The sequence below is a fragment of the Drosophila novamexicana genome, unplaced genomic scaffold, assembly GCF_003285875.2.
Source record: "Drosophila novamexicana strain 15010-1031.04,08,12 unplaced genomic scaffold, DnovRS2.1 tig00000485-arrow-pilon, whole genome shotgun sequence".
NCBI classification, from domain to species: Eukaryota; Metazoa; Arthropoda; class Insecta; order Diptera; family Drosophilidae; genus Drosophila; species Drosophila novamexicana.
The window spans coordinates 3930791-4002879 of NW_020824808.1; the positions used below are offsets into that span (position 1 = coordinate 3930791).

General features: G+C 42.1%; 2 protein-coding genes across 2 annotated transcripts; both read right to left on the bottom strand.

Annotated features, from left to right (window-relative positions):
• Positions 1-508: 508 nt before the first annotated feature.
• On the bottom strand, positions 509-33954 carry LOC115761496. The gene is given in 6 exon segments (XM_030703263.1): positions 509-646; positions 33213-33402; positions 33434-33585; positions 33621-33732; positions 33789-33852; positions 33855-33954. Coding segments are annotated over 6 exon segments (756 nt in total).
• A 19928-nt stretch (positions 33955-53882) lies between these two features.
• LOC115761497 lies at positions 53883-54463 on the bottom strand. Its single transcript, XM_030703265.1, has 3 exons — positions 54370-54463; positions 54125-54282; positions 53883-53945 (listed from the first exon to the last, which is right to left on the bottom strand). The coding sequence occupies exons 1-3, from the start codon at positions 54461-54463 to the stop codon at positions 53883-53885; spliced, it is 315 nt and encodes a 104-aa protein (XP_030559125.1).
• Positions 54464-72089: the final 17626 nt, after the last annotated feature.

Consider the following 72089-nt stretch of genomic DNA (forward strand, 5'->3'; position numbering starts at 1 on the left):
CTCTCGCATCACCATAAAATGCCGCAACCGCTGTTGCCGGCAACGTTTTTGGGCTGTAGCGGTGTGGCGCCATGACCATCAATATGAGACGAATGCCAATGGCCAGGCATGTGCCCGTAGAGCAGCTGGCAATGGTCAGACAGGCACTTGGCTTCCCTCACACAAGGCACAAACAACTGAAGCGGGGCATTTAATGTCGCTCTGGCTGTCATCACCAAAATCGAAAAACAAAGCAAAAAAAAAAAAAAAAAAATGTTGCCAGACAAACCAGTGGATTGGGTGCAGGGTAACCGAAAAAATAGAATATGCACAGCATCCTTGACGTTTGTTCGCTCGTTGACGCCCGAGCAAGTCCCATAGAATCGCTGTCCTGCTCTCGGACTCCTCCCTGGGTGTCGCCAAGGCTGACGGGCCGGCGCCGACCCATGGCCGAGATGTGTTCATGTCTAATGTCGAAATGGTTAGTTTCACTTTTTGCGTCAGAAATCGTAAAATTGGATATAAAATTTTACGAGCGTGTGCCGGGACCCTCGTCCCGGCCTCCTCTCGAGCGCTCTGCTTTCTGTATGCTCTCGAGCGTTGACGATGGCGTTGACATTGGTGGTGGTAGCTGCTGCTGCTGCTGCCACACGAATTTGTGCTGGGCCTGTATTTGGTCACGGCGCAAATTTTGATGCTTAACTAGAAATGGCAGCTGAAGTGGCAGCAATGGCAATGGCAATGCCGACAGTAAAAACAACAACAAATAGAAAAGGAAAAGCCACAGCGGCCCCATCTTTGCGGCAATAAATCATTTATGCAAGTTGCTGTTGCTATTTGCGTTGAAATAAAAATCCAACAAAAATTTGCTTAGCAATTTTGCTTGTTACAAATTTAAGCGCTCTCGACTCATTGTCTTGAACATTTGCCTGTTTGTCTGCCTTGCATATATGCATGTGTTTGTGATAGGGCTTGTGTGTCAGCTGTAAAGCTGTAAAGCTTATAATATGCAATAATCTAAAATACACAAACACACACACATAAGCATAGATGCAGAGCGGGGGCTTGCAACGGCCGCATATTCATATATGTATATTCATGAGCAATATATTTTATAAGCATCATCATGCATATTGGATAAAAAATAAGCTCAAAATACAAAAATATTTCGATATTCTCTGGCAGGCAGTAAAAGCAATCAGACGCCATTTGCCAGACAAGAGTGTGTCTCTAGTGCACACACAGACACACACACAGAGACATTCACACACACGCATCCATAGAAGTTGCTCAGCCATTGTGCCAAATGCTCAGCATAGTTCCAAACATCCTTTTTAAATTGTACGAGCATGCATGTATTTGTGAGTCTATTGTTAGTGCTATGTGCATGTGTGCGTGTAGAAAAGGCAACAGTAGCCAAGGCTCAGAGAAAGCGCCATCAGCAGTGGCAGCGGCAGCAGCACCAGCAAAATATTTACAAAATTGTAATGGAATATCAACAGATCATAAAATCATGCACATTTTATTTGTCATAGTCGTAAAAGAAACATATATATTTATATATATATAAACATAATAACAGCAACAACAAAAAGTGAAAAGAAAGAAAATGGAAAGTATATATGTATTGAAAATAAAATGAAAATACTCGATGAGCATGACAATGTCAATGGTGAGGCAATATACGAGTACATGATGGAATATTGTGGTATTTATTGAATGGCTCTGCCAGCCCCCTGGCACTTCAAATTCAGATCCTTGGCTAGCCGCTTGAACATATTAAAGGCTTCGCTCCTTAGGCTAAGCCGCATTACGAAACGAATAGGGAAGTGGTCAATTTGCTGATGCCCAACAGCACTCGGGAGTGGACAGTGGACAGTGGACAGTGGACAGTGGACCATGGACAGTGTGCGGTGGGCGGCAACTTAAAGTTTAATTTGAAAATTAGGCTGACCACAGCACACAGCAAACAAGAAAGAACAAAGGCAACAATAACAACACCAGCCACAACAGCAATGACAGCAACTTAAGCAAATGCCGCTTCTGAGTTGTTTGCTGAAAGTTTTCAGCTAATTTTTTGATTTTAACGAGAATTTTGAAGCAGCTACACCCAGGACCGTGGAGGTGACTGGCTGCCAATGAGTGGGACATGGACAATGTCCAAATAACTTGGGAGCTCGCAACTAACGAGAAAATGTCTGGCAAACACTTAAAACTTTTACGATGAGATGCACTCCAAGTCGCTGCACTATGGAGCCGAAACTCAAATTATGCCCAAACAATTCAAGAATAAACCTTAGCTTAAGATGTTTGTCGAATAATTGCTACTATAAAGTTGATTTATACACAAAATAAGATACTGTTATCGTTTTTAATCCAAATTATACTGATTGTCTTAAATTGATCGAAACTTCTTTCGGAAAATTTCGCAATATTTCGCTGTAAGTTTTCCACCGTGAGTATTATTCAACTCGAGTTGACCGCCGCTGCTGTGCCAGGCGCTGTCATTGACTTTTGGAGCTGCACACGCTCCCTACGGTTTACTTACCCTCTGTCCAATACTGTCCAATATCTTGACAGACATCGGTTAATAAGAGGGGAGGCAGCAGCAGTGGCATTGGCAGTTGGCAGTAGCTGTAATATAATCTGCATTAGATTTGCACTTAAAAACTGTCAGGGCCTTGCCGAAAGCTAAACTATAACTATATAATTATAGGCAGCACTCGGGCTTGCACTCACTGTATCTGGCCATCTGTCCCTTGGCGTGTTTGGGGCGACTGCAAGCGGTCCTGGCTATTTTTGGCCAATTGTCAAAGCTGACAATTTTACTTTAGTGCCTATTTTATGTGACCAAGCCAACTGACTGGCCTGACGTGGCACTGGCCTAAAAGGCAGAACAAAACGAAGAAAAAAACACAGACAAGCACGGGAACAAGCCCCATGAAATTGAGGATGACTGACAGTAGTAATAACCAGGCAGAGGCAGAGGCAGATCCAGAGGCAGTGGCAGTGGGACAGTGCGGGGCAGTCAGCCAAGCGGCTCATTGCCGTCGCGAGCTGGGCCAGGACTAAAGAAGCGATAAAAACGAGATAAAACGCTTTAATAGAGGAGACACATCAAATGCTCCAAAAATGTTACCATGACCGCAACGCAACTGAAGTGAATAGTCTTGTTTTATGGTTTATTTAAAACTCCGCTCCAGGGTGCGGTGCTGTTGGGTGGCTTGTCAGTGGAGCGATAAAGGCGCCAGCCCAGGCACCAACGTTTGTCAATTGAACCCTATACTACCTGCAATTGGTGTGAGGCTGCCGCTAGTAAGCCTGTCAAAACGATTACGAGCACGGCATGGCACAGCAAGGCGCTCGGCGCACGGCGCACGGCACTACATGACAGCACAGGACACGGCAACCCCCAAAAGCCAAAAATTCATTTGCCTGAAATTACAAATTACGACACTTGCAGTTACCACTACCAGCAGCAGCAGCAGCAGCAGCAGCAGAAGCAGCAACAACAATAACAGCCATTGGGTGAGCAGGGGGCCCAAGTACGCACTAACAGAGAGGTGGCAGCCAACTATTAACTCAACAAGCATAAAATGAAGCCGGCCAAGAAGTTAGTAAACGAAGGCCAGCTGAACTGAACTGAACTGAACTGAGTTAGCTGAGCAGAGCTGAACTGAGGATGCCTGTGCCCGAGTACCAGACCGAGTACCCAGTGAAATTGCTTGTGCCCTGGTGCGGATTGGTATGTGGGCGGCACTGGCACTTGAGCACACATTCACGTGGCAGCTGAGCTGGCAAATAAGCCGACAGCAGATATTGTCAACGTGTGCCGCAATGACGCACTTCTGGGAGTGGGCCTGGCTGCTGATTATGTTGTTGGCATCGCCAGGGTTGTTACCTTTTGCGTGTGCCTCATATTTCAAAGCCGTCAACACTTTTCAGGCTGAGCACAAAAATACTACAACTCCAACAGGGCCACAATTATGACAAAAGTATGGCTGGCATAAATTTTGCACTTGTTTGTGCTGATGGCTGCTTTTGGGACTACTCGCCATCTTGTTGGGGGCCGACTGCTTGCAGGCTTATTGTATAGTGTATGCTGCGAGAGGGGCTGGGCCTGTTGTTATGACATTTGTTTGCTGTGAAATAAAGCGCCGCATTAAAGTTAATGACGCCCAGGAAGGTGGCTTAAAGTGCCAGTCACTCAAAGGCCACCAAAGGCCTGAGGCAACCGCAACCATAGCCGCACCAGCCAGCCCCCACACCCCAGCCCCGCACACGCCACGACCAACTCCCCGCCACCCGCCCACTCATACCCAATTTAACTTTACCGTTCTCAGGTCACAAGCTGAGGCGGAAATTAGAAATTAAGTCGCTCGCTGTTTGAATATAAATTTAATTAATGTTACACAAATGCTTAAAAGCCTGCATAGTTTGTTTGCCATAGACCATCGCCCAAACAAAAACAACAACAGCAACAACAACAACAACAACAACAACAACAGCAACAACAATTGGCCGGGACCAGCCCAACTCTGACAGGCAACAGCACGCGCCTTCCGCCCATGTTTTCCGCCGGAGTTATGTGAACTTTTGGTCGCTGTTTAATAGTTTTCAGACGCTTGTCTAACTGACGCCTTCCGTCACATCTAGTATACGCACATCAACAACCGGTCGAGGGTTGATCGATAAATATGTCGAAATAAAACTACTTTAAGATAAATATTTACCCAGAATTCTCAACTAAGAGATGCCACAATACTTACAAACTTTAAAGCGAACTACTGTACATAAAAATCTGATATAGCACTGGCTAAAGGTTAGATGGCAAACACAAGTCATCTGCCTTCCTGTCACTAGCCAAATATTTATTTATCGACATTCGGATGAAAAGTTAGCAGCAAAGCAAACAGAAGCAGCAAAGTATTTCCACAGCTAAGTGTGTATCTATAAATTAAATAAAGTAACCCTCTTTCGGCAATTAAGACTGGGCAAAAATGGTCATGCGGCTTCCACGCTTGCTGCTCGAGGTCAGTATTGTTGACTAATAAAGGTGGATCTGTATCCGCAGTACTTGGTTGCGTCATGTGAGTCCTGCTGCAGTTCATTAATTATGTTGGGCCAGCGGGTGGTCGCTTAAAGAGCGACTGAAACGAAGATGGGGTCGCCGACTAGTGACAGTTTTTTGTGCTGTTTGACAAAAGCAAGTCGCTAAATTAGTTTAACTTCTGCGAGTGGGGTAGTCGGAGTTGATTATTAGTGCAAACTTTGACATCGATAACAAGACAAAGTCATTAGCATTTGCACTGCCCTCCCGCGCAATGGCAATGGAGAATGCAGCTACATGACAATGCTTTCAATTCTTTGCGCTGGCGTAAAATCCAAATAACATTTTAGCCATGCTGCGCATTGTGATTTGCATCTTACAATGCAAAGCGAGCTTTGCATTGGATTCGGACACACAGCGGCCCCCGCAGCGGTGTCATTAAATCATGCTAAATGTCACTGACTGTTGCTGTCACTCAGAGTTGCGCCACCACCGCCAATGGCTGCGGGCTGTAAACTACCACTCGGAATGGCTCCACCTCTGTCTCTGCCTCTATATCTACCTCTGTCTCTGCATCTGCCGCTGCCCTTGCCGTTGCCACTTCTGCTGTGGCTTGCAAATGCAAATAGCAGCAGCAGCAGCAACAGCAGCAACAACATTTCCATGGAATTAGTTAACGCTTACCAACCAAATGGGGCAATTGCAACTACCCAACCAGCTGAGCGACTGCCTGTCGCCGTTGTAAGCTAGACAACAAATTGACAGTGTTAAATTAATTTGAAAATACATGCAGCTATGCCATCTCCAGTTGCAACTCCTATCTACATTTCCATTTCCATTTCCATTGCCATTACCCTGGCCTGGCCTAGGTAAATTCAAATGCACAGCCAAGCAATTGCCCAGGGCGGATCTGGCCAGTCAGCAGTCACGTGGCACCAGGCAGCGTTGTCACCTAGATGCGTTTCACTGATTTTAATTAATTCATCTGTCAAATAAGATTAGTTTTATGGTTTACATTGTACACATTGCCCTTGTTGCTGTTCTGTTCAGTTTGGGCTTATTGTTGTTGCTGCTGCTGTTGTTGTTGTTTCTGTTGTTGCTGTTGTTGTTTGTACTGGCCATTGGTATTGGCACTTGCGGTTGTCTGTTGGCGGTTTAGCCAGCCAATAGCCAATGCACATGTGGCACATGAAAAATAACTAATTTATTGCATCTAAACAGCAATTTGACTAACATGCTGCAAATGTCAACAGGAAAATCCGAAAACAATGTACGCACAATGGCCGAGGCCAAATTCGCGCACTCTAATGGGCCAGTTTTTAGTTACCGGTTCAGATGCATGCTTTGGACCTAAATCGGATTTTGGCAGCGCCATTAATGAGCCATAATAATTCAATAAAACTGAAGGCAATATAAATTAACCTGTTGCCGCCTATGGTTCACCAGCCTGTCTGCCTGTAAACCGTATAAATTTCATTTTGACATGCAGTGCAATACACACACACACACACTAATACGGGCACACATTTACTTAGGCGTATATCCGGTATAGCTGCCCATTCCAGGCAGTCACATGGCCCATTAGGCACAGATTTTGTAAATTATGTCAATAATTCAATACAGAAATGCTGACGCTGCTGACATTTGGCACACACCGCACCACACCAAGGACAAGCCACCCACCATTAGCCACCTTAATGACAACAGCAACAGCAGCAGCGTCGACTTCGTGTCAAATTTGTGCGCAGCTTCATTGTTAATCGGCCGGCCATAAGACCAAAAACAATTAACTTAATCAAATGCAATTGAGCAATGTCATTTGTGATTGCTATGCCACTTGCTTGGAACTGATTCGTGGACTCTGGTCGGGGCTACGAAGCCAGCATAGCCTTTCTTCATGCATATTGTTTATGTGTGCCCGCAATTTAGGCCCTGCTGTTTCGGCTGCCGTGGCTGCTGCTGTTCGTAATGCTGCTCCTGATGATGTTGTGGTTGTTATTAATAGGATTGTCAATCGCAAATTGTGCCAGGGCTTTGTGAGTATTCCAGTCACCCAACTCGCAACCAATCGCTGTTGCCTCGACTCCATGTCTGCGCGTCGTCATCATCATCAACAACATTGTCGTCGTTGTTGCTGTCAGCGTTGCTGCCATTGCGGGCATCGCTCGCCTTTTGGGCCTGGATCTGCTATCCTTGGTGTTGTGGCTGAAAATTATTATAGCGGTTATTATTCACAGTCAATTACATTGCCCCAGCGACACAATACAAAGTGAGAAAGAGATAGTGAGAGAGAGAGAGAGAGACGCGCACACACACTCAACCACACAAGACACCGCACAACAAGTATCGCATGGTCTTCGCGGCAGTAAGACAGCGAGCGACATTTTGACAGGGACAACTATCTATCTATGTATCGCACATAATGACAATTATAATGGCAACCACAATTATGAATGCCTGGCGATTAATAACACCGCCTGACGGGCACTAAGCAACGTCAACGGCAACAACAATGCGCCAGCAATTTGCAGCTGTTGTTGCTGCTGTGTGCCCGAATTGGTTTTGGAGTGTATTAAAATTGTCGGACCGGGTTTAATCCGCTGTCAATTTAACATCGCTTTATTTCCCATTTTGCCAGCATCAATTCAAGTCATAATTGGAGGTTGCAGACTTAAGGCGGGTCCTGGCTTGCAGGATTTATGCGTTGCCTGGTTGCCATACGCTCAATAAAACTTTCAGCAATCGTTGTGTATATATTGAAATAAATGCTGATGCACGAATCGTTTGCAATCACGTTGCTTAGTAATAGGGCGAAGGAATTTTCGGAAAGCAATAGCTACCTTTAAGCATCTTTAAGATCGCTTATCGACATCATTGCATTTGCAATTACTTAAGATATTTGTTTGAAAGGATTGCATTTAGCTCGCTACAATTGAGCCCTCATTTCACTGTATTTTCAGTCTGTTTAATGCTCCGTCTCTTTATTTATTTGGCAGCTATTTTCTTGAGCGACATCCAAGCTTAAATTGTAGCTCGAGACTCGCATTTCCGTTGCCGTTGCTGTTGCTGATACTGCTAATGTTGTTCTTGTTGTTGTTGTTGTTGCTGGTGCTGTTGTTTTATTAGCTGTTTTGCGCGCCAAATCGTTAGCGCATTTTAATTAAACTCTAAATTAGTCATTTTCATTGGCCTTTGGCTCAAAGTACAAGGGCCCTTCTGCCGCTACTTTGGCTTCATCCTGTACAGCTTTTGGCTGCCTCTTGCACTTCTTCTTTGAGCAAATGAAAATTGCGACACTGCCGCATTGCGTACCATACACTATACGTGTGTGTGCGCCAGTGTGTGTGCGAATGTTTATGGATGCGCTTTTTGCTGATGCTGCTGATGCTTTTGTTGCTGCTGTGCATTTTCATTTCATTGGGACGACAGTTGCTTTCTCAGTAGCGCTTTGGCTAACTGTCAAGCCACTAGAGTCTCACAAACTAAATTAGGGTTAAGATTGCAAATAAAATGTATTACCCTGATCTCCCTTTGCATCGCAATTTGCCTCTCTCCTTGTGCCTCATTTGAATTGCATAAACAACTTACAAAGCAAAAAGTTCAACGACTGTCGCTGTCGCCATTTATCTCTTTTAGCTCGGCGCTGTCTAATGACACGCCCACCAGCACACGCACGCCACAGCTAGAAGAGAACCAGTGAGATAGATGGAGGGTAAAATTCATGGATATACGCCAAAGCGACCGCAATTTAAGCCTAAATGCTGTGCGTTTAAACAACGTCGGGCCAACGGCTGTGAACGTTTGTCGACATGCAATGGACCGTCAGGCTCAGCCCCATTCCCAGCCCCATTCCCAGCGCCAACTTCAGCAGCAGATTTTCAAATTTAGGAGTAACCAAGTATGAATATGCTGGCTGGCCGTAGCTTGAGCGGACTTTGTCTTGGTCTCATTCTGTATGTCCGGCCTGTCTGCAAATGCTGCCTGTGAGCACGCCTCGGGCTGTGGGCTGTGCCCGTCCAACACGCCGTATGCGCAATGTGTGCTCAGACTACTGCAGCGTCTAACTGCACTAAATTTAACTACAGTTAAATAAATTTCATGAAATTAGTAATATTTATGTTACATTATTACACTGACGGCAACTACAAATAAGAGGAAGACCACTAGCCCCAGTTCATGTAGAAGCAGCAGCAGCAGCATCAGCATCAACATCCACAACAATAAAACTGGCGTGCGCCTAAGTAACCGCTCTTTATCTCTTTCAATAACGAGTCTAACGACATCAGAACAGCAACAATAATACAGACAACCACTACAACTACAACTAAAACTACAACTACAACTATTGCTGGTAGCTGTAGCAGAAGTAGAACTCTGCGATTCGGTCATCAACTTGGTTATTGTTGCAGCGCTTTTGTTGTCTACGTTGTTGTCGCTCGACTTGAATGAATGACATAATGGTGGAAGACCACAATTTCAAAAGCATACTTAACAAATATTACGAAATACTGCGAAAAGTGCATGCAACAAAAGAATAACAAGCCAAGGAGCGGCCAGGCCAGTGGCCACAAGAGCAGCCGCCTAGGTGAACCAAACAAAGAACACAAAACAATGTGAACGACGCGCCATGGACAGCATGCCACAATCGAGGCTGAGAGACTAAACCACCATCAAAGAGCAGATGGCAACGTGACCATATCGTGAGAGTTTAATAAATGCTAATATCTACACAATTCTGCCTAGTCGTATACTCATCCACAATGGATTAAATCGCATTAAAAATATAAAAATTTGATTAAGAGTTGAGCCTATGGTCTAGAGCAGGAGCTCACACATTATAAAGATATTAGGCATCGTGATCGGACTGTCACGTGCTCAACACTGGCTGTACTTATGCTAAAAACTGTTGCTGCACTGACTATAGTGTTGTCTGTGTCTATGCTGTTGTTGCATTAAATAATAATAATCATAATAAGTAATGTAGGTAGGCAACGCTTTCAAGTGAGCAGCACGTGCTGAAGGGTGACAGCGGCGGCGGTGTGCACCACTTGGGCCAGCTAAACGTCAAGCAAAGTGCGCCAAAAGGACACTACAGGATACTGTCGCTGATGCTACACTTCCTGGCTGTGTAGCGGCAAGCAGGCAACCTGCGTTGGCTGTTCATTTGCCAGCCATGCCAGCCATGCCAGCCAACCAGCCAACCAGCCCGTCGGCTTTGTTGGTCTAAATTCCTTAGCTGCTGTAGCGTTTAGTTGTTGCACTCCTGCTGGCTCCATCGCCACTCATCAGAGCTGTTGTTCTCGACCTCGTCAGCACGTCTCGTTAAATCCTTTTGCGGAGGGCGGTATATTGTTATCAGTCTGCAGCTTGCCAGGTCGCCAGCTCGGCAACTCGCCATTGTTTATACTACGTACACGTATGTACATATAGAATGAGACTAGTTGGTTTGGCCTGGCCGGCTCTACTGTAACTATGGCTTAGCCTACTGCTGACAAATACTTTGAGTTTCACATGCTCTCAGGTAGCTTATACAATGGGCAAAAGCGCCATCTTCATTGTCGGCATATAGCGACTAAAACATAACAATAGCTCGTCGAGTCTAGTTAGTGTACGCAGATTTTGCATTTTAACGTTGCCTTTGCCTGAGCTGTAGCTGTTGCTGCTGCTCATGCAGTTGGCTTTGCCAAGGTATTAAGCTCAAATGATTTAATGAGCATGTTTTATCTAAAATGTAGTAATTGTCACGTATTACGTGCTCAGCCTGAAGATTTTGTACGCATGGCAGACAAATAGCTAAATCTCTGCCTAGTTGCCAGGCTGCCTAACATCCTGATTACCCGACTGTAGCTTCAGTTTAGTAAATGTATATTTGCATATGTAATTTTAGGGTAATACTCGTTAAAAAATATATGAATAGCGGCACATAAACAAGCAGGGTAAAGTATATATATGTATATATAATATGTGTGCATGTACTTGGGTAGTTAGTTGGCTTATAAAGCTCGTATCTGTATGTAAATGTCTATGTATGTTCCCAGAAACCAAATTAGAACGTTGGAAGAATCTTTGCAGCTTTTCAGTTCAGCAACCGACGCACGTGGCAAAAGAAATTTGTGGCTGTTGTTTGTTGTTGTTGTTGTGGTAAAACTCTTGGCGAACAAATTTTCGTGCTGAGTGCATAAAAGACTCTAAAAAATTCATATAAAACCAAAGAACGCACTTTACACGCTCCGCCAAACACAAACATACACAGACACATACACACACACTAGAGTCGTTCACGTATGAGTGACATGTAATAAAAACGAAACAATATTGTATGATAAAGTATACGCCCAGTGGGCAAAAGGTTTCGCCAGCATACTTCTATATGCACATACAAGCATGTGTATACATATATGAAAACTGAATTAAACGAACTACGAATGGGACCATAATAATAACAACAACAACCACAACAACAACAACAGAGACAAGAGCAGGCGGTCGCAACAATAGCCGGGCAATGAGAACCACAAAAGCAATAGCCAGCGTAAGGCAAAAGATAATAACAACAACAACAAACAACAAACACAACAATATCAAGCAATCCGCACAAGACAAAAAGCAGCAACATCAACAACAACAACAATGGGAACGCGCAGCATAAACAGGAAGCACAATAGAGTCAACTTTCGACGAGGTCACCAACAACCAGTGACAATAACAACAACAAAAGCAACAACAACAACAATTCCAGGTCTTACGGTCGGTCACTTAATGGCGTAGCTGTTGCTGCTGCTGCTGCTGCTACTGCTTCACTTTTGAGCTGGGTTTTTTGTTGTTGGTGGCAAGCAGAAAGCAGCAAACGGCAAACAGCAAGCAGCATACTTTATTTGATGGTCATAACTTTTTCATTAGAACAAAAATATATATTCGAGCACAATATGTCCCGCAGCGCCGTAAACTATAAGTATATAAATAAGTACGGTACTGTGAGAAGCAGTAGAAGCAGCAGCAGTTCATATTATGCCACATGTGTATATGTGCCCCTCTTTGTGTGTGTGCGTTTGTATGACTCTTGTGTGCGTTGGCTTGGTCTGCTCTGCGTGGCATCAGAACAACAAGAGCAATAGCCTGAGTTGTCATACTTTTTGGATGACCATAAAAGTTGCTGTGAAGTAGCACGCTTTACATTGCCATTGCAGCTACTTAAACAACTGAGAGTCTGCTGCCATTGCCCACTGAAAGTTAACGTGCAGCCCCAAGTCGCTCGCTGGGGAGCGAGCTTGAACGTTAACAGTCTGTGGAGCCAGCCGAGTCAAGTTTAAAGATAAACAATCATGCAAAAGCAGAAAACAGAACGCAAAAACCAGACCAGTTGCCTGTTCCCACATTGCCAGATTGCCAGATTGCCAATAGCGACACAGCACAGCGCAGCGCTTAACAACATTCAATAGGGCACTGACTGAGAATTCCCCTAATAAAAGAACTATAACCATGGTTTAAGTACTTAGTTCAACACCTAAGTGTTGAATCACTAACAAGTTGTTGGCTTTTGCATGCATGCCTAAACCAGTTTAATTGCAAGCGAAAAACTGCACTCAGCATGCAATTTATGGAGCATAGCAAGATTTTAACAAGGTATTGCATTACCAATTCAAGTATTATCAAATTAATCGTAACAAGCTTAAACTGAAAATTTATTTGTGTACGAAAACAATTGCCTAAGTTTGTTCAATCCTCTTTAATTTTGCAATTGCATAATGCTTTCATATTTCCATACATCTGCATCCCGATTTCAAATTGCTGATTGTAATATTCTGGGCATCCTTCAGCGGGGCAAGCGATTTTAAGCTAAGCTCAAAGCTAGGTGGAATCAGTGAATGCAGCACAACGACATCGTAGCACTTAGCGTTGTCCTAACGACGCTCCAGCATGCAAAGCCCTGCCGCTGGCTGTTTCAGTGCTCTTTAAGACAGCCGGCTTCAACATTGTTTCAGAAGTTTTGAATTCGAGTACCAAAATCAACAACCTGCCGCTGTTGTTAACGTTGTCGGCGCATACTTTTGTTGTTTTCGGCTCTGTAAGCGACGCATAGGACTCAGCAGGCGGCCTGTATGGTTGTGTTTGTTTGTTGCCGCTGCAAAGCCAACGAAACTTTTGTCCTCACTTGCACAAACACCATCGTACAGAGTAAGATAGAGAGAGAGAGAGAATGAAAGAGAGAGAGCGAGGGAGAGATGCAAACACAAGTGTACAAACACTCGTCGCAAAAGATTGCCTTGGGAAATAAAGACGTCATCTCATGCAGTTGAATACCCTAGAGAGAGCTTACTAAACTATTATGGTCTCGCGCTGCAACAGCAGCGCCTAGCCGAGACAACAACTTTTATAACAACAACAACTTGAAATAACATCACTAATAACACCAAAAACAACAATACAACCAGCACGGTCGCTTTGTAAACCAACAGCAGCAGCAGCAGCAGCAACTCGCATATCATATCAGACGAATTCTGGTATTAGCTGCAAATTCAAAAGCCACAAAGCAGGCGCACACAGCTGCAAGCCCTGCCATGCACACGCGGGTACAGAAGAGCTTACTGTCCACTTAAGCGCAACTTGTCGTTGGCCAAACAGAGACAAAAGGCAGCGCACTACAAAAATCAGGCACTAAGTATACCCCTAAGATATTTGCAACATGTCGTTTTTTTCATACCCTGCACCCATGATTTGGGTTAGCTGGGGTATGATCAGCCCGAAAACTAGCATTATCATCGGCAATTCTACTTAGAAAACGTTTGCTTGAGCAGCGTCAGCTCAATCGCGATAGGCTAGCCAGACTAAGATAGATTGAGAGTGCCTCTTGACTATTTCCTTTTCCTTAACGAAATTGCATTAGACCTGGATATAAGGTATCTTCTAGTTGAGTACATTTGGCTAAAGCATTTCTAACTCGTTTTGCTTTTAATTTGGTTGGTTGTTTGTCATGCTCGTTACTGCTGCTGCTGCTTCTGGTGCTGCTGCTTCTGTCGTTCTAATATTGCTGCTCTGTTGTTTCGGTTGCTTTGTCGTTGACAAATACATTCAAATGAATGTGACTCGCATAGATTTGCTGAAATGGACATGAAAATGAGAAATGCGTTCAACGAACCAGCAAAGCAGCTAAAGATGCCCTCAGCTAACACAAAGACGCTGGTCGAACGTATATGGAACTGCATGTCTCTCTTTGTGTGTGTGGGCGTGTCAGTTGTGTTAGGTGTCTGTGCTAAGAAGAAACAAGTATTGCTCATATGACAGAAGCTTCAACTGCAGCTTCAGTTACGCATTCAAAACTCATTATCGTCATCAACAACATACGCAACAGCAACACCAGCAGCAGCAGGAGCAGATTGCGATCTGGCAACAGCCGTCAGCTCGCAACTGCAGCTCTGGCAGTGACAGTCGGTGGCACATTTTATTGTTTTACTGGAACAGTTGGATCAAGAGTGGCGGCGACGCTAGCTCAGACACAATCATACGGCTGACTAATGCACGACTAATGCGCAATGTGCCGTATACGTAATAATATGCTTCATGTAGCACTCACCAGGCACAAATACGTCGCTGAGATAGTCAGTTCTGAGAAATTGTTATAGAACAGTTGCTTGAATGTGCCTTCCCGCTTACCCTTTTAGACAAATTGCTTGGATTATTGACTGGCCATGAGCCATTAACTAATCAAAAACTGCAATAATATAGATTGCCGTCTACTATTGTATAAACTGCATTTTCGGCAGTCGCACGTATTGCCAGAACAGAATTTTTTTAATTCAATTTATGGCTTAATCTAAAACATATGAGTTAATCAAATTACATATTAAATTTGCATAGCTTAGATGCCAGTTGTGTGCGAACCGAATGCCCATTCTTAAAGCTCTATAGTGCATCTCAGGAGGTTTATTATGTATACGTATTAGACATTGCTTGCTAACTTTGGAGTTTCGTCGAGTTATGCAACAAGCTAAGTACACTCTATTACGCAATCATACGCTTGTTTCGTTATAATGTTTGTTATTTTCCAGTCGTTGTTGCTCACTTCCAAACCAAATGAAAGAATTGCAAATACTCGACTCGGAGACACCGTTTAGCCAGGCTCAAGGCTCAACTCAATAACATTACATTTGCATTCACATATGTATTTAAAATATTTATATTATAAAATAAATAATGCTGCATATGGTAGCAGTTTAAGTTAAACGCAAAAATAAAAAGTCGATGCATTAAAGGATCTCAGATGCTTCCCCTTTAAACACCTTTCAAGCCACTTTATGAGCACAGGGTATAAAAACCTGAAAAAGAATGTCTGAATAAAGACCATTGCATTGTTATAACGCAACAAACGTGTGCGTGGGCGTGTGCGGGTACGAAAGTATGAATGTGAATTTGAGTCAAAATGTATGACATTCAAGTTAAAGCCAAATGCACGCATCAACATTAGAGTATGGCAAGAGGGCAGCCAGAACCAGCAGAAACAACTGAAATCTCATATCTAATGGGAATATGTGTGCTTTTGTACAGGCATCACGTAATCATTGCACAACTACGTAAAAGGCAGCCATTATTATTTGAATGAGAATGTGAATGCGAATGTGAATGTGAATGTGATGTGAGAATGTTGCGAACGTAACAGAAAATTACAAGCAAAAGATGTTGGCATTTACGATAAAAGCCTTGGTAATGTTCTACTTAAGACGCAACAAGGCTGCCAGCACAGAAACGGGTCAGGGGCGCGCGCAGAGGCAGGGGATACAGGCTAAGATACTGTCAGCTTGTTGCTTTACTTTTTGGCTGCAGGTTACTATTTGTCGAATTTTCAATAATGCGAATTGCCACGCATGCGAATTGCTCTTTGTTGGAACATTGTTTGCAATTAATTTCTTTAATGAATGCATAATTGCATTTTTGTGCGCGCCTTGAAGCCATTTTGCAAAAGAATTCAAATGAAAATAAATTAACGTAAAGCAAAAACTCATTAAAATGCGGCAGACGCAAGGAAATACGTGTTACGCAAAGAGCACACACATGTGCGCACAAATACCAGTTTATTTGTGTGTGCATTATTTTCTTTCATTTGTTTGTTGGTTTTATTTATATATTTTTTGTTCGCTTGTTTTTTTGCAGTCGTCCCAATAATGAATTTAATGAACCATTAAGATGCTCGCCCAGTGATAAATTTAAATGCGGCGCATAAATTAAATGGCACCCGGACTGTAGCCCATAGCTTTAGTAACTGTGATTGCATCGCCTGAACAAATATTTTTTATAAAAAAACACACACACATGGCATACTTTTTATTTATTTAACACGCATTTCATGTTTGTTTTTATTTTTTTTTTTCGATTTCTTGAAAAATTTGTTTAATTTATATAATTGCAACACAAATAAGCGCAATTACTTTGCTCCCTCAGCGCATGACTTTTACCAACTTTCAAATGCGACTTAAGTCGGTTGCTGCAGCAACAGAAACAGCTAAAAGAAGAAGAAGAATATGAAAAAAATACTAGAAGAAATACTGAACAAACTGTCTGACAAATTGCTGCAACAAAATTTTTTCATCTCCCTTCTGGTTTTGTGCAGGCTTTGGGCGTAGCAAAAGTGTTTTACATGCCAACAGATTCATGGTATTTGCACGCACGAAGCTTAATGTCGCACCCAGCAGCCGAGCCTTCCCCACAGCCCGGTTAACAGCACAGAGCCTCCCTGAACATGGCCCCTACCACACACATCAGCATTTGTTAGTCGCACGTTGTCTGTTTGTCTGGCTCTGCGGTAAAACTTTTCTTATATGTATGCAAGTACAAGAAAGCAGCGCTGGCAACGCAGGCATCGCAAGGATCGCAGGCGGAGAAGCCTTGTTTCCATTGCATACTTTTCAGGTTGCGTGTGCGAGAAAAAAGTTCTTAAGCTGCTTTAATGGGTTGTGCGTAAGCCTGTGCCAAGTTCAAGCCGTTGAAAGTGCTTTTAAAGTCGCCTGGCTGTACATTGCACACCCACTCACAAATGCAAACATACACAGACCCACGCACGCACACGCACACACACACACACACACACACACACACAGAACCAAGCTCAGAAGAGTCAAAAAATAAATAAATAAGTAAAGTTAATAAAAATAAAAGCAAAAGTTTGCAACTCAACTTTAATTACATTCTGTTTCAGGTGTGTTTGCGTGTAGCTGTGTATGTGTGTGTGTGTCAATGCTTATTTAGAGGCGCTTGCTTCGGCTCTGGTAATAAGGAGCACAAAAAGCAGCGCATTCCTAAGAGCTAGTATGAAAAAAAAAATTGGAATTTAGTTGTTGCCAGTGAATGTGACTGCAGGCAGGTTGCCTGCTACCGCTTTCATAATGACTTCATTCAAATGCCAACAAACTTGAAATACCAAATGAAATAACTTGCGCCTGGGCACGGCCATGGGAACTGGCAGCAACAACAAGTTGAGTTATGAGTTAGCATATGACTTTCATTTTGAAAACCAACGCGCACACTAATGTGCACACACACACACACACACACAGCAAGAAAAGAGAAATTTTGTTGCCATTTGCAAGCAACATTCACATATTCGAGTGTGAGATGGCTGCTGCCTCTGCTGCTGCCTCAACTGTTGCCCCAGCCATGCCCATCCAATACCCGCAAATGTTTGCATTTTTGCACATTTCTCCTGTCTCATTATGCTAAATACATTTGCATTGTTTGCTGTTGTTTTTCTAGCTCTTTTGATGCATATGTGCTGCCATCCATTGCTGTGTTGCGACTCACTCTCATTTTACTCTGTGTGGCTCTGACTGTGGCCCTGAGTCTCGTCTCTGGACTCTGCGAGTGAGTGCGTGGCGGCTGCCTTGGCTTTATGGTTGTTTGCTTCCGCTTTTGGTTATTACGCATTCATGTCTTGCCAAGTGCGCTTCAAACTTTGCGGCGCTGCCAGCGTAGCTAAAAAGCCAAAAACAACAAATAATAGATTCTCAGCAACACAGTTGTTGCAGCAGCATCAGCAACAGCAGGAGCAGCACATCAGCCAGACCGTGTGCAGTTTTGCATATGAAGTGCCGACTCAACAATCGAAAATTTGCGCAACAGACGTGTTAAGTGGGCGCATGCATTGAGCTCAAAACTGTAGCATACTTTGCAGCAAAATTTATGCAACTCCTTAATGAGGCGACTGTTGGATTTAAGCTGAATTTGTCAAGACACAAAGACAGAGCAGATCAAATGGTTACACACGTAACCTGCCCACGGACAAAACATCTCATCGCTTTCCGAGAAATTCACTTACACTAATCTCCTTGACTTCGCCATTGCTAATTTATGCATAACAGTTATAAATATAACTGGCCAAAAGCGTGCATACGCAGGTGACCAAATACCCCCCCCCCCCCCCCCACGCACACACGTGCGCGCGCGCACACACACAGGGGAGAGCTATTATGCGCTATGTCAATGGCAGCTAACAATAGCTGCAGTTGGGTCGCCATCGTGGCAACGGTATTAGCAGAACAATCTACATAACAATAAGCGACGATTAAAAGCTTTACGAGTCCAGCATAGCCCAATTCACATGCCTGGCGCATATTATCTATTAAAAATTTATGGCCAGACAACAGACACGCCACCCAAAAGGCGCGCCTGCAGCCAAACAAAGCCAACAAGTATGCACCAATTTAAAATACTGGCCAAAAACAACCAAAAAAAAAAATAGATAGAAAAACAAAATAGCGGCAACGACAGCGACAACCGCCCAAAAAACCCAAAAGCAAGAAAATTTTCGAATAAAATTCACAAGCATGAAAGCGCCATTATATACTGACAGAACAGACAGACAGACAGACACAGTTTCGAGAGCTCTTTCTCGCTCGCTCGCTGTCCCTGTGTTACTTCCCTTGTCGCCCTTATGGAAGTGGCCCACATAAAAGAAGCACAGCCCACAAAACCCACGAAAAAACAAAACAGCTTCTAATCATTTTTAATGAAATTCCAAATAAACACGTAAAAGCCAATGAATGTCATTTCAAAAAGGTAAAAGCTTGTGGCATGCGTTGTGTATGGAGGAGGTTGAAGGGAGCCGGGCACAGACGTGCTGCTGGAGCAACAAGGTGAGCCAGCGCACAGGATGTGCGATGCTTGCCGTATGAATAGCAGCAACAAAAGCAATAATAATAACAACAACAGCAACAACAATAAGCAATTGCCGCTGGGCAGCAGCAGCGTAAATTGAGTGGATGCCGGCGACGGCGAGTGGGCAAAAAGCGAGCGAAACAAGTGCCACAACAACAGCCAACAAAATTTATTAGTCCGCACAATTTGACTACTTTTAGGCGCAACAACCGCAGGACAGAACAGAACGGAACAGAACGGAACGGCACAGGATGCCGGTCGAGAGGCGATTGCCGCAGCCTCGCAGCGCTCCAGCTTACGGCTTTAGGTTTCGGTATGTGACACTCGCCTGGCTGCAGGGAAATATGTTTAGCCAGAGGAAAACCAAAAAAAAAAAAAAAGAAGCACCGAATACAAAAAGGGCGCACCAACAACAACAGCCTCATACAAATAAACAAATTTATTGCACAAACTGGAGAAATATTGTGAAGGCAGACGGCAAGCGGCGAGCAAAGTGCGAAGGGCTCGCTGGCCAAGACAAACAAGCCAACTTGAATACGCGTTAAGGTTACTTGAAATTTATGAATTTCGTGATAAGATAAACAAGCTACTGCTGACCCGACCCCACAAGAGCCCCTCTTGTCCGATCCCGAGTTGAGACATGCGCCTGACATTAAAATTCGCAAAATAAAATGTCTAATTTAAGTTACGCTACAGTTGCACAAATTTTCATTATATGCCACTCAAGGTGGCAGCTACGTGCGCCCGATGCTACACCGATGCCTGAAAGACCCTGCAGGCGAGAATGATATAAAAGAATTCTCAGTGATGCTTAATTTCGAGAAGATCCAACTATAGGTGCTTAATTTCCTGATTCAAAATCATGATGCCAAGTTTATAAGTTTATCTAAATTAAAGTCTAGATATCGAAATCGATTCCTTCTTCCCTTAAAGTTTTTTCGCGTTGCAGGCATTGCGATACAGTTATTATACCCTTAACCATTATATAACAATTTGTGGCTTGGTCCTTGCGGCGTGTGCTGGAGGCAGGCTTAAAGCCAAAGTTATCATCTGCCTGCATTTTGCTGTAATTTAAATATGCTTGGCGGTTTTCGTTTTTTGCCCCGTTGGGTGGGCAAAGCGGCAAAAGTTTTTCATAAGTATTTTATTTGCGGTCCACCCACTGTGTATACATACACATTTTGAAAAGGTGTTTGACCGGCAATAAGTCAATTTTGTTTGCGTTTTATTCACGCCGAGCTCTACGCTGCGAGCGGCAAACCCCACGCCCCAGATCTCTCTGGGGAGTTGGCCACCAAAAATTCAATGATTAATGTGCGCTGGCAGAGTTGTTGAATTGGGCGCGTTGCGAATGGGTTGGAGCGCAGGATGAGCATGGTTATGGCCATTGGAAACGTGGATCTGCTCCCAGCACACAACCCGTATCGGCAACGACGCCAATGTTGGCGGCACCAACTCACAATGACCTCAGCGTATTTCAAAAGTTTATTAATTTATTGGATTTATGAAGTCATTGAGCATTATGCGTGGCCGAATCGCATATCCCGTTTCGGGCATAGGATATTCATTTAGCGAAAGTATTCAATTTCGTTGCTTTTGTGGCAGTCAAAAAAGCGTAGCCGAAAAGGTAATTTGATTTAACAGGCCAAACTATGCGCTTATGTATTTGCATGCTATGCATCATTTATATCAAAACAAACATGCAATTTTACTGATTCCATTATACTGCCACTGTTTGAATGTGCATTTGTGTGGGCGTGTTTGTGTATTTCGTCGTGTAATTAGTTTTAATGCGAAATGCTTGGTCGTTTTAAAACTTTTGACTGCATTGAATTGTAAATCATTGTAGTTCAAAAGAATAAAAGCAGTGTCTAAGCTTAATTGCAAACCAAATAAGCATACAACCAGATTTCCGCATAGCTTGGCACAATCTTTAAATAATTTAACTGATTGCCATGATATTTTCTGTTCTTTGAAGGCACAATAAGCATTCAAGCCATGTATTCAGCTTTAAATTCGAATCCATTTCACAAAGTTAAATTTGATGAATTTATTAATTTAACTCCAAGAATATTCAATTAGAAGAATAATCAGCTCATATAAATATTGTTAAATAAATACTGCAAGTAAATTAATTCAAGATGTGCAATTGCGCAAAAGTGAATTAATGTTCCAGCAGATAGACACTATGAACACTTGACAGTATGATAGAGCTCATGGTAATTAATTTTCACTTAGTTTCGAGTGAAACTCTGGCTTTAATATTACCATAAAACAATCTAGGGCCAAAGCAATCTGTTATTCTATGTTTCTTTTTTTATGGTTGAAACAATGGGTCAGCGAATGACAGCATTGCAATTATTTGTATGTTAGATGTGAAGGCAATTGATTCGTTAATTAATGCAATCCCAGCACAAACAAAAACCCACACAAAAAGTAATTAAATAAACGAATTACTATCCCAGCAACCAAAACAAAACATTCCTATTACGAATATGTGTAATTATCAGCTCTGTGTGTCTGTGTGAACATTCAACTAATCAATGGAAAATTCTAAATAAATACGCCAGCTGAACTGGCAGTGTTTGCTTTGGTGTAGGCATATCATACATGTTTGGTACGTGCCCTGCAACCTTAAATTGACTTAAATTCTGTGTTTACAAATTTACGTGCCAAAAAAAAAGTGGGTGCAATTAAAAATTACGTAGTATTTTAATAGCAAAACTTTTCCCTTAAATGGTTATTTGGCTTGTTTCGTTGTTGGTTTTGTGGATTTTTTGCCGCATTTCATTAAACAAAACTTTGCCCACAGCAGCACAAGCAGACAGAAACACTGCTAGAGCCAGTTGAGAATTTAATAGCTTCACCTAAAGCTGTAATACGCTCTCTACTAGTTTGTTACAACCTGTGGCCCGGCGGACAGCGGACGTTGGACAGCTGAGGACATAGCCACTGCCGTGCATAAGGCACGCCCACACTCGTACACCCACAGACACACACGCACAGAGACGAAAATTTCATCAAAAGTGCCAACCTTGAGCACTTGGTTATTAAAATGCATTCAACCAAAATCTAAAAACTACCAAACTTAAAAAATAAAAATAAAATAATAACGACGACGATGCTAGAAACTAAACAACTTTTACAGGCAGTTTCGTTTGGAGGGATATTGCGTTTAGGTGCTGGGCAAAAGGAGGCTGCAGCTATTTGGCCATTGTTGGCAGGCGCCGGAGGCGGGCGTCGTCCACATTTTTGTCGTTACACTTTCTAGTTGGCTTTTTTTTTCTAGCACGTTGCGGCGTTGGCTGCCTTGCGAAAAATAATTAATTTGCATAATCCTTTGTAGCACTTTGCTTCATTCATGCCCGGCACGTTGGTTGCAGTTACGGCGACGGCGACGACGACGGCGACGACGACGGCGACGACGACGGCGACGACGACGACGACGACGACGACGGGGACGACGGGGACGACAGTGACTACATCGTTACCTTGGCCAAGCTCTGCAAATTCTGCAATGCAAATTACCTTAAGTGCGAGCCGCACAACACATCACCCACAAAAAAACAGAGTGCACAAAAAAGAAAACGCAGCTAACCTGAGCATCTCGCAAGCCTGCATTGTGCATGGCACTAAACAACCTAAAATCCTCGTAGATCTTAAGTTATGTACACACGCACAGCGCCAGCATGCATGTGTGTATTTTCTGGGGTTTTTTTTAGTAGCATAGCGAAGGTCGGACTAGGAGCCAATGCAGCTGTCTTCTTTCACGTCGCGAGACAAGTTAAGAAATGTGTAAAAAACACCTGCTGCCAGTTATTTAAGCAGCAGCAGACCAGGCAACCAACGCAGCCAGCTTGTTATGACGCGGGTGGCACGCCGCCTGCCCGGCAGCTTGGCTGGCTGCACTTCATCATACAAGTCGCCAGCAAAAGAGAAAGGAACAAGCCGATAAAGCAAGCTGAACCTGGTCGGTTGCCTGAACATAAAACTGGTGCCCTTAAGGGCCAATAGCAACACCCAAGCACTTGGCTTCAACATTCGGTTAACACGAAATATCTTGCCGCCTCTGATTTGTATCCGTGCAGTTCTCTGTTGTTCCAGCTCACTTTTTGCATGCTGCAGCTGCAGGCGCATCAATCTGGCTCACTTTAGCTTAGTCGCCGGAGAGATCACCAGATGAGGATGAGCGAATGTCTTGGCAAATTAGTGCAACGTCAAGCGGCAGTCGAAATTTGTCTGCTGTCAGTTTGTAGCCTGAGCTGCCCGCTGATTTATGTGGCACGTTGAAACCGTGTGGCGGATGCAGCCGCACAGAGCCTGGCCAGCATCTCAGCCGCCAATTGTGTTTCTGATGTTTCGGCCAGTGTCCATGCCAAGTTACATAACTCACAATCCGGTCGACTCGCTCACGACTCGGGGGTATTGCTAGTTTCTCAGCGGCGGCCGAGTTACTCAATTTGCCATATATAACCGCAGCCCCCCTACTTTTCTTGCAGTTAGGTTCTTAACTATTTTGCAAAAAACTACGCTTTCAAACCTCCTCATTCTCCTTCTCCTTCTCCTCCTCCACCTGCTCCTCCTTCGACGACGAAGACCCCCTTAAGTAATGAAGCAAACGCTTGCAGTTTTGTGGGTGCTGCTTCATTAAGTATGCCATAGCGTTGTACCTGCTTCGCAAGTATTTACACTTACACGCATACATATACTGTGATGATAGCTCTGGCTCTCTTAGCTATTTTCTTCTCTCTGTCTCCCTCTCTCTCAGGCTGTCGCTCGGTTCAGGTTCATAGACCTGGGCTGCACTATAAAATTTATGCTGGAATACCCGTTTGTCCTTGTTGCGGCGTCTGCCTGGGCCAAAACCCTGTGCGACCGGTAAAGTAAAATAAAGTAAGTATTTTTGGGTATTTGCATAAATTTTCTTAAGTGCATCAGGCAGTAAATTGCAATCGATGTTGTTATTGTTGTTGTTGTTGTTGTTGCTGCTATTGGTGTTGTTGTCGCTGGCGCTGGCGCTAGCATGGCATGTTGTTGTTCTTGTTTTCTTTTACACTCCTCTCAGGCCCCACGCTGCTGCACGCTTTCTATTCTTTTCTTTTCATTCTTTTTTTTATGTATTGCCTGCTAGCATGCTGCAAATTATATAGCACACTTTCCACACCTGGACAGGCCGTCTTTGACGTTGCCGTCGCCGTCGCAGTCGCCGGCCACGAGTACAACCTACAACTCAACACCCGTACGTTGGCTCGCTTCCGGCTCGCACACTTGGCCACCTTTCAACATGAGCCTTGGTGTCTGGCAAATTGTTTTCAAGGAACATGCAAAGCGCAAGTATTTAATTAATTTTTGCATATTTTATCTGTTTGAATTTGTTGAAGCATGTTAAAGGGCTTTTCCAATTCCCTTTCCCTCACCGGCATCGTCTTCATTCGGTCTCTCTGTGTCTCGGTCTTGGTCTTGGTCTTGGACTTTTACTTGTATCTTGACTTCACCCTTGTGTTGAAATGCTTAAGCCATTGATTGCATCTAAAGTGGCGGTATTTATACGTTTGAGCTCATTTAAATAAATTCTAAATAAAGCACGACCAACGAGCAGTACTGGCCATTGGCCACTGCAAATGCTACGCTCACAACACTCGGCCAATTAAGTTTGTGCACGACAGCATGTAAATGCCACTTTGACCTATCACACATGCCCTTTTACAGAAGCAAACTGCATGAAGGGCTTTCCTCAATATTTATATACAATCACTATGTACAAAATGTTCTGTGGTTTTCAAAATAAGGTTAAATGAAAAATAAAAACAAAAGCAACAACCTTTTAAAGGTTAAATAAAATGAGCTAGATAAAATTGTTTGAACACAAATATAGATAAATCATTTTTGATGTATTTACATTTTATGCAAAATTTCAGTTTAAATATTTATTCAGTTTAAAGTACAAATAAACAAAAAAATATAAAAAACTTGCCACTGAATAATTTCTATCCACAGTAAATGGGGAAACGAGTGTAAAAAATTGTCTCAAATTTTCCAATGTAAAATCTCATAAAATATTTTGGTCAGTTTTTTCGTAAAAATAAGTATCAGCTTATAAAATTGTTCGGAAAGTTTACACTGTGCAAGCTAAAACGTAAGTAGTTTTGCGTGTTGTTTCGTTGTCCGCAAACTTTGTTGACCAACTGTTTACTCACTTATACACCGAAATGCGTTTGTATAGGATTGTACACAGAGAACGTTCACTGTATACGTATGTATGCCTGTGTGTATATTTCATAGCCAGTCAGTTCATAAATTGCTTCTCGTGTTGTTGTAGCTGTAGCTTATATTGCTTTGCCTTTTGTTCAAAAATCAATTATGTTGTCATTGTCATGCTTCTGACCTGCCCCTACCCCAATTCCCTACGACTTCTACGGTAGAAGCTCATAGCCGACCACAACTGTTATCACACCTAACGCTCTTTCAAAACACGTTGCTCAAACAATTGACTGTTGGCACCCCTGATGGACTAAAGGTCTGGTGTGTTGTGCAGGGGCTTGAAGGGGAGGTGGCGCTAGCGTGCGCCGCTCTCACTCTCCAGTTTACGTGGCCATAATGGACCCTCATCAGTCTCATTATTTATGCGACGTGCGGTTTCTTTGGATTTTGTTAGATTAAAAAGTGCCTGAGGGTTTGCCGAGCAGCTTGAACGTCACCGCACGGTCACCGTGGTCAATACAGCTATGCGAGCCCAAAGGCAAAGCAGGTCGAACCGGTCAGGTATTGTCGTTGTTCCTGACCGTGGCCCTGGCCCTGGACATGGCCCAAGCCCTGCTGGTTTATGGCTCTTGCACGCGCCCCTTTTACTCAGGCGACTATTTGTTAAATTTATAAAATAAAATACAAGCGAAAAGCAAAAAAAGAAAGCTAACCAGTCCGGTCCGGCCTATTCACGAGCAAGCCATGTTAAGAGATTGGCATTAGCAATGATTTTTTTACGACTGAGCCTGTAGCAAGGCTGACGGGCCTTTTCGCACTGTTTAAAGATTAATGTGACAGCCATTGAATATTTATTAGTTGTTACTTTGCATATAATTTGTGGGCCTCGCTAACTGCCATTGATTGGGCCAACCTGCATATTTAAATGTGCCAGCAGTCAGGCTGTTGACTCTGCGGTTTTAATTTGTCAAAGTGCGCTAATACGAAATTAATTTGCCCGAGTCAGGGCAGCTTGCTCCCTACTGGTGGGGAGTCTGCCAAGGCGCTTGTCCACTTTGCGGTCAAGACAAATGGCTTCTGCTGGTGAAATATTAAAAAAAAATAAAAGAAGAAAAGGAAGGAAAAATAAATTTGTTGCCTGCTGCCCTTTGGTTACGCCATGTGGCGCAGTACTCGTGCCCAAGTCCATGCCCGTGGCCGAATCCGTGTCCATGTCTGAGTACAAGTGTAGAAGCAATTACGTTAAATAAAACAATAACAAAAGCAAAGTGTAAAGCAGACAAATAAACAAAAGGCAAGCAAAATACACACGCATCTCGGCAAGACAAATTGTTGCAGCAGCTGCATGTTGTGCCAATAAACAAAACAAAATACATATAACAAGGCTATGACTGTGTCGGATAGCATGAGAGCCGTACTTAAGCCGGAGATGCAACAATATCAAACCCAAATTAAATGAAATAAAGGAAAATAAAACAAACAGTTTGCGCAAACAAAGTAAACCAAATAATGAGAATATTGCATTAGTTTTGACCAATGGCAGTGCCCGAAAGCGAGCTGCCCGCTAGTAAAAGTCCATGTTTGAGCATCGGCTAAAAGCATTAGCCGCAGTGACATCACAACAACCAACTATCTGCTAACACACACGTTACCAACAGCAGTTCAGAGACACACGAACACACAGACACTTGACTGCAGCGCCCAATGCTGACGCCGACGACATGCATCTACAATGGCGACAACATGCTACCACGGCCAGCAGCAGGAGCAGGAGCAGCAGCGGCTGCTTGGGGATTGCTAACCCAAAAGTAAAATGTTTTTACACTTAAAGACAAAACCAGAGATGCAGCCAGAAAACAACTTGGTCCCTGTGCATGTTGAGGTTTGGGGCCAAAATCTTTTAGCCCACTCACGCAGCCGAATGCCGAATGCCAAATGCTGCCCTGTCCCGGGTACTGAAACGTTTGCGGCTGCGGTTTGCACTTTTTGGTCTTTGAAGCTATACAACTGTATCTGGGTGACTGTGTGACTATATGCTTTGCCTCTCTGCATCTGTGTGGGCTGTGACTGAATAGCAACAATAACAACAGTTGCTTGCATAGGTCCTTGCAAGCTGTTGTCGCTTTCGTCCTCGTGTTGCATTGACAGAAGATTAGTGTGAAGCAACAATGTGAAAACAGCGCTGCAGGGGTGCACGCCATGCAACCAACACAAACAACCACACCCACACACACACACACACATACAATTACACAGCTATTGCCACTGCTGCACACAGCAGCAATAGCGGAAATGGATGGCGGGGTGCCTCAGCAGACATTTTTATTGCGAAGCGCTCGCTTTTTAAGTTGTTCCGAATTGCATTTGGAAATGTTGCTGGGGGTGCTGCTACTCCTGCTGCTGCTGCTGCGCCACTTTTGCTCAAGAATTACGTAATTTAATGAAATTTAATAAACATCAACGGCAACTGTTAAGTCGTTGACGCCTTACCGCTTTCTGTCTTTGTGTGCGTCTTTCTTTCGGCTACGACAACGGACCCGGCGACGCTGCCAACTTGAGCTTTATTAAATTTCACGCATGCTACGCGCCCTGCCAAACCTGAAAATGAATGCACATGCTACCGTTGCCCTACAACGCCCCTACCCCTGACTGACTGACTGACTGACTGACTGCGGCTGTTGCTGGCGAAGGCGACGCGAATAGGGTGCAAAATGTTTGCACATCTGCATATAAATTCCTCTTATTTTTGCTAGCACCCAGCCAGGCGGCAGCAGCTTACACACTTCTTTTTACATTTTTTTTTTTTTGGTCGCCATAGCCAATATTTGCATTTGCATTCTATTTCGCGTTTTTTCTAATACCATTGTCGCTGCTACTAGTACGACTGCTGCTGTACCTGCTGCTCTGCAGCTCTAGCTGTTGTTGTTGTTGTTGTTGCTGTTCACTTACACTGTTTACATAAACATTTTTTCGACACAACACATTTCGTTGCACAAATTTACATTTAAATTAAATTTTAAGTGCATTCTGAACTAAACTAAGCTCCTAGCTGCATTATGTGTATGCCCGTCTGTGGACATGTGTGTGTGTGTGTGCGAGTGTGCGTGTATACGCGAGGCAATCAGAACTCAATGCGTGCACTTTAGGTTTATGGCCATGTAGACGACAGGCAGGCAGCCGGGCAGGTGTTCCAGGCCAAACTGACAATGACAGGTTAAGCGCCAACTACGTGGTGTGCGGTATACATTGTTGTGGGCTTCATGTCTGCGACAGTTCCGGTCCGCGCTCAACAGCAACAACTCTTGCACATATCCATATTGATTGTTATCAATTTTGGTTATAACATAGCCGAAGCACATGCAATTTACAGTGCGATTTTTCATTGGCAACGTTTTAATAGATATTGCAGCCACTTACATCTACGAGTTCTCTGTGTTTGTGTATAAATTATTTATGTATTACATTTGCATATTTTTTATGCATGTATGTAAGTTAGTTCTGGCCCCAATTGCAATGTGAAATAAAAATACTCTTACATTTTTGTGTAAAAATTAGTCAATACATAATTTATAAATTGAATATTAAAGCAAAAATATATGTTAAAAAAAATAAAATAAAACAATATTCTTGCATATAAAACAAACCGAATCAAACTGAGTTTATTAACATTTACTATTATTCTAGAGTTGATTATAAAAATAGAGTTTTCCCTTGATCTTTTTCGCATTTTTTTATGCATTTTTTGTCGTAGCTTAGTGCATATATTCTACGAATACCAAATTAAACTAATAAATGAGGCTGCATTCCCAAAGTTTTTGGTAGTAATATATACAATATATATATACGACCCACTGACATTGCCAGTTAAACTGTCAATTCAATTACACATATATGTTTCTTTTTTTCAAAATAGCTCTGTGCATGCCATTTGCATACGTTAGTACAATAAACAAATAAATTGCTTATTTCTTTTAAAAGCCTAACATAAGCAAATTAAATTTTTTTTTAATAAAAAATATTGTTGGATTTGAGGGTAGCCTTGTTTCCATGTCTGGCATTTATATAAAATGGCTAAAAACCTTTGTGTTATTAGAGTCCAAGTAATCGGCAAAAATGAACAGATTTAATTAAATGTTCAAAATAAGGAATGTGGCAATATAAGCAAAAGCTGCGAGCTTATTTTTAAGGAATATTAAAGTCCAAATTTAATGGCCACTTGTGGCAGTGCATATGTTTACACATTCTTAAGTATGCACCAGAGATGCACACTTACATTTCAGTCACTTACACACGCACACACTTGTAAGTGTGTGTGTATAGCACATACATAACAACATGCACACACATTGTCAAGTACGCTAGTACAGAAAATTGCATGCGACCACATTGAGAGCCTGGGCAGAAAGTGCCGAAATTGAAAACGACGCTGCAGCAGAATGTACTCAGAAGTGAAAGCCAGCCAACCGTAAGCCGTAAACTGTTTGAATGCATCGTGCGGTTAAAGATGCCAAAGTTTTACGCTGTAATAGAACACAAGACTTAGAGGTTCGCCTCAACTATAGGTATTAAATCCAACCAACACACAAATCCCACAGAAGGATGCTGTACTATATTTGATGCTTATTGTAATAATTGAACATAGAGTTTGCATATTAATTTAATAATCTTAATTCTCATTCTTAATTTTCTATGGTCAGCTATTCACTTTAATGCATTTAATTATTGTATGGAAATTTTGCTTGTTGTTTTACAAGCAACTTGAACTATTTATTTGATTTTGCATTGCATATGCTTAAGCTGGACAAGGCATAAGCTGCTTTAATATTTTTTTCATATCAAAATTCTAGATCTTGGCATGTAATGCTTACATCTATGCGATTTGCAATTTAATACCTTAAAAATTAAAATGCACTTAGCTGGATTTTAGATAAAACGACTAGATGTGAAAAACACCTCGAATTATGCAATGCTTAAGCTTGACGTTTCCATCGCAATGCTGCATGCGGCAACACAATGCCGCATGCATGCCAAACGTTGACAGCCGCAACATATCAACCTGAGATTTTCTTCTACCTTTTTCATACTTATTTTGCGGAGCTCTTATAAAATAACGCAGCGTTTTTAATTTTCTTCGAAAATTGCAAGGAAGTGCTGGATGTTTTTGCTTTGATAGCGACGGGACTGCCTTGGCAGTGACTGCATGAGAAAATATTTTTTTTCTCGTTTGTATATTTTCTTGTTTTCTTAAAACGAAGAAAAACAAGAAAGCTGCAAGCGCTGGAAACACATGAAATATAAATAATGAAAGCGAGGTCGAATGCACGCATTCATGTGGGCTGCTGCTACCGCTGCAACTGCAGCTGCAACTGCAACTGCTGTCGGCATCTCTGTTGCCGCCTCTATTGCTGCACTCTGATACTTCCCTCATCCACTTGCTCAGTCAGTCAAGTCACTTTGTCAATCCGTGTGGAGCGCCAGCAACGAGCTGGAGCCGGAGCCGGAGCCAGCGCACAAATTTGCATGACGTCAGAAGTCGAATTTACTGGCTGTGAGTAACCGTTTGGGGGAAGCGGTTTGCGGACTGCGGACTGCGAACTGCGTACTGCGGCCTGCAATATTTCCCAGCATTCAGCCTTTTTGCTAGAGAGTCTTGTTGGTTTTGTGCTGGCAGCGTGTATATTTAATTAAAACAGGATTAATCTAGCAGAAACAATACTTCACTTAATGCAGCTCCAGCAACAGCACATGGCAGACTGCCGCCGATGGTGCTGTTGAAGCTGAAGCTGAAGCTGTGGCTACTGGTTCTGTTCCTGCCTGCGGCTGCGGGCTGGCTAACAGACTCGTTGGCTTGCCTGGCAGGCGGACTGGCAAGCAATGCCTGGATGCTGGCTGCTGGCGGGCCCAGACTGAACGTAAACAATGGCGTTAACCGTTCTTATACACACATGCACACTTTCGCAAAAACAATCTTATTCACGGGCGTGCATAAAAACTTTTGTCGGCTGCCCCAAATAGTATGCTAGGTTTTCTGATATGTTATGAATATCCTTCGAATCCGACAGCTAAGCGAGAGCCTTCAGTCATTGAAGGTGGCCAATCAAGGAAATTGCGTGCTCACATGTCAAACAGAGGCTAAAGAAACTATACGAAGAGCTGGAGTAGCACCAAAGAAAAACAGACGAATGAAACGTTTTTGGCCATTTACTATCGACTTTAATTAATATTTACCTTGGGAGCCGCTTGCCGCTTTACCAACTATTAGCCAAGGCAAACAGTTTTAACAGCTTTGGCTGCCTTAGCTTTTAGACCGGGCCCATCAAAAACTTGACTATCACAAGTGGCAGTCAAACGGAGGGCAAATAAACAAAATATACGTTAGAGCAGCAGCAAATTTCGTTCTCTTCTATTAAATAATTTGAAAAAACCAAAAAAAAAAAAAAAAAAAAATGAAAATAACAACAAAACAACAACAAAAAAATAAGCAGCAAAAGCCAAGAAGCAGAACAAGCGGCAAACCTAGCAAAAATCTACACCAGGAAGTGCTATACACAGGCAATGCCAACAACAACAGCAACAGTAACATGAGTCGAAATTGTAGTTGTACAAACACGTCAGCTTTTAAATTACTTGGCCTAAAGGTAAATTGAGCGGAAGTTAAAATGTTGGAAAAAGCAGCATGAAAAAAATAATCCAAACCAAAACACAGGCAAGAGCTTGCTTCTACGGCAGACACTCGTGCCGTAACGGTATGCAATGCCAGCGAATAGAGCTGCTCCTACTGCTCCTGCTCCTGCTGCTACTGCTGCTGCTGCTTGTGGTGGTGTCCATAACAACAACAACAGCAAAACCAGACGGGCAAGGCGGCACACGGCAAATTTGCCGGGAGTAAACGCAAGAATAATAACAACCGAAAGCAAGTTTTTTGGCTCAAGTTGTTGTTGTTGTTTCTGTTGTTTCTGGTGTTGCCGCTGCTGCTATGAAATTCAGTGGCACACAAAACGTAATTTCAACTAAACGAACCGACAAACAAAAAAAAAAAAAAAAACACCAAAACAAAAAGGGAAGAAATAATATCAAAACAAACAAAAACACAAACAAAGCAAAACAACTGCAATTGCAACGAAATATTATTTTTAGCTTGCTGCATCCTTCCTGATGCCTTGCGGCGGTCAGAGCGCAGCGAAGCCTCAAACCTGGCCAGACCCCACTAAGATTCACATGCGCACGGGATAAGTTGGCAGAATTTTGCAATAATAAAATATTTGCAATGTACTCGAAGCAACGGGCATCGCCAAGGCAATGGCAATTCCAACGGTGCGACGCCAGCGGACTGGCAACTGCATTTTCATAAAGTGCAGCTCATAAAGGAGGTCGTGTGGGTGGAAATTTGGGGTGGTACTGCTCCTGCTGCTGCTGGTGGCCCGGAGCTAGTGCAGGCGGCAACGGTGTGCATGCTACGGGGCAAAAAAAAAAAACTCAAAATAAATATGAGGCAGCAGCCAACAGTGGCAACAACAATAACAAGCCGAATCAAACAAACAACAATAGCAGAAGAAAGAAAGTACACAAATATAAAAACATAACAAAAAAAATTTAAAAAAAAAAAAACAAAAATGGTAATAATAAAAACCCGCGAAAATATTTGCAGCGGGCGTTGAGAAATGTTGAGCAATAAAAATTGCATTTTTATGCTGATGTTTGAATTTTGCATGCAAATGAAAAACGAACAGCGACCGACGCGTCGGCAACAAAATGGCTTGGAAACAAAAGGGCAGCGTTCCCGGCTTTGTGGGGATCACTCTCCCTCTCAAATGCTTACACATCCCCTTCTCTCTCTCACTCTGTCTATTTCTGTAAGGCAGGAAGTGCTGGCACTGTTGTTGCTATTGCTGATGTCAGTAGCAGCGCCTGCTCGCAGCTTAGCTGCGACTTTGCGCCCACGCTGCACGTGTTTATGACTTTGAATTGCAACTTCATCCGCCGCGTTGGCCGCCGTTGCAAACGTTGGCAGCATGTGCCGTCGCCACGCTGCCGTTGCCATTGCCGTTGCCGTTGCTGTTGCTGTTGCCGTTTGCTGTCGAGTGCAATGATGGCGGCGCATAGCGCGCATTGTGACGCGAAATGGCGTCGAGTTGAATAATCCAACATGGCGTTTTGCCACCGTAACGACCGCTACAGTTTATTTGTATATGTGTGTCGGTTTGTGTGTGTGTGTATGTGTGTGTGTGTGGCTGTCTGAGTGTGAGGGCTGTGTTGTCTGCTTCCGGCAGCCGGATAAAAAACTTGGCGTTAAAGTGTTAATATTTTGAGTTTTGAGAGCATTGTCGTCCTCTGCACTGGCAGGGCATGCAAATACAGTACTGGTACAACTGCAACAGCAATAGTAGGCCCAACGGAAAAGGGCCAAAAGGGCCACGCCTCCGACACTATATCCCCTTGACGTTGACACTTGTTCAATTCAAATAGCATGCCATTGCGACGACATTGATGTGCCGGCACGGAATCCGCCGGACTGCAACTACAACTGCAACTGGGACTTCAACAGAAACTGGCAGCATGGCGTGCCGCATACCGTATACCATGTCAGCCCAGGCACATTTATGTTATCTTTAATTTTCGTTACGAAATTGGCCGTAAGAGTGCAGTTCGAATTGCCAATCTACAAGTATATTTATATTTATTTATTTTTTACAATATCGCTGTGGCCCAATGACAACTCGTATTAAGTAAGTTCGCCAAGCCCATTGACTGCCAGAAGTTGTTAACTTTCTGATAACATGTGGGATTTATGCTTATAGATTCAATGTTTATTGATTGGGTATTGCAAAATATTTATTTTTAGCATAAGCTATCTCTCTCTCTCTTTTTAAAGACAATCACATCAAATAATATATATTACTTGAATAGTTAAATATAAAAAAGGAGCTACATTCACAAATATTATGCAAGTTTCCACGAAGTCGCTTTGAAATAATTACTTGTGTATACAGAGAAGCAACCAGGGGGATAAAGGCAAGAATTTTCTGAGCCGAATCAACCTAAGATTCTTAAATAAGGTATAAAACTTACATAGTTTCAAAAAAGTTTAAAATGGTCTTAAAGTCAGTTCAAAAATTCTTAAATCACCTAAAGAAAACTCTTAAAAATTCAAGAAAAATTAAAATTATTTAAAATTAAAATACCTCTGAAACTACTGTGCTCAAGGATCGGTTAAGCAAATCAGTCGAGCGCCAAAAATTAAGAGAGCTTTTGTTTTCCAAAATGGAATAGATCAAATTCAAACAGATAATTATACAGATAAGTATAAGATGCAGCCATCTCGATTCGCAAGACCGAGTAAATATTTGTAAGTTTTGCTTATTGTATTATGCACGTTTAGTTTAATGCGCGCCTAACTTTAATGAATACATTTACTTATATATACATACATATGCATACATACATAAATAATGGAATTTGAGTAATCGTTTTAACCAACAGAGATAGTTTTTAATCTTTAAAATTGGATTGTTTTTGTTAGAGCATGGTCAATATAGGCTTGAATCAATAGTAACAGCTTAGTCTCATTAAGCCAAAAAATATCAAAGAAATTAATAAAAATTGGTCGCACCTAAAAAGTCAAACTAAAGATAAGAATCAGATACAAGAGTCCCTTATTTCCGATATTGCTGTAATTTCAAGCTTTGATTTGATTTAAGTACAAATTTCTAAGAGTTTTCTCTCTGTGTACGGATATCAAAAACATGTAGGATTATTTAATTAATTTAAACTGAAATAAGATTTAAATATATTTGCAGAAAATTTGGTATATTTGTCTGCAATTCGAGCTGACTAATTAAAAGAAGTAAATTGGTTTTCGATTTAATAATTGCTGGCATTTTGGTTATTTGTTAAATGTCAAATGAATTGGGAGGGAGATTTTAAATTAACTGAGCTGGGCCCAAAAAAAGTAATGTGTCAAAACCTTATCTACCTATTTATTCTTGTTAATCTTTGGCATTGTCTGGAACATGAAATTAGAACTCGTATCATATGCCGTAATGGAAAGACTTTGAACAGTGTGAGAGGCAGTCTGTCGGCTAGTGCCAGAAGCTCAAGCTCGGTTGCTTCCAATCGAATGCAATGTCGCATCTTCTCTAATTGTCGGCTTTAATTAAAAATTAATTATCAGCATGTTGCATCTTGTTGTTGATTTTACCATGGCAAACAGTCTGACAAACGAGCATGCAGACGCAGACAGTTTGGCTGGCAGCTTGGTCATGTCACATTAACCATACGCACTGTGCGCAGTGCGCATAACTGGAGGCCATGTCGCATTAACAGTCCGGCCAGACACACACACACACCGGCAAAGCCGCACAGCCGCACAGATGGCCTTGCAACTTAAATTGTCAGGCAGACATTTAAAACCAGTTCTCATCAATTTCAGCGGGCATATGCTTAACTTTACTTGCGGTGATTTTGCAACTTGGCCGGAAAGTTTCAGGTAGTTGCTAGATAGTTGACTGTTTACCTGTTTGTCAGTTTGCCAGTTTGCCGGCTTGCCCGACTGGAGTGCTTTGCACATTGACAGCGTTAATTAACTTTTAATTTAATTTCGCGTAAATGAGTTTTTACTGTCAGCGAACTCTGTTGCATTGGAGCTGAAGCCGGCCGGATGGACGCTTCATGCTTTCAAGAGTGGTTTTCAAATGTGGCTTCGGGTGCCGCAACTGTGACTGCGACTGCGACGGCGACGGCGACAGCGACAGCGACGGTAACCGTGAATTTGTACGCTGTACGCCAGTGTCAATTTATGCCACCAAAGTGAAAATCCAAACTGAAAGATTTATGTACGTGCTGCGGTATATGCATATACCCATGCATATGTATGTACATGTATTATTTATTATATTTTCGTTGGTAAATGTGATTTATATGAAAATCTCAGCAGCAACATCGCCAACTCTGTCGCTGAATGTGCGTGTGAAATATTTTGCACCGTTTGAGATTTTTAAATTCAATTTTTAACACCCAATATGAAAGCAAGTTCCAACGCCTGCGCCAGCGCCAACGCCAATGCCAATGGCGAGGGTTATGCCTGCGGCAGCCAACACATCGCTGTCGCATAAATAAGTGCTTCAGACCACTGTGCAGCCAGCAGTATGAGATTGAGTGCCAGAGAGGGTGAAAGAGATGGTCATGTGTGCTTCACAGAAGGTGTGTGTTTTATTAATTGCCAGAGCCGTTGCCGCTGCCGCTGCCGTTGCCATTGCCGTTGGCGATGCTGACGCTGATGCCGCAACAGCCGCTGCTGCCGCAGAAGCCAGCGAGAAATATTCCAGCAACGCACGCATGCGGTTTTTTTCGTCCCAGCGAGTACGAGTCCAAGTCAGGCCACTAGCAGAGCATATCGTTAATGAAAACTGATTCTAGTGCCATTAACGTACGAGCTCTTCAGACCAAAGCCAACACGTTCAAGTGAAACGCCACCGACCCCGACAGCCGCACGTCCCCGGCTCCAGCTACAGCTCCGGCTCCGGCTCCGGCTCGTTTTTACTCATGCGTCACCAACTGACTGAGCCACTGATTGCGTCCTGGCAGTACGCGCAGTCTGTTGCCCACGTTCTGAATCTGCTTTTGCTACAGCGTCAGCTTCGGTGTGTGGTTCAGGTTCTGGTTCAGGTTCGCGTTTCTCGCTCTTGTTGTGCCCGCTGACGACTTAATGACAGGCATACAAAATACAACAACGGCGTGAAAACTGCATGCCTGTGCTGTTTTCGATGATTACCTTTTAATGCAAAATACACACACACACACACACAAGCATGTACATGTACACGTATATGTACATATATGAAATGAAAAGCCAGAACAGAGGCAGCAGCCAAGCCAAGCTGACAACCAGGCTGCGCAAAGAAAGAAGGGCCAGCCGGGGGTAACTGGGATCTGGACCAAGCTCTGTCATGGCATGGCATGTGTAAATGACGCTTAAAATTGAAAAATTAAATGAGAAATTATTATGTGTGGCGGCAGCGCCAAACAAGAGATGGACTGAGCTAAGGGGCTTCCAAGCACATGTGATCCCAGCGGGACGTGCGTGTATATATATATATATGTGTGTATGTGAATGTGAGATGGTGTGAGGCTTCGCGTCATTAAATTAATTTGTCAAATATGTATAAAATAATAAATTACCTTTTTGTCAGTTACTCGTTTATTAATTTGTACATGGCAACAACTTTTCGGTGTTGTCCTGGCGCTCGCTTCAAAATGAATGACTGCACAAAAAGGTTTTCGGGGGAAAAAAGGTGCCAACAAGAGCGGCTAAAAGTCAACTAGCATAAAAAATTATGATGTGTAAAAAGCGAACATACAGTATAAAACGTGTGTGTATTGTGCATGTGCTCTGGGCGTCAGCGTGGGCCTCGCCGTGGACACGAACATCGACTGAGACCGAGAATGGGCGGCCAATTTGGCGCAACCTGCGCATCATGTGTAGCATTGTAGCATTTAATAGCAACGTGGCAATGGCAATCATCAACCGATGCTCAACGTCATATGTTTTCTGCGAATTATTTGTTTTTTTATTTATCATTTATCGTACTTTTCGTTGGGGGGGCGAGTAGGGTTTATTTTTATTGTATGCCAAAAAGCTGAATGATTTATGAGTTATTCAATGCAATGACGGGCAGTTTGTTGTGAGTATCAGAGCGGCTGTTTGTCTGTTAAATTATTTTTTAATGTGTCTATTAAAAAACACAACAGCTGCAACAGCAACCAACAACCAACAACCAACATACAACAACCAACAGCCGACAACCGGCGGCTGCAATTGGATCAACTGCTATACGGCCCCGACCGTATATCGGGAGCAGGCTCAGGACCAGATCTGGTCTCAACATGCCGCCCGTCGTGTTGGGGATTTTGTGCCAGCATTAACATGAGCCAATACAAATGGCATGCCAAATTGTTGTGGATGAACAAATTTGCCGCTGCATATGCGAGCGAGTAATAAAAACTAGTGGAACCAAAGCCGAATGCGATTTGGTGTGGTATTTGTTTTAAATTACCCTAGCGTGTAAGTGATGAACAAGTAAATATTCCGCACATAAAAAAACCCCACAAAAGCAACAAACAATAAAAACAATATAAACAACAAATTGAGCAGTGGACAACAACAAATTTGTGTCTGAGCCTGTGCCTGGGCTGGACCATGTGCATTGGCTTAAGCCGACCCCAGACAAAGTGGAGCATTGAACAGACTCGAGATGATTGGATTTTGGTTGGACTGGACCATCAGTGATGAGCCATAAAACTATTGTGGCTATTGTCTTTAAGAAGAGCACATGTGGGATTTGCAGTTGCTTTGCTTTATGTAAAATGCCCATGCAGGCATACAAAATTGTTAGTATGGCAACTGCATAATCTGGCAAAGTCATTTTAGGGTTTATATAAAATGAAATATATATAAAATCCCGCTGTCATTCGGCATCAATCAAAACTCAAGCAAGTTGTCTGGGTTCCATTAATTTGAATTCTTTTTGTATGATAAGATTCGGAGAAAGAAAGTATCATAAAACTACATGCTTTAAACAGTAACTGAACATAATCCAAGATAGTTTTATCATTATTATTTGTTTTTGTAATACGTAATATAGTTATAAGAAATACTTTAGAGAGAAACAAATGCTAGAAATTAAAAATCGCTTTTTTGTGGGTAACGATAATTTTTATTTTATATTTCATTTAACACACACACTCAATCAGGGCGCAAACTATCCAAACTATTCACCAACTACACCTCCATTCCAGGCAGCGGCTACATTACTTTGAAGTTTGCGCTCACTGTGGTAACCCAAGCTGCCAACATGCAGGTGGAAAGCAAACGTAAATGTTAAAATGTTTACCCAAGTCAAATTGTTAACTGTAATGACCAATTCGAAAAGTCGATTAACAAAGCACCTGCATTTGCCTCTACCACACTTCAACGCAATTACCCCATAGTTGGGGTCTGGCGTCTGTCAATCGCTTTAACACCATCAGCGCGCCAACAGCTGTGAAAACTGTGGATCAAATGAAATGTCGTCGATCTTTGACTGAGCAACTGCGAATTGTAATAAGGATACGGGTATCCATGTCGAATCCAAATGCATTCAGTCATGGCTAAATTAAAATATGCTCATTAAGGACGACCCGAACAATGGCTGTCCGTTGTAAATAAGCACTCTGTATGCTTGTTCGGCCCTGAATGGTTTGTTTAACTATTTTTATTTTTATGTGGTTGGGGTGAAGCGGGACATGTGATGTATTAATTTAGAGGAAACTAACAGCAACCGCACCAGCAACAACAGCAACTGGGTGAGCGGCTAGAACGACAATGACACCGGACACAGCCACAGCCGCAGGATGGGAGTAAAACTATTTCACAGCTAAAAATGCTATTATGCGTTTGTATTAACACGGACACACACTTTCCCCCACCCGGGCACACACGTAAGAGGAGGAGCAGCAGCTAAATAGTGTAGCACGTGCTGGTAACAAACACAGGTAGCCAACATTCTAACATTAACAAGCACGTCGCATGCAAACTAACTGTACCATTGGAGCAGAAATATCACTGATACGAATCATATGCGGCAGCGCCAAAAACGCAAAGCATGCAGGCAACATAGTTTGGAGTCCGACGCACACACAAGCACACACACACAGATGCGAGGGCTGCTCAAAGAATAACGTATAGAAGCTACGCTCACAATAAAATGCTGCATACATTATTTACAACTGCTAAGATATAAATTTTTAGAAAATATTTTATACTTTTTAGAAACCTTATTCTCCCTCTCAGAAAATATTTTATTCTTTTTGAACAGCCTATTCTCCCTTTCAGAAAATATGTTCTTATAATGTATAAATTCTGCTTTTTTGTAGAAAAAATTATAATAATATGCTCAACAACCTAGTCAATATATAACACAAAAACACACACGGCAAAGATTAAAATATACACAAATTTAGATCTAGACTGTTTACAATTGCTATTTAGCTAATTGAAGAGGCGACCCGCGTGTGTTCTCCATGCGTGCAACTCTAGCGTACGCTAAATAGTTGGCGAATATGAGATACAGAAGCATCCTTTGTTACACTTGAACGTGGATATATATGTATGCATACATATATACATGTCAGCTTACACATAGACATACCTGTATGGGATGCTGGCAAAAGTTAGTTACGAGCTCCAAACAATGATATTACGTAAAATATTTTGAAATTGCTGCTGCTACAGTCATGGGTGTTGTCTGTTCACTGGTCGTTGTCTATGTGTGTGCGTGTCGGTGTGTGCGTTGTCTATGGGGGCGTGGCAGCGGTCTTGGGATTGCGGCCATGTGGCATGTGACAGCAAAGCGCTGCTGACTCCGCCCCAGCACCTTTGTCGTAATTGTGTGGCACATGACCCCGCCAGTGTATCCCAGCGACAGTCTCATGTATGGCACCCTTTCGAGCAACGAGTGGGAGGTGCAATGGCAGCAATAACCACAATTTCAGATGGTGCTCGGCAAAGGTGCCCAGGCGTCGCCCTAGCCGACTCTGCGCCCTCAAAATGCCCCCCATGCTGCCGTGGCCTAAACGTAAGCTCATTACATTTTGGCTTTGTTTTGGACTAATTAAATTTGAATGACTATTTTCACTTAAAAAGTTTTTGCCAGCATTGTTGCTGTTGTCGTTGCTGCACGGGCTGCTGTTACGGGTGAGCACGGTGTCAGGGGCGGGACAGCTAAGGGCAGCCGGTTGTGCAAAACTCTTGAGTAAGATATAAACAGAAGCCGCAGCCCGAACCCAAGAGCAGAACAGGAACCAACCCTTAGCATAAAATGCCAAAGTGTCGCACGGTTGTCACACAAAATATTAGAAATAATACTTAACCATAGAATTGCACAGCTTTCTGGCTGCGGGAGTGGGGTTAATTGTTCGCCAGGCGATGCCAAGTGCCAACACCCACAAAACAGGCAAACAATTTTTTTCTGCTCTTGCTCCATGGCGTGGGTTTTGAAATGTCAACTGTGAAATTAGCAGCGGAGGCAAATGGCAACCGGAAACGTGCGGCAAACCGGATATAAGCAACGCTGACTGCAGCAACAACAACAACAACAACAACAATGCGCGTTTTATTTGAAATCTGTCATCGAATTCATTTTCTGACGTCAATATGTACATTTGCGTGAAAATATACGCCACATAAGTAACATATATAAAGCTAGAAATCAACGTATATGTTATTTAAAATGAATTAAAATTAAATGCGTTGCAGTCGCATTCGATTTTTGCCATTTCATGCGCATCGCATGCTAAATAAATGGTCTCTGGGATAATAGATATTAATGAATTTTGCGCAACATGCAACCAACAATAAAACGTATCATGCGCCAAAAAAAAAAAAACAAGTAAGAGGTTCTAGTCGGGAGCTCCCGACTAGGGGATACCCTGAACCCTCTTCTTCCAACATCAATTGCATATATATATTCTATTTTAGAAGCTATATGTCAAGTTTGGTGACTCTAGCTCTTATTATTTACCAAAATTGCCCAAAAAACAGCATATCGATATCGATTTTTATCGATTGCTTGGAAACGGAGTAAGTTATCGATTATCGGAAACAAACTCGATCTGCGCGGGAACTAGGAGTATCTGCATCTAAAATTTCAAGTCTCTAGCTCTTATAGGTTCTGAGATCCTTGCGTTCATACATACGGACGGACGGACGGACGGACGGACGGATGGACGGACGGACGGACGGACGGACGGATAGACAGACGGACATGGCTAGATCGACTCGGCTATTGGTGCTGATCAAGAATATATATATACTTTATGGGGTCGGAGATGCTTCCTTCTGCCTGTTACATACATTTGTATTTTGCACAAATACAATATACTCTTATACCCATTTTTAATGGGTTCAGGGTATAACAAAAGTAAAACAGAAAATGTACGCAACAGCAAAAAGCAAACGCCGCATAAATAAATTCAAAACGAAAAAATAAATAATAATAAATAAATAAACAACAACATATCAATGAGCTACAGCCCAAGGGAGCTGAGAGGAATCTCTATTTAATCAACAACACCTACAAAGGACACTCGGCTCTGGCAAACAAATATTTAATACTGTTGAAATTAAATGAAATGAAATACATTAACGCACCGTTTTTGAACTTACTTTTAATACGGCTGTTGTCTGTTTTTGTGTTCAATTTTTATTATTATTTATTTTTTGCTGGAAAAGCATTGGCCAGGCTGCAGCCTCAATAACCACAACAGAGCGCTCAAATCAATTAAGCGCACAATTTCATAAATGCGCAAACATTTTTAAGTAAATACGGGCTAAATGAAATTTTGCACACTATCACTTCATAGTTGATATCCTTGTGTATGTGTGCGTGTATGACTGTGTGTGTGTGTGTGTGTGTGTCAGGCAACATTTTTTAAAAATCCTACTTAATTTGATATTATTCGCTTCAAACGAACGCTGCAGTCCTCAACAATATAATTATTACCTCAAAGCCCAATTAGTTAAATGCCCACGAAAGATTTTCAAAACTATCATATTATAAATAGTAGAAAGTTTCCAAAACTTTTTTACTAAGCAACAAAGATATTTAATCTTAGTATAAACATTTCTCTCATAGCGAAAAAGCATATAAAATATGTGCACAGCAATTTTTTAATAGGTTTTTTATTAGAAAACTCTCGACATTTGTAGCTTAAACAAATAATGGAGCTTAGGTCGAGAATGATCGGCTAAAAGCTACCCTGTTAAAATAAACCGCTGGCAACAGGAAAAGGCTTTAAGCCTTTTAATTGATGATTTTAAAAACTATGTTCTACTAAACTATTATCATATATATTATATATAATTAAATTATGTTCTATGTTTTGTATTACATCATCTTCAGCTGCAGAAACATTTGTTGGGTGAAATCGTGTTAAATTAAATAAAAGACCATCGTAATTGGATGGCAGTTGTAAAATTATACAATAATTTCATGCTGCGGTGGCTGCAGCTTGGCCAAGTTTGTTTTTGACAAACTAAAATAAACGCGAATAAGCATGTGTGCGTGTGTGAATGTGTAAATTGGCGCACTAAATGTGTATTAACAGCTAGAATGCTCACCAATGTCCCCGGGCCCGATTATAATGAAATATGAACATTAACCGCATTAGCTTAAATATACAAGGAAAGCACAAAAACTAATAGTAAACACGTACAGTCCATACAAACACACATGCACACACACACACACACACACACACATGTACTGCACAATGTGTTTGTGGAGTTGGCTTGGCAGTGCGTGTGTATTTGAGAAGATAGACAATTTTGCTCTGCACACAGTTTTGAACAAGAAAATTTAATAATGAAATTGAATTTACAATTATTTTTGTTTTGTTTACGCATACACAGACACACACACGCGCACATACGTATGAACATACACATATAAGTACATACTCAAACAATGGCCCTTTGCGTGGGCTAGTCTCCCTCTCTCTCTCTCTCTCTCTCTCTCTCTCTCTCTCTCTCTCTCTCTCCATCTATCTATAAGCATGTGCATGTGTGTGTGTGTGTGTGTGTTAGTGTGCATGTGTTGTTGGAATGGGACTTCGTCAATATTTGATTTGCGTTAAGCGTTAAGTTGAGGGCCACATCAAAGCAGCTTGTGACACAGCAAGAACGGGAAGCCGTAACGGGGAATGTCTAAAATGTAATTAAAAGCCCTTTTGTTTGCATATAGTCGGCGGCCAATTACATATCAATTAATGTTGATTTAAAGCTGCAACACACATAAACAATGCAATTAACAGCCGGACCCAACTGAACTGCACAGCCATCTCGGGATGAAGCGATCCGATGCTCAATTAACGAGACCAGTAAAATCTTAAGTAATTGCAATAAAACAGACTACCTGAAGTACATATTTTATAAAGTTACTCGCTGGCAGGTCGCTGCCAAGTAAATATGCCATAAAAATCAGCGCCAAGGCAGCCAAAGGCACTGCCGCCAGGATAAAGATGAGAATGTTGACGACGAGGTAAGTCAGCCCAGCCCAGCGAGACAGACTGGCAGTGTAGTAGGAAGTAGGAAGCCGGGACGCCACCCTTATCGGCGCCCCAAATGAAGAGCTTTCACATGTCTGGCACATAAAAATGGAACGCTGTTAAACGCACCATGGGGAATGGACTATGCGTTTGGGTGCTTGGTGGGCTGGCCGGGGCGGGGCGGGTGCCAGTATGCCGTGGGTGCGGCTGGAGCTGTGAGACTCGTTAAAATGTGGAGTGATGTGAACTGAGTTGAAGACGGCAACTCGCGCAAAAGTTGTTTGGTGTCGGTGTCAAAAAGGGGCAGCAGCACACCAGCGAGAGCAAAAGCAAAAATTGCTTATGTTTTCATAAAATGAAGCGCAAACATTTTTTGACTGAAAAGCATAATAAAAACATAGGCAATAGCAACAAAAACAACAGCAGCAGCAAAAGAAACACAAAATTCTTTGCCTTGAACTCGAAGAGGCTGTAATCTGATTTTATTATAATTTTGATTTTGCTTTCTTTTCATAAATTTTATAACAAACTCGCAGCAAGGCACACACCCACGCAAAACAATGCAGAGCAAAAACCACCGCCAATAATAATAATCATAATAACAGCAACAACAACAACAACAACAACAACAAGCGCTGCAACCAACTGAGCTTAACTTTCGGGTAGGGTGCGAAGTTTGCCTTTATATATATATATATTTATATATATATATATTTTTGTCAGTCGCCAAGCAGGCGTAAAATAATAAACGCGAAATAAAGTGGAAGCCCACAAACAGGAAACCGCACGCGCACACACACACACGCACACACACACACACAGGCACACATATGTGTGTGGTGGAAAGCCAGAGCTACACGTGTTGCCAAAATGGCGCTTCTTGAGTCGGTTTTGGGCTCGTCCTTTCGCTGCTCGGCGAAGCGTTTACACTGATTTTCGCTTTCAGTCAATTTTAAAGACAACTTTAAGCCGCATAGCTAACCAAAGCAAAACAACAACAACAACAACAACAAACACAAATTACACAAGCAACAACGACAACAAGAAGACGAGAAACAAGAACAACAAGAGCAGCCCATTTCCTTGCTGTTACATTTTTAATGAGATTAAAATAGGCTCACACAACACGACAGCAACAACAACTTTCACACACTCACACACCCAACACCCTTGACAGACACACACACACACACACACACACACAGACACATACGCAAGCTTAATGTAGGTGCGTACCTAATGGCAATTTGGGGACTTGTGCTTGGTTTTTTTAAAGAGTTCTTCTTGACGCTTAGCCCCGCCCTTGGCCAAAAAGGTTAAAGAGCTTTTGTGTTTTTGGCCATGTCGGTCTGTTGCGCCCACCCCCTTAGCAGCACGAACCTACTCGGCTTGGCCACTCATTAATCTACGAGGCATTAATTTCTCACCGCAATATCCAATCTAAATTGCATAAATCAACAAGCCGTAACGAAGGATGTACCCGGCATGGCGCCACCCATCAGTAATTGGGTCACTTGTATGCGAAAAACCAGCGAACTGTTGCATGTAGAGACTACATGGTAATGGAGGCGTTGGGCGGCAAGCGGCTGGCAAATGGCAAATGGCGGCTGGCAAAATACGATGCAATCTCACAGCTACTTTGTCAAGCAGCAGCTGCTACAATAACAGCACAACCCATTGCTGTCGCAATCGCAGTCGCAGTCGCAGTCGCAGTCGTCGTTGCAACAGCTACAACAATCAGGACTCCAGATGCAATTCGATATGCCGCGTCGATTGTGCGCCCTGTGCCTGCCAGATTTGTGTGCCCTAATTAATTAATTGAAATTCATGAATTGCACATGCGTCTGCCGCTTGAAGTTTGAGGCCAGCTCGTGGCACGCAGCATCGTTTGAAGCGGGCTCAACAAACGCTTCGAGCGTACAATGTTGCCGCCAACGAAGCCGCATATTAATTGCAATCAAGGCTCAATGGGCAGCATCAACTTTGTAAACGCCCCCAGTGCCCCAGGTCTCCACTCCCTCCACCCTCGACTCCCGCACAGAGCGATCCATACATAAAACTAAAATGTGGAAGCAGATGAGTATATCTAAAAGAAAAGCTAAGCGAAAGCCGCTTAGGCACCAAGGCGTGTTTTAATTTATTAATGGGAATATATCGAACAGTGACAGTTCCACTTGTTGTTGACTGCAATACCCCCCCCCCCTCGCCCCATCCAGCCCGCTAGTGCCCACAGAATCAAGCCCCAGCATTTGACCTACTAATTCTGGTGTCTCAACTTCATCTGTGGCTTATCTATGCGTCGCGTAATTTTGATTATTAAGTGGCACTTAATTTAGTAGGCGTGCGCATTGCCTTTTCCCAAATCGACAAAATATTGAAATTGACAGCGTGCCGCATAGTCAGCCAGCCAGCCAGATGACGTTGGGAATCAAAATCGAAATGGAGCCGAACAGGTTCAGGTCGTAAGTAGTTGGATATCTGGTTTTCTATTAGCCAGTGGCCATTAGGGAAATGCCAGTAGCTGAATGCCTATCGATTAAGAAATTCATGATATATTTGTATCACTTAAGAAAGCGAAAGGTTTTTTGCTTTTTATTACCTACCGACAACTTAAGCTGTTTACCAACACTGGCTATAACTCCCAACATAAATCAGACACAGCTCTGGAAAGTTATAGTGCGAATATGTGTTGAATTATTATAACAAAATACTTAGTTTACTATGTTTACGATTGAAATATATAAAAAATTACCTGAAATCGTAAATTGGTTTATTGCTTACAACTTATTATGAGCACAATGTGTAAAATATGCTTCCTCGTGTATTTCTAGTTTAATATAAAAGCAAATCTGTTTGAGCCCAAAAAATACAAAAATGTTATAAGAAATTAGTGAATTATATATATCAAGTTTACTGAATAAAATATTAGAATAAACATACAAATAATGTAGATGAATGGATATGTTTTTGAATGCGAACTGATTCCGCAGGGAAGTTGTGTTTTCGGCATAGACCATTTTCTGAATACGATTCAACCAAAGCCATAAACTGTTTTCAAATTCTGCTACGATTTCATATTGCATATTGAAAATAACAAAAAAGTTATTATAAATGGAAAAAACGATATTAAAACTAACAAAAGTATATATCGAATTCCAGAAGAATTTAGCAGATTATTTTGCCCAAGTGGACATGCCAACAGAGTTAAGCTAGTAAATGTTGGCCTAATCATAGAAAATGTTTTCAAAACATTGCGGAGCGCCTCATCAGTCGTAGGGAGGTTGGGGTTGCCCATGCGAAACCCAAACTTACTACAACAACAAGATAAACAAGAAGCGCACCGCAACAATAACAACAACTGAATGGCTAGCCACCCACTGGGCGTCGGTTTCGAACTTGACTCGTATGCGTGCTCTCTTAGCATGTTAACAAAACGAATATCGTAAGTTTCGAACTGTTAAGGCGTGTGGATAGCGGTCTTAAGAGCATGCCAAGTTTAAGAGAACGTCGAAAGAGCGAGTTCGAAAATGCACTCGTGAGCGGGGCGTGATAGTTGTTGTTGGTTTTGTTTGCCAATCTCGTCGTTATGTGCGAAAGTCACGAAACCTCGCAGTCGTATGTCGTTCAAATGTGTGTGTGTGTGCCACAATAGGTGTAAGTGAGCGTATGCGTGTGTGTGTCTAAGGGGCTCGTGTGTCGGCATGTGCAAAAATCGCGGATGTAGATGTAGGCCAATGGGTAGTCGACAACGAATACAAGTACACGAGCAAAGGATTACAAAAGCAACAGCAACAGCAACAAGAGCGAGTGAGAGAGAGAGAGAGAGAGAGAGCGAGAGTAGCAGCTAGCGCGGCATAGTATGCCACACAAATGTTGAATAGTTGCGGAAGGTTATGAATTTCCGTGAGAAATTACTACAAGTAATATGTGAGTGCTATATGCGCATACATGTATGTGCCGCCAGCGCGATTATGTGTGCATGCACATGTGTGTACGTGTGTGTGTGTGTATGTGTGTGTATATATATGTTAGCCTGATTGTGAATACGGCTCCAGTTTTAGCCCAGGCTTTAGCTGGAGTAAGAGCTGACGCTGACGCTGGTGTTGCTTCTAGAATTTGAATTTGTACAGGGATTGGGCTTATGCATGGCCTGTTCGCTCGTGTGTGACCACGGGAAAGTCGGAGGCGTTGTTTCCATCTGCACACCCCCTAAACCCACACTGAACGCCGCTGGCGCTGTGCGCCAGCCTGTGTGTGCTCATGTGTGCATGCTGATAACAATGTTGCACTTGCTAATGCATTAATTTTAATGCATTTTGGTGTAGCACAACCCCTCGCTGGGCCGTTTAAATTTCCGATGCTCCCACAGGACGACAAGTTCGAGTTACAGTTCACTTAATTATGTGAATGCCGTTGAGCTGCTTTGAAGCAGCCAACAAAAGGGCAAAAGTCATAGCCAAGTGTTGAGTTATCCATCTTAGCAGGTGCCTTGGCCTTCTACTTCCACTTATATATATCCCTATCCTTATCCCGCTTGCCATTCTTATCTCTTGCCTTTTGCATTGCTTATGATCAAAACTCTGGCAAAGTGTCGTCCTCATCATTATCGCTTTTGTTTCAAGCTGGCGCCGGCGTTGCTGCTTCTGCTGCTGCTGCTGATGCTGCTGTCGCTTCTGCCCGCAGCGAAAGCACCATGGTAGAATCCTTTGGTCCTTTGGCGCCGGCCTGACACTTTTCTGACATTGTGCAAATGAATAATTGTGCTTTTCTTTGCCAGCAGTTCAGCCCGCCCAGCTACAACTACAGCTACAGCTATAGCCTTAGCCACAGCGACAGTCACAGCCCGACCACAACAACTGCACATCCGTTCCACATCGTTCGCTCAATGTCTCATCATCATCGTCGCCGTCGTAGTTGTCGTCAGCCTCGTTGCTCATTCGCTGGGCCGTTGTCATCGTCATCATCATCATCAACAACATCATCATGCTCATCAGCATCGTCATTCGCATTCGCATTCGCATGAGACTCGTCTGGCCTGTCCTGGCCAGCTTTGTTCATTCTATTCTGTCCTGTCCTGTCTCAAACTGGCCCGTCCGGCCACAGCCAAACAAGCAGCTAAACAGTCGCTTAGGCAGCCTGACTACTGACCCCTTTTCAATGGGCATCCGCTGGATATGGCCACGGGTAGCGCTGGACATTGCCATCCTCTTTTCCACACTGTTTGCCCATTCATTTTGTTTCTGTTTGCGCTTTGATTGACGGAGCTTCGCTGAGCTGAGCTCGACGCTGATGCTAACGCTTTTGCTGCTGCTGCCGCTGCTGCTGCTGCTGCTGCTGCCGCTGCATGTCCTTGCGCTTGTCCTTTCGCAATCCAATGCCATTGCGCTTTCCCAGCGTTATTAATGATTTCTCCAAAGTTTTCGCTACATTTTATGCTACATCTTCTACCCGGCTGGCCCCGGATGCTCTTGTTGTTTATTCTTGTTGCTGTTGCTGTTGCTCGTGTTGTTGTTGTTGTTGTTGTTGTTGTTGTTGGCATATTGTTGATTGTTCTTTTATCTCGTCTCTGTCAATTCGTTGCGTTATATTGCTGCGTTCCATTTGACTTTGGGTTTTGAATTTCCGCCGCATCCCATGGGCAGCCGGCGCTTTGGCCTCCACCTCATCCAGCATTGCTGCTGTTACAGCTCCGTTCCCCGGTTCCAGTTGTGCCCAAAGCTTCACGCTTTACTGTCGGGTTTCGGGTTTCGGGTTGCCAATGCAGCCCGTTGATGCTCAACAGCTTTTTGCAGTTTTGTCTTTCTGCTTACTTGCCCATTTCCCTTCAGATAAATACTTGTCAATCAGTTATTAATTGCTTTTCAAATTTTATTGAATTTGTGGTTTTAGTTCATTCGGTCGCAGCAACGTCTGATTGACAGGCAAATGCCCAAGTTTTGACTGTTCTGCATTTCGACTAAGCTCCCCAGGCTAATTAACCCAGACAATTCCCACAACCCCAGTAAGAAATCTAAATGCAACCGGCCCCAAAAGTCAATCAATGCAAGGAATATTGTGCATTTTCAAGTTAAAGACAAAGACAATAGCTGAAATACACAGCCTGAATTTGATTTCGGTTCAACACTTTCTTAAGGAGGAACCGTTTTTAATTACAAAAAATACATTTTTAGCTAAGCAAAAAAATATGGTAGAACTTGTGTGTTTAGAATGTTGGACATAAGATTAATTTTTCGACAAATATCAAATGTGGAAATTATTGTAGCCACAAAGGTTAGCGATAGGCTTAGAGATAGTATTCTAATGTTTATAAGGTATTGCGTTAGGTAACTGATAACTAGAGGGGATAATAAAGTTATTTATTATAGTTGCCAGAATATAACGATCTGATTCTGACGTATGCACATATTTCAACAAAAAAGTTCTTTGGTAGAAGCTCTTGTTTATTTAAATATATAAATTGTAACAGAATTGAATTTCAAATTATTTCTTCAAACTGCTATAGGATGAAAAAAACAAAAACTACAGAAAAAAAGTAAAAATGCACGCGAGACAAAAACTAGGAGATTCTCGGAACTCCGCGCCGAGCTGCAGGCACAAGTAATGTAGCTTCATTCTATACAATATGCACATGTAAAATACAATATTTCGATATCGATTCTTATCGATTTCTTTGAAACGGAAAAAATTCCCGATGATTTGAAATAAGCTGGCACATTGCTGGCACTGGGAGGATCTATATCTGATCGAATCTGAGATCGAGGGGTGTGAACGAACGGACGGACAGATAGACAGGCAGATAGACGGACATGACTAGATCGACTAGTCTATGGCTGCTGACCAAAGAATAAATGGGTTCGGAGATGGTTTCTTCATTATACTCTTTTTTGCCATTTTCAATGGGTTCAGGGTATCAAAACCAAATACGTTAATTTGCCAACTGTATGCTTAGTCTGCCATGACAGCCTCTCATTTTACAGTCAAATTTCTTTGGCATGGCAATTGCGATAGCGCACGTTAATTGCATTTCTTAGCCGTGTGATAGACGACGACATTCAGCTTGTCAGCTGGCACTGACACAAGACTAGCGAAATTAACACCAAGTGATGGGTGTGCGGCAATGTATGTGTGTGTGTGTGTGTGTGTTGCAGAATAGACAAAAGAAGAGATATGCACACATAGAGTACCTCTACCACGACGAGCAATGCAACAGAGATGGCGCTACGAAGCCACAGTGCGATGCACAAGAGCTAACGGTGTGCACAAAAGGTGTGTGACCACATAACTACACTCATGCATGCACACACACACACACACACACATACAGACAATGGCAGCTGTGGAACAGCGAAATGCAATTAGAAAATAGATGTGGCCAGTAGATGCTCATGATGTTGGTGAAATACATGAATGGAACCACAGCAAAGACCACACACCGCTTGCACATTGGGCGCGCACACTCTCCATTTCATTAAATGCGCTCGAATGTTTATTAAAATGCATGAAATACTTTTAAAAACAATGCAGAGGTCGGCCGAGCACTTTGTTGCTGTCATGTTTATGAGACAGCTGCTGCGGCAGCAGCATTGCCAACAACAACAGCATTTAATGACAACACCAACAACACATCTGAAAGTAATTGACTCTGCGCCTCACTAGCGATCCAATTGCCATGGCTATAGCCATGCTGCTGGCCACAGTCCCCCAAAGAGATAGAAACTCACAGATACCGACTGCGACAGCGACAGCGACTGCATATGCAGGCTCTGGCTTAGTTGGTCGTTTTGGTTTACTTTAGTTCTGCATTGCTGGCTTGCAACATATGCAAATGGCCCCATTGTTGTTGTTGCTGTTGCTGTTCGCGCATCTGGCAACATCTTGTTGAGCTGTCAAAATATGCTTGTTAACAACATTTGTTGCACCGCACCAACAGCTCCAACAACAGCTTGAACAGCAACAATATGCTCAGACCCGGCCATGCATTAGACTAAACATGTTTACAAGACATCAGCAACTTTTTAGAGTGCACGCTTTTAGAAGCTGCTTTCCATTTAATTTCTGACAGCAACATTTTTTCATTTGTGGTTTTAAATTTGAAATTTTTTATAGTTTATTTTTTTTTCCCTTACTTAGTTAAAAGGCGACAAAAATAATCAAAAGAATTGCCGTTGTTTTTGTATTTAGCTAGCATGTTGTTCAACTTTATCTCTTGGTAAACTTTCCATAAATAGCCAAACCCAGTTCATTCCATGCAAAAGATATGTGTGTGAGCAGCCGCCTTGGGCGTGCGTTTGTCTAATAGATCAGCATCAGCAGCAGCAGCAGCAGCAGCAGCCGCAGCAACAGCAGCAGCGACTCAAATGTGCTTTTAGGCCATTTATCATCTGGACGCTGTCTGCAATTTCAGCGACTGGGCGGCGTTCGTGTTGCTGCAACAACAGCGGCGCGCGCCGTTTCTGCCTCTGACTCTGCCTCTGCCTCTGCCGCTGCCTTTGCCACATCCTAAGCATGAAATTCGAGCGACGTGCGCGCACAAGGTGTCTGCATTTCAACGCCCCAGACTCAGAAGCAACAGAGACGATGAGATGAGACCCCCACGGTATGGAACTGAAACCTGGACTAACCGCTAATATTGCAGGCAGCACGCTGCTGGCCAGCTTGGCTTTTGCTTCATTTACACTGAAATTATTCAGCATAAATCATTTTAATGTTGCGTGATTTTTAGACGGCCATTTAGCGGCCCCCGAATGTCACTTAAAATCTGGCACATTAAAAAGACAACAGGCGACAGCAAGACGAGGGTTAATCCATGAGTTTCAGACACATGAACAGCAACTACAACGTTTTAAAGCGAATTTTAAATTAAAATAAATGCAATTAAAATAAATTCTATAAATAAAAAGAGGTCATTTGAATTCAAATCAACAAATGAATATGTATTTAAATATAACACAACGTTTTTATAGCGAAATTCTTGGTAAAAAGCATTTCTGTGTTTATGCAAAAAAGGCATAAATACAAAAATTTGATATAAATTCCGTTTGTAATATTTTTCAAGCAACTGTCAGGGCTTGTTAAATGTTAAGTTTTTAATAAACTTTTATTTTTTTATTTATTTTATTATTATTTTTTTTTTGATTGCTGGAAAGTGAAAAATATCATATTCATATTCAAATTTTGTTGCCCTGACAGCTGTCGGCTGTTGAAGAGACGGCGAGGCACTAAGTACATAGAAATGAGTTCACATTATAATTACATACGATGTGGCATCCACGTAAACTTTTTTGGCCGTGCTTTAAACCATCAGACAGTGAAAATTATGCAGATCAAAGCGCGCGCGCACACACACACACACACACACACAATTAGATACATATTTAAGTGATATATTATACACAGATGTGCTTTGAAGTTCCTCTGGCCAGATTCAGATTCATTTCAGCTTTGAGTTGGCATTCGCAGGAATCACATCTTTTAGTTCGCAGCACAAATGATACTTTGTTGTCGTTTGTGGTCGATTGTTGTTTGTTGTTGATGTTGCCGATGTACAACATATATATGTATGTAAAAAAATTTCATTAGTATTGGCATCATAAGATTGTTATTGTTGCCAGACAGTTTTATACCACGTATAAAGCGTATGCGACTGTCTGGCTAATGGCTCCTGCAACTTACGCCATCAACTTTGGGCCTGCAGCGTGATCTTTGCAGAAAGCGCATTATGTGAGGCGGCATGTGTTCCTTGTACATGGCATATTGGCGCAGTACAAAACGGCAAGCGCTAAAGTGCACACATTGGCCAACGTTTTTGTCGGGTGTTTGGCAGCTGGGTTCTGTCGGCAGATATAGATAGAAAAATATCTAAGTATAACTGTGTATGTGTGTGTGTGTGTGTTAGCCATAATCAATGGCTGGCTTACGTGTGTGGCAGAAAGTTGGCAACAAGATGACGAGCCAACAGCAACAGCAGCAATAGTAGTAGAAGAAGAAAATCAATCGAAATGTGCGCCGCATTTTGAATTTGAAATTCAAAAACAGCCGCCGCCAGCAGCCAGCAGCCCGCTGATGATGTATTAAAGTCGCGTTAAGGTCTTATGCGCTTTAAGCGGCCACAAGACACAGACTGTTGCGGAAACCGAAGCTGGGCAACAGATTGTTGCTCAAGTAAACAGCTTGGGCGCTTGGGCAACTTTTGATAAGCGCGACCGAGCGACTCAGCTACCGAGCGGAGGCAGCGCTTATCAGCGGCGTGCAAAACAAGAGGCCAAAAAAATATGTACATAATATGTAAACAAAGGCACATGCACACACACCCACACACACACGCACACACAGCTAATATGAACTGTACACATAAGCTATAGCTGTGGCAGCCATAAACACATGTTTTAGCCGGCGCACACCAGTATGAACCCATGCTTTGCTTTCAGTTTGAACACCCTGGAGCCCTGCTTTTGGCGGGCTGGGTGGTTGTTTTGTTGCAAAGGCAATGGCAAATGGATATTTATTATACATCTATGTAGATTTATTGCAAAGTTGAAAATGAATTCAAAGCGTGTGGAAAGTAGCAGCTGACTCGTTGTCGTCTTTGTTGCCTGCCCGCGATATATGTATTTGTTGATAAAATTGGCCTAACAACTGTCTATATATTAAGAACATTTTGAATACATTGCCGCCAATTAAATTAAAAATTATATCAACTTCAAATTCCCTAATTCCACTCCGCAACATCCATTTGCTTCAAAACAAACCAACATTAAATATTAAATGAAAACTAAAACTTGTGCCAAGCACACAATCAATTTAAAAGCCAACGATCGTTATATTATTCGAATTAATCAATGAGTGTAACTAAATAAAGTGACTGATATTTGTGCTTTTGCATTGCATTTCTACTAATGAGTAAAATAACTTAATCAGGACTATATTCAATTTTGACTGAAGCACGCTTTTAAACGTTTCTACTTTCCATGTGTGTGTGTGTGTGCTTGGACGTAGTTTCGTTTGTATAATTTTAATAAAAATGTAAATTTATTTTGAGCTGCCTAAGGGGTTTCTGGCACATGCAAAACCAATAAAAAGATATTGCTCGTTATGAGCTTGGCGGCCGTTTTGAAAAGCTGTGCAATTTCCATGCGCTCAAAAAGGTGCGCATGAAGTTTGGCAGTATCGTTTCCGTTATTATTGGCAAGTTTAAAGTTTGGCCCCGTAACATTATGTCAATATTCAGACTGAAAATCCCAGGCAAATGTGCGACTGGGATGCTTTTACTACGACCATACTTGGAGAGTGGATATCGCAAATATGGCTTAAAGAAATAAAAATATGAACTGTGGGGAGAACTTGGCTCAATTTCATTGGACATCACGGAGACATTTCACAGTCTACTAATATATATCTAAATTCGCATAATTTAATAAATAATATATTATATGAATATTATTTTTAACAAAGAATATATTTGCTTGTAAGCCATCGTTTCGATTTAACTGCGCAACTTTTGATTGCCTTTTTCCAAATTTAAATTGAATTTAAACTGTTTTTAACACCCATGCCAGCCCGTAACTTTCTTCGTACACTGGCCATAACGTGGATATTGACGAAATGTTGACTGATTTAATGGACATTGAACCATTATCAACTACATTGCAAAATACAGTCAAGTGGTGAAAGAAGCATTGCTTGCTCATAAAACCCGCACATCATTAAATTCCCCACCGCAGCGAATGGCCCCAATAATAACAAATAAAAAAGAAACAAATTCCAGCCTGCTTAAGCTAACTTGGCCATGCTACTCAGATCATCCTCGCACCCAGCCTATTCCCCCTTTAAATGTCCGTACGCACTCACATATGTAAACGTTTAAGTACGATATTTAGATATGTGTACAAAACATGCCGGAACCGAAGCATAAAAACCGAAATGCGCATAATAAAAAGTCATCATCATAGACATATAGACCCATGTGCCCCATCGGAGCGATGGTTCCATCGTCATGGTTTCAGCCCTTTTACAGATGTGCGATAAAACAACGCCACGGCGACAAAGGGCATCGAAAATATGAGAAACAAAGCATAAAATAAAACACTTCGAACTTCGAGTTGACAATTTGAAGACGTCAATAAAGTTCCAAAGCAGCTCGATGTCAACTCTTCTGTTGTTGTTGTTGTTTTTCTTGTCATTGTTGTTGCTGCTGCATGCGTTTTCGCTTTTGTCGTTTTTCCCAATAAAAATTCTTTAGAAATCATTTAGAAAACGCATGCATGCACATCATATGCACGCCCACGGCCCCTCCCTTACGCCGCCCCCAACAATGCCAGCACATAGATAAAACGCGTGTCAGACACGACACTGTCATGGATCATGTGTCAAATTGTGACTTGCACTTGCAGCAGCAGCAGCAGCAGCCGTAGTATCAGTGTCAGCAGTAACTGCAATGGCAACTAGTAACCAGTTGGCATTTACCTGGAACAGCATCCGATGCCAGTTGCAATACTCGGCGACCGGGTAGCAGGAGTTGGAGACCAAGTTGAAGACGTCTAGTATGAGAAGAAGACACTCGAGTGCTCAGCTCGAGGCGACAGCAAACGGCACACGCAAATGCACTTTTTGATTGCCTTTGGCTGCTCTTATCTGTCTCTGGCTGTTTTTCTTATGAATACCAAAGTGTAACACAGCGACTGAGTCGCACAATCAGACTTGGATTGTTGTTGCATTGTCGTTTTATTTGATGTTCGGGTAAAAGCTTTTATCAAAAATCGTATTGCATGCAAATTAGATTCCTCTCGGATCTCTCTCGTACCTACAACGATGCCCTCACTGTCGCTATGAGCTGCAATCTAAAAAAATATACACGTTGCCTTTTATATGATGATGCCATTGTCGTTGATGCTGCAGATGTCTCTTCCACAGCGGCTGATGCAGCTGCTGCAGCTGCTTGTGCTGCTGCTGCTGCTGCGGGCCTGCTGATAAAGACACCGACGACAAAGCTGCCAAACGCTGATGATTCAGACATCGCATCCAGAGCTCATTCTGCTGCTTACGACCAAATTGTTGTTGCTGCTGCTGCTGCGCTTTGGTCTTTTGTCGCAGGTCTCAATTGACTTGATAAACTTCTTCCTACAATTTTTTTCAATTCTATCGTACGCTTTTGCTTGTTAACGTCAACTGACTACACACGCACACACACACACACACACACACATACATACACACACCATAGCACGCACACACATACACAAAAGGGAAATGCAGGCGTAAAATGAGTTCGCTTTTTCTTTGGACTCTATCGAGCACGTCTTATCTCTAGTCGCATACGTATATGGTCCATGACAGCGGCGGCTGAGACTCTAGCTGAGGTTCCAACTGAGGCTGAGGCCGTGGCAGCGTAACAACGCCGGCTTAAACACACTCGAATGCATTTCCATTTCATGGCTATGGCTTCATTGCCGCCAAACGTCGTTGTCGTCTGCCGCTTTGTCTGGTGGCTATGCGCCAACTTGCCATATAAATGAAGGGAAAAAAAAAATAGAGAACCAAGTACCGACGCCGCAGTCGTCGTCGACGTCGTCGCCGCTGCTGCTGTTGGTGTTATAGCGTTCATCGAAGCTTAAGGTGTATAAATCACACACAATGCGGTCTTTTGTAGTTTCAGGCGACACACACACACACACACACACACACCATGCCCGGCACTGATGCTGCAGTGAAAAAGTGCGCAGCGCTTAGGTTTTTTGGGTCTAAATTATTGCTCTGTCGTTCCGCTTTAAAGCTGCACTCGGTGTTTGGGCCAGATGTTCATAGTTTCCGCTTAGCATTTAAATAATAATAGAATTATAATTTATTTTTAACAATTTGTCGCACTGTTTGTAATCATTTGTTAACTGTCAGGCGCTGCAATGAGAAGGCGTCTAAGCCGCTTAACAATAAGTATACGAGACGAAAAGAGAAAAAAACGCAAATCAACTTCAGAAAACTCATAATACCTTATAAAACGGCAGCCACTTGAGTTACGGCCCACAGCCGTATCGGCCAAATGTCGTCCGATGAATAGCCAGAAATATTTAAGAGCTATATTTAAAATCAAATAAACACATCTGCCAACAATCAAATGCTTGCCATACTGTAAATTGAGCTTAGTTTCGGTATACTCAAGACTCGACTGACGTTGGCAACCAAATGAAAGTGCAGGCAACTGCAAAGCGACCCACTCAAGTGCAAGTTCAGCGCCAGCCTCAGGCAAGCGGCTTAGCCTGGATTGTATTGGAATTTGTTTATGGCCAACGGCAACTTCATAGTTCCACAGCGGGAATGGGGGAGGGGGAAATGCAACTCTTTGACGCTCTGGCGCCATAGAAACAAATTTGTACACATGTTTCTGTCATTTTATGGAATTATGTGCAACGCAAACGACAAACGAAATAAAATCATTTTCCTGCTTCACAGACCGAACATACTTTTTTCCACAACATTTGCCCCGACAATGCACTGTGGCTGTGAAAACTCAAAAATGCAACAAAATTGTTTGCAACCAAATTAATTGGTAGTAGGCTCTATTCGTAACTCTGGTATGTATATGGATATGCATATATTACACTAAATCCTTCAGCTAGAGGCTAGCTGCTGGATTTAGCTATCAGATCTTCCTAAAAGTATTATCAAAGCACGATGGGATCGGAAATATAAAAATGAATATATAATAAATTTAATGGAAATCGGTGAACAGCCCGAAACAGTATGCATTTTATGAATTGGCATTCCATAGTAAAAACAAACTTTGCAAAGCACAAACATGCCTGTAAAAGCAAAGGGTACTTGTATTTATAATTCGTCGATATAAGTGTCACATATTAATATAGAATAAAGTATTTACACAAATCTCGAGAGTGCTTGCTGTAAAATGAATTTAAGAGCCAACTGTCGAAAGACATAAGGCAAAAGTTCTCGATGTGTACGTGCCACGCAGAATGTCATAATAAATCAGGCCATTAAAGTATTATTTCACAATCAGTGGCACATTTCAAAAGGTTACAGAACTTCTGGTTGCCAAACATCAATTTCCATCCATTGTGCAGCGGGTCCGTTGCCGCGGGTCCTAGTCTGTTTATCGTTTAGTTCAGCAATGACAGGTGCAGCTGCCAGTGCCATACAATCGAAATGTATCTATATATCTGTAAGTTCAGCTAGCAATGCGTGAGTATGCTGTTTGTTTATGGAATTTGAACTTTTAGCTGGCCCAAATAGCCTGGCTGACTGACTGATAGACAGACAGGCAGACAGACAGACTAGCTTTCTAAACGAGCGCCTCGCTCGCTTACTTAGACGAGCAGCTGGCGCTGAAGTTGTTGTGATTGTGATGCTGACTGAAGCACGTTGTTTACGAGTATGTTGTTAAATGCAAAAATGATTTCCTATCAAAACAAACAAATAGCGAAGCGCACGTAGCAAAAGGCGCCGTCAAGTTTTTTTTTTTTTTGGTTTAAAATGCAATAACCAATCTAATAAATTGCCAAACAAAATGATTCAAGCATTAAGCCAACGCGTTGTCGCTATTTGTATTTCATTTTTTTGATTTGATTTTTCTTTTTTTGTCAATTTTCTTGTTGTTGTTGCTTTTATATTTGTGATTTTGTCGCAAATGTGTCTCATTATTGCGTGATATTTATTTAGGTTATGACTTAAGTTGTGTCACGTTCGCTTGAATTTATATCCAATATGTTGGCCATCCGTCGCACCAACGCCAAAAAACACACACACATACACACAAATTCACGGCCAGCTTCCCAGATCGAAACATAGAAATACAGAAAAAATTATGCCCACAGATCTAGCAGCTGATATCTGCTATGCACTGGGTCTGCTGTCTCGCTGGACCTCAATTTATGTGTATAGAAAATTTATATGCAAATATTCAATGCACGTCGTGCGCATTGCATTCCACAGTCACAGCCATCGCCACGGCGTGCCACTAATTGGACCCAGCGGTTCGCCATCGTGATCGCATTTAAATGTGCTGATCAATTTGGTTAAATGTTAAAAGCGCCCTGGGCGAGCGAGAGACTCGGCGTTCGCTGCGGGTCATGCTGGTTTACCTTTTTGCGCTTTGGGGCCAACGCATTTCATTTCACATTTCACTTGTGCACATAAAAGATATACGGCACACATAAACTGAAATTAGCTGCCAATTTGAGATGCTGCCTTTGTTTCAGCTCAGTTCTTCAAGTTGCATGTGAATTGTTTTATATTTATTTGGGAGCATTAAGCCATTAAAAGACAAGCCCCATAAAAAAAAATAAGAAGATACAATAAGCTATCACGCTGTGCCGACAACGACTCCCCCGAATTCATCAGCAACTTCATCTCCAACTCCGACTACAGTAATCAAATCAAATTTGTTTGGCTCTGTGTGTTTTGTATTTTATTTGACTTTTTTTGGTGCAGCCTAAAAGTATGCCACACATTTCTCACAACGGCTTAAGCTTTGCAGCCAAATCCGCTGCACTTTTTCATTGGCTTTAAGTTTTTCGTCTATGTCTAAACTTATTATCATTCTGGCTATTTATTTTATAGCTCACACACACTCACACAAACACGCGCTGCTACAATTGTTTTCACATGCAAATGCTTGCCCTGCCCCTCTGCCGCACCTCACTGACAAACATTTATATGCAAATAGATCGCATGCGTCCCGCTATTGCCCCAGCTTGCGCGCTCCCATTGCGAGACACACTCAAAAAGAGATTTCCACTAAAAGACAAATGTTACAATATTACAGGGCACTCACTGAGCGGGAGCGTACCTTGAGTGGCTGCTGCAAACGCTGGAGGGCTTGTGCTTGCTTGCCTGACTGCCTGCCAATGCTCCAGCTCTTGCTGCTGGTGATGCTGGTGCTGGTGTTGGTGCTGCTTCTGCTCTTGCTGCTCGCTTCTTGTCTGCCCTGCTACGCGCTCAAGTGGCAAAAAAATCGCTGAAGTCGCAAAAATTATTGCAGTTGGCAACTTGAAACTGACATTTCACACCCACACACACACACACGCGCGCACACACTCAGAGAAACACCCACACACAAATAAAGTGCGCGTGCGATAAAAGTAAAGTGACAGCAAAAACAATTGCAAACTTGTGCAATTAATTAAGTGAAAAGTGCGCATTTCCCTGATGCAGCATTAGAAATTGAGTTGGCACCTTTCATGATGAGCTGGAGCCAAATCCCAAAGTAAACACAAGCCCAATGTTCCCACACGTGTTGTCATTTAAATATTTAAATATGCTGCTGGCAGCAGCAGCGCCGACAACGACAACAGTTACTGCCGTCGCTGCTGATGCTGATGCTGCTGCTGCTGCTGCTTGAAGTTTTGCATGTTTTGGTGTCTGTGTTAAACCAAAAACCAAACTGCTGCCCCGACAGCATCAGCCTTAGCTACTGCCGCATACACACAGCGTTGAGTAACGAGCACGTAACACCAAAAATCATATCACACACAAACACTTAGCGACGAGATTATTTTTTCTCGATTTTTTTTTACATTTTTTTGCTCCCTCTTAGAGAATTGGCTTGCTGGCATCGTCTTCTTTTATCAGACAAACTAAGCGCAAAATTAGTTTTTGAACTTTTTAAATTGGTTTATTTCATGGAGTTTTGATTTTTAGCACATTGCGTAACGAGCCTGAGAACTACGCGCTCCTAATTGGCTCTCCTCGTGCTCCAGAATAGAACGCAGCGTTGCTGCAACTTGCTTAGCGCCTTCATTAGCCATAAATGTATAAGTGAGTGTGTATGTGTGTGTGTCTGTGTCCGTGCGTATATGCCTGGGTTTGTATGTGAGTAACTACTCAATTTGCCAGGCGACTTAAGGCGAAATCATTTTTTCAACATCTTTGGCTACACAAATTTGCAATTATTGTAATATGTACGAGCGACACCCATTCTGGCACGCGGCCCCTCAACTTACTCTATACAACCCATCCTACCCACACCAGCCCCCTCGCCCCTTCCCACCACCTCGTACCTGTATACATATATACTTTATGACATTTTGTGTTTTTGTCGCTACCAGCTAGCAAGTTACAAAGTGTAGATACATACGTATATATGCATACATATTCATGCAGGTCAGTATGTAAGAGTATGCACGATTGGGGTGTTGGATAACTGGGTAGCTACGTGCCCATGCCATGAGCACTTAATACCTTATAATTTGCTGTGAGTCGTTGCTTTCATAAAATATACTTTATGAACAATAATTCATATGCGCGTGTGTGTACGGAAAGTGCATAAAAATCAATTTTTGCACATGAAACAACAGCGAAAAAAATACAGCAATGGCAAGGCGGCGTAATAAAACAACAGCAACAAAGTCGCGTATGCGACAACAGAAACAACGACAACAGGAACGACGACAGCGGCAACGACAACGACAACGACAACGGCAACGACAACGGCAACTACGACGACATTGCATACTTCTCAGATGACAAGCTATAGGCGGGGGGATTGGCCGACGCAAGGAGGTGCGAAATAGCTCTCTCGCATAACCCTCGTACAGCATATACTACTTGAAACTGATTACATGCACAATTTTGCCCCGCTCTTTGTTCTGCCACTGCCAGGACATGGCCGCAAAAATTGTTGCCCGCATCTGCATTTGTATTGGTATTTGTATATGAACATATATAACATATATGAATATCAACGTGTGTGTGTGTATGTGTGTGTGCACCATATATTGTTATATGTTCCTGCGGTCGGATCTGCTGCTGCGGGGCAAGCTGCGCTGGCTGCCTCCGATTGCTGTTTCCTTTCTCTTGTTTCTGGGCGCCCCCTTCATGCAATTATTTCAACAAATTTAAACCTCAGCGAAATAATAAACAATTCGTTTTCAGATTAAAATGCAATTTTCATAACTTTTTGCGCAAGGCACTCCTACACTCCATCTTCTCGTCTTTCAACCCACCAGCCGCAATTACTACTTATTTTATTTATTACGTAAGCCGGTGCATTAATTTTTCACAAGGATTTCGTTACGTTAAAATTTTCCGTGATGTTGTTGTTATTTACATTTTTCGATCCCGCATGGGCTGGCATTTATCATATATTTTCACATTTTACTTATGTATATATACATATATCTGTTGATATTTTATAGATATGAGTAGACCATTTGCCTGATTTAAATAACTTTTGTTTCGCAGTGGTAAACCCTCCCATCCAAAAAAACAAAGAGGTTAACACCAAGCAACAAAATTAAAATATTTTATATGCTTAGAGTTCAATTAAATACATGCACATATGTGTATGCATACATATACTATAAGCTTTCTTACCTGAAAAGAAAATGTTATAATTAAATTTATCTAAAAAAAAAAAAAGCTTAGTGTTTTTTTTTAGCTTGTAAAATGTTGCAGCCCAGTGTAATTGACATAAAATATTATTTCATTAAGCTGTGATTAAATTAATTCATTAAGAATACCCAGCAAAGTGGCAACACCTTTCGCAGCTTATGGATGAATATGAAATGCCCAGCTCCGGACTCATTTGTTCATGTGACAGCTGAGTGCCAATACCTATTTGATGTGTGAATCAATTCGGATGGAAGGGGGTAGGTGTTGGCGAAATTGGCCAGGTGTCGGTGACACATTATGCCTTGCATATTTTAAGGCCATCCGGCGTCCATTCGAAATGCCATTTTAATGGCTGTTGGTTAGCTAATTGGGCTTACGATTAGCAAGTGAATGCTAAATGAGCATTGGGCGATGAAAGATTAGTCCACTGAGCATCAGACACCATTGAGACACAGCTGAGCACGACATCTATTTAAATATGCAACTCAGCAGAAACCTGTCGATTTACATTGGAAGCTCTGATGCTCGGACAATGTGTCAGATTCTCATCATAGAGCGTTTTCAATGTGAATTGCTTCGAATAGATACAAAACGTTGTTCACAACAGTGGCTTTAAAGTCACTCGGAAGGGCAAAGACTGAACATTTATTGTCAAGGCTTCCTGCTATGATAATGTGATATACGTCAACGTCAATTGGATTGGATGATTTGAAAGCCAATAAGCTTCTATTCAGTGGGGACACACCCACACTGCAGCATGATTTATTGCCGAAAAACAAAGACACCCCTTGACTTCAGCTTGAAAAAGAACTGTGATGACTGTATTCGATAACTAAAAAGCTGGATAAAGTAAATCACAGCCAGCACTTCAAATGTTGTCTTGAGCAATTATCTAAAAATAATTCTATTAAAGTTTATCTCAGCTTGTGGCTGCATATAAAAGAAAGCGGATTAATGTTAACTGGCAGCTATCTAACATGCCTTAAATGTGGAAGTTAAATGCAGTAAAGCTTACATTGAGTGTAAGTGTGTAAAAATTCGTATATTGAGTTTTCTATACTCATTGAAATTTCGTTGCCGTATCGCACTTTAGGTACTTGGCCTATAAAACGCACGCCCTTTGACCCGAGCTCGTCGTCTAGTCTAGACCATTTCAAATGTCATTAATTCAACGAATCACTCGCATCGCATTCACGTGCACATAAAAACACAAAAACCAACATCAATTGACCAATTTTCACCTGGCCTATACATAAATTGGCAAAAGTCCAACGCTGATAGTCCAATCAACGAGGTACATAATAGATTTTTTTATTCTTCCCCCTGCATGCAGTACCATAAAAATAATCGTTAAATATAAGTATGTGTAAATGAGCATGTAGGTAAATACATTCTCGTATGTAATCATATGTGAGTGCGTAAATAACGCAGACGCCATTTCGTTGGCAGTCTGAAATTTGTGTGCAAAAAAGGGTTAATTTATGCACTTTAATGTTAATGCGATGCATCTGCGATAGTAAAGCGTTTTATCAGATTTATATTTAAGTGCATTTATGCCAACGTAATTTTATATTTTCTTTAATTTCAATATTAAACCATTTGGCACGCATTTACGCATTTATGCATTTTATTTCATAATTATAATTTGAATGCGGCTTGTATATTTATATTCTTTTAATTGCATCGCATGGCATTTTCATAATGGAATAGAATCAACTAATTACGACTAGATTGGCTGTTAATTTTGGAGAACAGCTTTAGATTATTTTTATGCATACCAACACACACACATATATATATATATTTATATTTACATACATATATAAATATATATATATATATTACGTACACATAGCGCAGCATAATAGCCACATATGAGAAATTATAGGCCAAAAATGCGACAACCCATTTAATTATTTCGCTGCGACCATTTAATTAGTTTCCATTGCGAGTCATCAATCTTGCCAGAGGCGAAACCCACGCAAATCTGGGTGAGTAAGCAAATTGGCTCAATTGATAATTTCATTGAAACACTCAATCAACAGCTGGCAAATGATTGTACATAAATTTGAATAGCTCTCTCACTCTACAGCCCTGCATGCCACTTTCGATCTCTTTTGCTCACTTGCGGATTTGGCCTCTAGCAATGTCTATATTTACGTTTAAATGGCACTTTTCTTAAAAGGCTTAGGCGCATACAACAACTTCTACACACACAAGCACACCCAAACATGCACACACATGAAGTGCTCCTGGTTGAGTGACATTCAAATAGACAAGCTGCCAATACGTGCAGCCGTTGTGCATAAAACTAAAGGAGTCAGCACTACGGCATAGACCGGCACACAAACAAAAATAAAACGAGAAATAAAAAAATACATTGAAAACCAAAAACGAGCAAAATTTTTGTTATTGCATTGGAAAATGGCAGGCGTGGCCGGGGCGTGCACATTTGGGGCGTATTGCCGAGCCCATATACACGAATGGAAATCATTTTTTTTTTGTTGTTTGGTTTTTGTTTTTGTGTTAGTTGCTGTCTTTTGCTTTACGCTCGTGTTTTGCCCTTTTTTTTTTTTTTTTGTTATGTGCTTGGCCATGGCAATTGAATGGCCAAATTTCGTAAAATGCAGTTTGAGCGCACGTTTGAGACGAGAGTTGAGACAGCAGCAACAATAGCAGCAACAATAGCAGCAACAACTTGCTTTGAACTTACTGCCGTCTGCCAGTCAATAGAGATGGGCGCCTTAATAGCTAAGCGTACACAGGATTAATGAAATGTATCTGTGTAAAATATATCTTTAGACGTGGAACACAAGACAGAATGGGTAGATTTTAAATAAAAAATGTGTGGAAATGAGAAATGTATGTCTAGAAATTGTAAAATAAAACCTTAACCAGGTAATGCTGGTGAACAAGTAAATCGAATTTTTGTACTTTAGTTAGTTACCTTATATAATATAGATGAATGCTTGACAGAGTTATGTAGAATTCCACCCGAAATTGTGAAAAATTGGTGGAATCGCTCGTACGAAATTTATTGTTTACCAACCAATCGGCTTCGAACTTATTTTGAATTATGTATGTAAATAATTTTACACTTGGCTGGTAAAGTAATGTCTTTGCAGAAAATAAGTTGGCCCGGGCATATATATGTATATGCCACTAGTCAAATATATAACTTATCTAAGCAAACGTTTGCCAAAAATATTTATTTGAGCAAACTTTTTTAGTATACAAAAAGTTGATAATATATCTTCAGATATTCTTAGTAAAATGACACAACTAGGATCATCTTCAAAATCTGCATGCTTCAAATATAAAATGGTTTACTCCATAACCATCAATCGGAAAGGCTCAAAATAAAATTTTAGAAATTTTAACTAAAATCTTAACGGGGATTTAAATGTTTGAAATAAAATTCACAGACGTGCCATCTCTAGTTGGCTGCCATGCACCGCGTCTATATTGAGTTTTGTTGTTATGGGTTTTTGTTGTTGTTGGATGTTTGTAGCTTTGGCTTTGTATTGTGTGATTTTTTGGTTGACTACGGTAGGCGGCACGGAATAGAGCGGGGCGTGACGGTCGATTGCAGTAGTGCCGGTGCCAAACTACTCGTTGGAGCCATGGGGCAGACAGCGTGCACAAAAATGAACAGAAAGAGCTGCAGCAGCAACAAACGCTTGCAGACAGGTAGCCCACACAAGCAAGCCGTCGCATACAAAAACAGACACAGGTGTAGGTAAAGGTACAGAATGAGCTGCAGCGCATTGCTCATACGCAGCATTGGACAAGTTTCTGGACAGCGCACTGGAACCACTCACTTGCCGGCAGTGCAAGTGCAAGGTGCATGTGGAAATATACTGAGCCAGAATCATGGGGAGTACAACAAGCCAGACAAGCAAATCACATGCCACAACCCTCGACCTGCATACCGAGTCGCAGTGTATGTGTTTTTGTGTGCTTGCAATTTGCAGCATATCATAGCAAGAAATGGCAAAACTGACTGCCAGGGCCAGTCAAGCCTGTCCATTTACCTAACGGCGGCTTTTTGCAAATTACCGCAAATCCTTGAAGCTCATTTAATAGCCACACAAATGGGATGGAAGGTGTAAAAACAGTTGCTAATTAATAAAGGCATCGCTTCATTTTCGATTTTCAGCTGCTCATTGCCAGACATTTACAACGTTTTTTTTTGTGTTTTCTTCAGCTTTGCATATAGGTATGTATGTAGTATTTAGTCACTGTCAGGCACAGACTGTGGCCGCAATGCTTAACAAGTTGTTTGTGCCAGTCAGCCAGTCAGATAGTCATGTCCGCTATACAGTCCGCTGGACAGTCAGTTAAATGCTCGTCATTTCGTTTGTTTATTGTGCGCAATGATTGCAAGGGCCTTAAAACTGCTGTGATTGCAAACAGGATTTGACTTGGCCTGACTTTGGCCCTGGCATACCATCTGGCTTCAGTATGTGGCCTCCGGCATATGCCCAAATGGTTGGCAACAAAAATCACATATTGTACACACGTACGCTAGCTTAGGGCACAGACTGCTCCCAGTCGCCAGTTGCCAGTTGCCAGTTGCGAGTCACCAAGCGGCAGTCGCTAGCCGCATGGTTTGGCATCGCATGCCATGCAATTTTTCCCAGGTAACAAAATGAATTGCCTGTTGGCCAGCAACGTCTACTACTGCTGCTACTGCTGCTGCTGCTGCTGCTATGACTGTGCTTTAGCTGGGACTGCGGCTGACAGTGTCGCATGCTCAATGCGCACTATTTGCTATTATTCCAGTGATATTTCGAGAGTGCCATTGGCCGTGTTCTATGGGGCTGGAGTGGAACCCTATACGTATATAGCCGTCCGTACACATATATACGTATAGATGAGTGCAATTTACCGCTAACAATGCTATGCTCCGGCAGTTACAACAAATGTTAGACGCAGCCAACAACCAACAGCCGCAGCGCTGCACAACCGTTCCACAATTGCACAGTTGCAGCGCGGTACAGCTAACTACTTGGTAGCTAAAACTACCTAAAGGCTAGCGCACACACAGCTCCATATGTTGACCATGGAAATGCATAAATAATGCCGCACAGTATGGGGCACCAACATGGCCTACGACCGGGACAAGGATACCAGCGGTGACTGCTGTTCCTGTTGTTGCTCTTGTTGTTTTCGCAGTTTGTGTTGCTGTTGCTGTTGCTGTTGCTGTTGCCATTGCTGGCAACGGCACTACTGCTGGCAGTAGGCATGTCTGCTGCTGGCTGCTGTTGACCGCTGCCAGCTGCCCGCTGGCCGCTGGCCGTTGGCTCGCCTCGATTGTTGTTTGCCATATTCGAACATTCACATCAGGATTTCCCGCTATTGTACTTTTTGGCTTTTGTTTATTTACAGTCAGCGCAAAAATGTTTGTTGTGGCCCGGGCGGCATGTGTGCGTGTGTGTATGTGTATATATGTGTATGTGTGCCATGTATGTCATGTGTGCCTAGCTGGATTTAAGCTAAGTAAGCCGCATACACCTGTCCACGCACACAAACACAAACGGCAAACAACAAACAACGCAAACAGGACCGCACGAGCGACCAATTTAATACATGATGGCATTGTTGGGCTTTCAATATTTGACTGCCATTATTGTTGCTGTTGTTGTTGTTGTTGTTTTTGTTGCTTCTGCTGTACATCTGCTTAAACAAATGTCACGCGCGGACTTGCCTCCAATTATTCATGTGGCGAACGTTATTAATTTGAAAGCATATTTATCACAAACGAAATCTACGCCACATGCCGTAATAAATCAAGAAACGTTTTTGGCCTGACACACACCAATAACACCACAATGTACATATATTTAAATCTCAAAAACAAACACACACACAGACACACACATGTATATATGTACCTGCGCATACATATATGGGGAGCGTCTAACAGAACCTACAACCTGAGTGAAATTTGCCCACAAGGCGTTTGATGCCTGGGTAGTAAGTGGTTGGGCTAGAAGAGGGGTGGTGGGCCAGTTCGCTATGTCATAGCCACACTTAAGCGCGCCGAGGAACCAAGCAGCCAGTCAGCTCATAGCGTCTAACCATGTGGCATTCAGTCAAGTCTCAAAATACAAAACACTCAAGGTGATATGAACCTTTTAGCCATGCTTAGCGTCCTTTTTGCCGTCCTTCGCCCGCTATTTGAAGGCAGCCAACAACAAGTTACGTTGCGGCAACGATAAATACATAAATTCCCAAGCCCATCCAGCCAAAGGTTGACAATGCGTCACTGTATGTCAGACATTTTGGCTTCAACTTCAAAAAGTGAGCCCAACCAAGGTGGCGACTGAGAGTCTCAAAGTAAAACGTATGAAATTCCAATTGTTTGTGGGCGTCGTTTGGCATTGTGCCTTTTTTCCGAACAAATCCAATTGCAATATTAAAATCAAGCCAGCAATATATACACACACACACACGCACACCACCATGGCAGATGAGAGAAAAGTTCTCAAAACCAGTCGACAGCATACTGGCAGCCAACTGTGACGCTGTCGCGTCGTCGCCTTGCGACATTACTGAGGGCGCTAAGCTGGCTGCCAGGACGCACGCCGTCAGTGGCAGGAGCAGCGGCAGCAGCATCAGCACCAGATCCAGGGTTATGGGAAAAGCCAAAAAGGCCACCGACATGTTCAAGGACACCATCCACAGACGCAGCATTCACCATATAATGTTTGATGCTTATGCTACTTACGCGTTAGGAATTTTTTTTTGAAAATGGCATTTACCACAGAAATATGCTTAGCTACACCTACTTGTACATACGTATACGTGATATGGCATATATGTATTTTTCTCCTGTGTGCTTATTTGGCTTGTTTACGCAAATTGCCTAAAGACAACATATCATATCAATTAAATGCACACAAACAATTCATTTAATGATATATAATACACTCAGCTCTGATGCGTATCTATAGCAAGCACATTTGATCAGAGTTTATTATAAAGGGAAAAATTATTCGTGCAATAATATGTAGATACAACTGTATTACATATAATGATAGTATTTATTCCGATTAAGTAATTGATAATCAATTATTTTGCTTTTTTACCCTGCGCGCATTTAAGCTGCCATCAAATAGTATAAATCGCTTGTTTAAATGTATGTTACAGAGAGATATTAACTGCCTAGCCTATCTAATGTACCTGCCTTTATATATTATACTTAGTATATTATATTATATTATATTATATTATTATTAATCCAAATATCTTTAACCAGGGTATCTTCAAGTGAGTACTCTCGACATGCTTTCGTTTTGACTTTGCTTTGCTGTCTATTTTTCCACTAGATTGACAACAATATCGGCATATAAATAGAACAACAATATATTGTGTTCCATTGTGGATTTAAAGAGTTGCGCATATCATTTAATATAACCAATAATTTATAAGTCCATTTTGTTCAATTTTCAAGACTGGCCGACTACAGAATATCCTTAAGCCAGCTGCAGTGTGGGAGGTGAAAAGTAAAATATATCTTTTTTGTGTCTATAAACTCTACATTAATCGATCCCAGGAATACAATCGAGCTATAAATTTATAAAATCGACAACCATCGATCGTATAGACAAATAGGCGGACAGCTAGAATATTATGTATAGATCAGCTTGACAGTCGGCTCTTAACAAGAATATGTACATAATAGGAACGGGGATTTTCATAATCTAAATATATACTGTTTAACCAATTTTCAGTAAGGTAATGGGCATAAAAAGCTGTGCAAATCTATCAATTTTCATGATGCATATTAAATATTCATGACGTTATACTTTTTAATGTCATTGTGCCCATGCGACTACTGCGTATTAAATTTTTGATGTAAAAATTGTAATATTGAGCCCAAGCTGAATGTCTGATTGACTGACTAACTGAATATTTGAGTTTCTGACTGCCTGCCTGACTGTCTGTCTGTCTGTCTCTTTGTCTGTCTGTCTGACATTACACCAATTGCCTTGACGACACTTGCCGACGACACTTCCGTGCAATTGTATGCCGCTTTTTGAGTTCCGGCTCTGGGGCTGGCTCGGGTGTAAGCCACAATTTTTATTGGCCGTATGCGTGTTGTCAGGCCATGTATGAATATTTGTGGCAGGCAATTCTTATGAATTTTCAGGCACGTTTATATATACTCGCATGTACAAGGCCAGGACTCGCGCGACACACCGGAACAGGACGCAAGGACGATTCCATTCGTTGAATGTGCCGTTATTATGGCAATTTTACCACATGATGATGCGCTCGGTTATTTGGTTAT

What these genes read in the sequence shown, in the direction of transcription:
- LOC115761497 (XM_030703265.1), bottom strand. Translation starts at nt 54,463, where the DNA reads ATGCGGCGCACATTTCGATTGATTTTCTTCTTCTACTACTATTGCTGC. An exon ending in GCCAACTTTCTGCCACACAC is followed by an intron (nt 54,283 to 54,369) that starts GTAAGCCAGCCA and finishes ATCTGCCGACAG; the next exon opens with AACCCAGCTGCCAAACACCC. An exon ending in GCAGGCCCAAAGTTGATGGC is followed by an intron (nt 53,946 to 54,124) that starts GTAAGTTGCAGG and finishes ACGACAACAAAG; the next exon opens with TATCATTTGTGCTGCGAACT.